General features: G+C 46.6%; 1 protein-coding gene across 4 annotated transcripts; it reads right to left on the bottom strand.

Annotated features, from left to right (window-relative positions):
- Positions 1 to 14,297: 14,297 nt before the first annotated feature.
- Positions 14,298 to 50,588, bottom strand: LOC135058148 (S-antigen protein-like). 4 transcript variants are annotated; one of them, XR_010244638.1, is made up of 3 exons: positions 45,178 to 45,549; positions 42,908 to 43,565; positions 14,298 to 14,401 (listed from the first exon to the last, which is right to left on the bottom strand). XR_010244638.1 is itself a non-coding variant. In XM_063963732.1 (3 exons), coding segments are annotated over exons 1-3 (723 nt in total). In that variant the 5' UTR covers positions 50,565 to 50,588; the 3' UTR covers positions 14,298 to 14,400. The 4 variants fall into 4 exon arrangements, 3 of the variants coding, with proteins under 3 accessions (XP_063819802.1, XP_063819801.1, XP_063819803.1); XM_063963732.1 differs by lacking the exon at positions 45,178 to 45,549 and adding an exon at positions 50,501 to 50,588; XM_063963731.1 differs by lacking the exon at positions 45,178 to 45,549 and adding an exon at positions 46,169 to 46,344.
- Between the last annotated feature and the right edge of the window lie 21,501 nt (positions 50,589 to 72,089).

Below are 72,089 nucleotides of genomic sequence, written 5' to 3'. Positions count from 1 at the left end.
ATTGTGACACCCTGCTTGCATAGGAGTACCATAATTTCCGCCATCACCTTGGTAAAGACCCTCGGGGCCGTGGAAAGCCCAAACGGCAATGTCTGAAATTGGTAATGACAATCCTGCACTGCAAATCTTAGGAAGGCCTGATGAGGAGGATATATTGGGACATGTAAGTAGGCATCCTTTATGTCGACTGACGCCATAAAATCCCCCCCTTCTAAGCTGGAGATCACAGCTCGAAGAGATTCCATCTTGAACTTGAAAGTTTTCAAGTATGGATTGAGGGATTTTAGGTTCAAAAAGGCTCGAATAGAACCCTTCCCCCCATTGGGACGGGGGAACCGGGACAATGACCCTCTGATCTCCTGAAACTCCAGTTTGTACCCTTGGGACACTATGTCTAAGACCCAAGGATCCAGGGCCGATTGAAACCGGACCTGACTGAAGATTCTGAGACGGCCCCCCACCGGCACGGACTCCCATAGGGGAGCCCCAGCGTCATGCGGTGGACTTGGTAGAGGCGGGGGAAGACTTTTGGTCCTAGGCGCCAGACACAGTAGGCAACCTTTTTCCCCTTCCTCTACCCTTTGAAGTGAGGAAGGACGAACCCCTTCCTTTTTTGTATTTATTAGGCCAAAAGGACTGCATCTGATAATGGGGTGCCTTATTCTGTTGTGCGGGAACATAAGGAAGAAAAGATGACTTACCCACAGTAGCGGTAGACACCAGGTTAGCAAGGCCGTCACCAAACAAGACACTACCTTTAAAAGGGAGAGCTTCCATAGCTTTCTTTGAGTCGGCATCAGCATTCCATTGATGAATCCACAGCGCCCTCCTGGCCGAGACCGCCATGGCATAGGCCCTTGATCCCAAGAGGCCAATATCCCTCGCCGCATCCTTCAGGTAATCTGCAGCGTCCTTGATATAGCCAAGAGTCAAAAGAATGTTATCCTTATCAAGGGTATCCATATCAGAAGCTAAATTATCAGCCCACTAAGCAATAGCACTACTCACCCACGCCGACGCTACAGCAAGCCTGAGTAGCGCACCAGTAGTAACGAAAATGGCCTTCAATGCCGCCGCCGGATCCTTGAGGCAGCCGTGTCAGGAGACGGAAGTGCCACCTTCTTGAACAGTCGGGACAGAGCCTTGTCCACGTTGGGTGACGACTCCCATTTCTCCCTGTCATCAGAAGGGAAAGGATATGCCATAAAAATTATCTTGGGAATCTGCCACCTTTTGTCAGACGACTCCCAAGCCTTTCACAAAGAGCGTTCAGTTCATGAGAGGGGGGAACTTCACCTCAGGCTTTTTCCCTTTAAATAAACAAACCCTCTTATCTGGAACAGGAGGTTCCTCAGAAATATGTAAAACATCTTTAATAGCCACAATCATGTACTGAATACTCTTAACCACTTTCGGATGTAAACTGGCCTCATTGAAGTCGACACTGGAATCAGAGTCTGTGTCGGTATCTGTATCTGCCTTCTGGGTAAATGAACATTTTTGTGACCCTGAGGGGGCCTGTACCTGAGACAAAGCGTCCTCCATGGATTTTCTCCATATTTGTGTCTGAGAATCAGATTTATCCAGCCTCTTAGACAATAATGCCACATTTGCATTCAATGAACTCAACATATTTACCCAATCAGCAGTCGGCTGTGCCGACAGAGTCATTCCCAAATCTTTCTCCGCGCCCCCAGTAACTTCCTCCGGAGAGGAACACTCAGCCTCAAACATGTCGACTCGCAGTACCGACACACCCACACTCACACCAGCCAAAAGGGGACAGACCCACAGGGAAACCCGTAGAGAGAACACAGAGGGAGTATGCCAGCTCACACCCCAGCGCCCATATACCACTAAAGAAATAATATATGATGGCTGCGCTGTAATTATATATACACATATTGCACCAAATTGCTTGTGCCCCCCCACCGTTTTGCTCCCTAGTATTTGTAAGGAGAGTGGATGTCCGGGCCAGCGTCTCTGCAGCGGCTGTGAAGAGAGAAAATGGCGCTGGTGAGCTGTGCGGCTAAGCCCCGCCCCTTCCCGGCGCGCTGTAGTCCCGCTTAAATTTGAATTTTTTTTAAACTGGCGGGGGTATCGTATACGGTGCCCGGGCACCGAATATGCCTCTTTTGCCAGTGAAATGACCCTCAGTAACTTGCTGCCCAGGGCGCTCCCCCCCAGCACCATGCACCCTGTGAGTGCCGTTGATGTGTGGGAGCATGGAGCGCAGCGCGATCGCTGCGCTGTACCTCTGTTACTGAAGTCTTCTGCCATCACTGAAGTCTTCTGTTCTTCTAATACTCACCCGGCTTCTTACTTCTGACTTCTGTGAGGGGGGTGACGGCGCGGCTCCGGGAACAAGCAGCTAGGCGCACCAAGTGATCAAACCTTCTGGAGCTAATGGTGTCCAGTAGCCTAAGAAGCAGAGCCCTTAACTCAGAAGAAGTAGGTCTGACTTCTCTCCCCTCAGTCCCACGTAGCAGGGAGCCTGTAGCCAGCAAGTCTCCCTGAAAATAAAAAAGCCTAACATAAAGTCTTTCCAGAGAAACTCAGTAGAGCTCCCATAGTGTGTGTCCAGTCACTCCTGGGCACAGAATCTAACTGAGGTCTGGAGGAGGGGCATAGAGGGAGGAGCCAGTTCACACCCAGTCAAAGTCTTTTAGTGTGCCCATGTCTCCTGCAGATCCCGTCTATACCCCATGGTCCTTTTGGAGTCCCCAGCATCCTCTAGGACGTAAGAGAAATAGTACCTGTCAGTCATGCCGACTGTCAGGCTTTCCACTGGGTGGCATTCCAGTGCTGGTCACATAACCACATCCCGCCCCTTATTCTGGTTATGTCACTTAGTAGTGCTCTTTAGTCACATTGCGCAACTCAATGGTACCCTTTATATACATTATGCCACTCAGTAGTGCCCCTTATATACAATGTCCACAGTAGTGCCCCTTATATACAATTCCCAGAGTAGTAGTGCCCCTTACACATAAGGACCACAGTAGTGCCGCTTATACACATAATGCTCACAGTAGTGCTCCTTATATACATCTCTGCCTCTGTCACTCCAGCAGCTCACGCCTGTGTATCTCCAGCAGCTCCATGCCCTGTATCCCTCCAGCAGCTTCCCTACCTCTCTAGTCCCTCCAGCCCCTCTCATCTTGTCTTCAAGATGCACAGAGCCTGCTCCTCTTCATAGCTCTTCTTCACTTCAGCAGTAGTGACAGCACGACATAACATATGCCATGCCAGAAAAGGAAGCCACAGGGCCGTGAGGAGGGAATGAATGCTGTCCAACAGACACAGCTTGTGTGAGTACCAGGAGGGGTGGGCTGTAGATGGAGGAGGACCATGGAGCCACCAGGACCTGAGGAAGAGGGAGGTGGCTGCAGCTCATCAGTAACACTAGCGTCGCTTGCATCATCGATTAACGTAGGTGATGGAGCTGACTTTCCTGTCGGAATTACTATGCAGGTCAATGGAGGAGGTTGAACTAGTTCCCCCTACTATTACAGGTGGTGGAACTCAGTTCCACCTCGTTCCCAACCACTTTAAACCCTGGGACCAGGGTCGGACTGGCCCACAGGGTAACAGGGGAAACCACCGATGGGCCCCACTGCCTGTGGGCCTACCTCCTCCTTTAGGGATTAGGTTCCAGGCTGTAACCTAGTGCACTTTAATTATACATTATACATATGTTACCTTATACTGCATAGGACTATGGGTCCAGCCCATGCACTCTCTTACGGTTAGGTGGGCCTCTGTGGTGGTTGGCCACACCTCCACTATTGCCTGGCCACATCCGTAAGCATGGGCCCCTACCACTGTATTTCCCCGGTGGGTCCTTCTTGCCCCAGTCCGACACTGCCTGGCACCCATCGGTGTCTTTTGCACCTCAAGCTGGATCCTGCAAACACACTTCCAGGCTTGCAGCTGCACACATTTACTGTTTCATCTTAGCATTATTCTACAGTGACATCTTAGCCCTGCTCTTGAAGTAATATTGGTGCCGGTAATCACCTCCACTTCCTGTTCCTTCAGCCATCACTATATCCAGGCCACAGCTGCAGATTTGCAGCATTCAACATCTGGAGCTTGGATACAACAAGGCAGTCCAGTCTCTGCTGGCACCTTTGTTGCTAGCCTCACTGATTTACCATCAGCTGCTCCCTGATTATGCTAGAGCGTATTACCATAGCTTTTCATAACTGCCACTTCTAACAGTGGACATCATTCAGGTTGTTGTTGCTACTTATGCCGCAAAGTACTGATTATCGGTACTTGGCGCATGTGCAGGACCCGTTCTGAGCATGCACAAAAAAAGGGGTCCTACGAAGTAGGAAGCAGGATGGCAGCAGACTATCAGTAATTAATAGTCTGCTTCCATTTGTGGGGTGGCGAAGGCCTCCGTTTCCCAAGACAGGGGCGAGTTGCTGCCATGTAGCGGTAGGGAAGAGGCCAGGGATCTCCTTCGATGGACGGAGATTTCCTGGCCTCTGCAATGGGCAGTTTATGACTCCCTATGGGTGCAGTGAGTCACCTAGGACACAGGTCAGATCACTACTGCAGCAGTATGCGTCTACTTGTAATTAGAGATGAGCGCCGGAAATTTTTCGGGTTTTGTGTTTTGGTTTTGGGTTCGGTTCCGCGGCCGTGTTTTGGGTTCGACCGCGTTTTGGCAAAACCTCACCGAATTTTTTTTGTCGGATTCGGGTGTGTTTTGGATTCGGGTGTTTTTTTCAAAAAACCCTAAAAAACAGCTTAAATCATAGAATTTGGGGGTAATTTTGATCCCAAAGTATTATTAACCTCAAAAAACATAATTTACACTCATTTTCAGCCTATTCTGAACACATCACACCTCACAATATTATTTTTAGTCCTAAAATTTGCACCGAGGTCGCTGTGTGAGTAAGATAAGCGACCCTAGTGGCCGACACAAACACCGGGCCCATCTAGGAGTGGCACTGCAGTGTCACGCAGGATGGCCCTTCCAAAAAACCCTCCCCAAACAGCACATGACGCAAAGAAAAAAAGAGGCGCAATGAGGTAGCTGACTGTGTGAGTAAGATTAGCGACCCTAGTGGCCGACACAAACACCGGGCACATCTAGGAGTGGCACTGCAGTGTCACGCAGGATGTCCCTTCCAAAAAACCCTCCCCAAACAGCACATGACGCAAAGAAAAAAAGAGGCGCAATGAGGTAGCTGACTGTGTGAGTAAGATTAGCGACCCTAGTGGCCGACACAAACACCGGGCCCATCTAGGAGTGGCACTGCAGTGTCACGCAGGATGTCCCTTCCAAAAAACCCTCCCCAAACAGCACATGACGCAAAGAAAAAAAGAGGCGCAATGAGGTAGCTGACTGTGTGAGTAAGATTAGCGACCCTAGTGGCCGACACAAACACCGGGCCCATCTAGGAGTGGCACTGCAGTGTCACGCAGGATGTCCCTTCCAAAAAACCCTCCCCAATCAGCACATGATGCAAAGAAAAAGAAAAGAAAAAAGAGGTGCAAGATGGAATTATCCTTGGGCCCTCCCACCCACCCTTATGTTGTATAAACAAAACAGGACATGCACACTTTAACCAACCCATCATTTCAGTGACAGGGTCTGCCACACGACTGTGACTGATATGACGGGTTGGTTTGGACCCCCCCCAAAAAAGAAGCAATTAATCTCTCCTTGCACAAACTGGCTCTACAGAGGCAAGATGTCCACCTCATCTTCACCCTCCGATATATCACCGTGTACATCCCCCTCCTCACAGATTATCAATTCGTCCCCACTGGAATCCACCATCTCAGCTCCCTGTGTACTTTGTGGAGGCAATTGCTGCTGGTCAATGTCTCCGCGGAGGAATTGATTATAATTCATTTTAATGAACATCATCTTCTCCACATTTTCTGGATGTAACCTCGTACGCCGATTGCTGACAATGTGAGCGGCGGCACTAAACACTCTTTCGGAGTACACACTTGTGGGAGGGCAACTTAGGTAGAATAAAGCCAGTTTGTGCAAGGGCCTCCAAATTGCCTCTTTTTCCTGCCAGTATAAGTACGGACTGTGTGACGTGCCTACTTGGATGCGGTCACTCATATAATCCTCCACCATTCTATCAATGTTGAGAGAATCATATGCAGTGACAGTAGACGACATGTCCGTAATCGTTGTCAGGTCCTTCAGTCCGGACCAGATGTCAGCATCAGCAGTCGCTCCAGACTGCCCTGCATCACCGCCAGCGGGTGGGCTCGGAATTCTGAGCCTTTTCCTCGCACCCCCAGTTGCGGGAGAATGTGAAGGAGGAGATGTTGACAGGTCGCGTTCCGCTTGACTTGACAATTTTGTCACCAGCAGGTCTTTCAACCCCAGCAGACCTGTGTCTGCCGGAAAGAGAGATCCAAGGTAGGCTTTAAATCTAGGATCGAGCACGGTGGCCAAAATGTAGTGCTCTGATTTCAACAGATTGACCACCCGTGAATCCTTGTTAAGCGAATTAAGGGCTGCATCCACAAGTCCCACATGCCTAGCGGAATCGCTCCGTGTTAGCTCCTTCTTCAATGCCTCCAGCTTCTTCTGCAAAAGCCTGATGAGGGGAATGACCTGACTCAGGCTGGCAGTGTCTGAACTGACTTCACGTGTGGCAAGTTCAAAGGGCATCAGAACCTTGCACAACGTTGAAATCATTCTCCACTGCACTTGAGACAGGTGCATTCCATCTCCTATATCGTGCTCAATTGTATAGGCTTGAATGGCCTTTTGCTGCTCCTCCAACCTCTGAAGCATATAGAGGGTTGAATTCCACCTCGTTACCACTTCTTGCTTCAGATGATGGCAGGGCAGGTTCAGTAGTTTTTGGTGGTGCTCCAGTCTTCTGTACGTGGTGCCTGTACGCCGAAAGTGTCCCGCAATTTTTCTGGCCACCGACAGCATCTCTTGCACGCCCCTGTCGTTTTTTAAAAAATTCTGCACCACCAAATTCAAGGTATGTGCAAAACATGGGACGTGCTGGAATTTGCCCATATTTAATGCACACACAATATTGCTGGCGTTGTCCGATGCCACAAATCCACAGGAGAGTCCAATTGGGGTAAGCCATTCCGCGATGATCTTCCTCAGTTGCCGTAAGAGGTTTTCAGCTGTGTGCGTATTCTGGAAAGCGGTGATACAAAGCGTAGCCTGCCTAGGAAAGAGTTGGCGTTTGCGAGATGCTGCTACTGGTGCCGCCGCTGCTGTTCTTGCGGCGGGAGTCCATACATCTACCCAGTGGGCTGTCACAGTCATATAGTCCTGACCCTGCCCTGCTCCACTTGTCCACATGTCCGTGGTTAAGTGGACATTGGGTACAACTGCATTTTTTAGGACACTGGTGAGTCTTTTTCTGACGTCCGTGTACATTCTCGGTATCGCCTGCCTAGAGAAGTGGAACCTAGATGGTATTTGGTAACGGGGGCACACTGCCTCAATAAATTGTCTAGTTCCCTGTGAACTAACGGCGGATACCGGACGCACGTCTAACACCAACATAGTTGTCAAGGACTCAGTTATCCGCTTTGCAGTAGGATGACTGCTGTGATATTTCATCTTCCTCGCAAAGGACTGTTGAACAGTCAATTGCTTACTGGAAGTAGTACAAGTGGGCTTACGACTTCCCCTCTGGGATGACCATCGACTCCCAGCGGCAACAACAGCAGCGCCAGCAGCAGTAGGCGTTACACGCAAGGATGCATCGGAGGAATCCCAGGCAGGAAAGGACTCGTCAGACTTGCCAGTGACATGGCCTGCAGGACTATTGGCATTCCTGGGGAAGGAGGAAATTGACACTGAGGGAGTTGGTGGGGTGGTTTGCGTGAGCTTGGTTACAAGAGGAAGGGATTTACTGGTCAGTGGACTGCTTCCGCTGTCACCCAAAGTTTTTGAACTTGTCACTGACTTATTATGAATGCGCTGCAGGTGACGTATAAGGGAGGATGTTCCGAGGTGGTTAACGTCCTTACCCCTACTTATTACAGCTTGACAAAGGGAACACACGGCTTGACACCTGTTGTCCGCATTTCTGGTGAAATACCTCCACACCGAAGAGCTGATTTTTTTGGTATTTTCACCTGGCATGTCAACGGCCATATTCCTCCCACGGACAACAGGTGTCTCCCCGGGTGCCTGACTTAAACAAACCACCTCACCATCAGAATCCTCCTGGTCAATTTCCTCCCCAGCGCCAGCAACACCCATATCCTCCTCATCCTGGTGTACTTCAACACTGACATCTTCAATCTGACTATCAGGAACTGGACTGCGGGTGCTCCTTCCAGCACTTGCAGGGGGCATGCAAATAGTGGAAGGCGCATGCTCTTCACGTCCAGTGTTGGGAAGGTCAGGCATCGCAAACGACACAATTGGACTCTCCTTGTGGATTTGGGATTTCAAAGAACGCACAGTTCTTTGCGGTGCTTTTGCCAGCTTGAGTCTTTTCAGTTTTCTAGCGAGAGGCTGAGTGCTTCCATCCTCATGTGAAGCTGAACCACTAGCCATGAACATAGGCCAGGGCCTCAGCCGTTCCTTGCCACTCCGTGTGGTAAATGGCATATTGGCAAGTTTACGCTTCTCCTCCGACAATTTTATTTTAGGTTTTGGAGTCCTTTTTTTTCTGATATTTGGTGTTTTGGATTTGACATGCTCTGTACTATGACATTGGGCATCGGCCTTGGCAGACGACGTTGCTGGCATTTCATCGTCTCGGCCATGACTAGTGGCAGCAGCTTCAGCACGAGGTGGAAGTGGATCTTGATCTTTCCCTAATTTTGGAACCTCAACTTTTTTGTTCTCCATATTTTATAGGCAGAACTAAAAGGCACCTCAGGTAAACAATGGAGATGGATGGATTGGATACTAGTATACAATTATGGACGGACTGCCACGGTTAGGTGGTATAAAAAAACCACGGTTAGGTGGTATATATTATAATAATAATACAATTATGGATGGACGGACTGCCTGCCGACTGCCGACACAGAGGTAGCCACAGCCGTGAACTACCGCACTGTACACTGGTTGATAAAGAGATAGTAGTATACTCGTAACAACTAGTATGACACTATGACGACGGTATAAAGAATGAAAAAAAAACCACGGTTAGGTGGTATATATTATAATAATAATACAATTATGGATGGACGGACTGCCTGCCGACTGCCGACACAGAGGTAGCCACAGCCGTGAACTACCGCACTGTACACTGGTTGATAAAGAGATAGTAGTATACTCGTAACAACTAGTATGACACTATGACGACGGTATAAAGAATGAAAAAAAAACCACGGTTAGGTGGTATATATTATAATAATAATACAATTATGGATGGACGGACTGCCTGCCGACTGCCGACACAGAGGTAGCCACAGCCGTGAACTACCGCACTGTACACTGGTTGATAAAGAGATAGTAGTATACTCGTAACAACTAGTATGACACTATGACGACGGTATAAAGAATGAAAAAAAAACCACGGTTAGGTGGTATATATTATAATAATAATACAATTATGGATGGACGGACTGCCTGCCGACTGCCGACACAGAGGTAGCCACAGCCGTGAACTACCGCACTGTACACTGGTTGATAAAGAGATAGTAGTATACTCGTAACAATTAGGATGACACTATGACGGTATAAAGAATGAAAAAAAAAACCACGGTTAGGTGGTAGGTATATAATAATAAATAATACAATTCTGGTCGGACGGACTGCCTGCCGTGTGCCGACACAGAGGTAGCCACAGCCGTGAACTACCGCACTGTACACTGGTTGATAAAGAGATAGTAGTATACTCGTAACAATTAGGATGACACTATGACGGTATAAAGAATGAAAAAAAAAACCACGGTTAGGTGGTAGGTATATAATAATAAATAATACAATTCTGGTCGGACGGACTGCCTGCCGTGTGCCGACACAGAGGTAGCCACAGCCGTGAACTACCGCACTGTACACTGGTTGATAAAGAGATAGTAGTATACTCGTAACAATTAGGATGACACTATGACGGTATAAAGAATGAAAAAAAAAACCACGGTTAGGTGGTAGGTATATAATAATAAATAATACAATTCTGGTCGGACGGACTGCCTGCCGTGTGCCGACACAGAGGTAGCCACAGCCGTGAACTACCGCACTGTACACTGGTTGATAAAGAGATAGTAGTATACTCGTAACAATTAGGATGACACTATGACGGTATAAAGAATGAAAAAAAAAACCACGGTTAGGTGGTAGGTATATAATAATAAATAATACAATTCTGGTCGGACGGACTGCCTGCCGTGTGCCGACACAGAGGTAGCCACAGCCGTGAACTACCGCACTGTACACTGGTTGATAAAGAGATAGTAGTATACTCGTAACAATTAGGATGACACTATGACGATATAAAGAATGAAAAAAAAACCACGGTTAGGTGGTAGGTATATAATAATAAATAATACAATTCTGGTCGGACGGACTGCCTGCCGTGTGCCGACACAGAGGTAGCCACAGCCGTGAACTACCGCACTGTACACTGGTTGATAAAGAGATAGTAGTATACTCGTAACAATTAGGATGACACTATGACGGTATAAAGAATGAAAAAAAAACCACGGTTAGGTGGTAGGTATATAATAATAAATAATACAATTCTGGTCGGACGGACTGCCTGCCGTGTGCCGACACAGAGGTAGCCACAGCCGTGAACTACCGCACTGTACACTGGTTGATAAAGAGATAGTAGTATACTCGTAACAATTAGGATGACACTATGACGGTATAAAGAATGAAAAAAAAAACCACGGTTAGGTGGTAGGTATATAATAATAAATAATACAATTCTGGTCGGACGGACTGCCTGCCGTGTGCCGACACAGAGGTAGCCACAGCCGTGAACTACCGCACTGTACACTGGTTGATAAAGAGATAGTAGTATACTCGTAACAATTAGGATGACACTATGACGGTATAAAGAATGAAAAAAAAAAACCACGGTTAGGTGGTAGGTATATAATAATAAATAATACAATTCTGGTCGGACGGACTGCCTGCCGTGTGCCGACACAGAGGTAGCCACAGCCGTGAACTACCGCACTGTACACTGGTTGATAAAGAGATAGTAGTATACTCGTAACAATTAGGATGACACTATGACGGTATAAAGAATGAAAAAAAAACCACGGTTAGGTGGTAGGTATATAATAATAAATAATACAATTCTGGTCGGACGGACTGCCTGCCGTGTGCCGACACAGAGGTAGCCACAGCCGTGAACTACCGCACTGTACTGTGTCTGCTGCTAATATAGACTGGTTGATATTTAAAGAGATATTAGTAGTATACAACAATACTATACTGGTGGTCAGGCACTGGTCACCACTCCTGCAGCAAAAGTGTGCACTGTTAATTAATATAATTGTACTCCTGGCTCCTGCTAACAACCTGCAGTGCTCCCCAGTCTCCCCCACAATTAATTATAAGCTTTTAATTTATACATTGATGACTGTGCAGCACACTGGGCTGAGCTGAGTGCACACAGACTGAGTCACACTGTGTGACTGACTGTGCTGTGTATCGTTTTTTTTTTCAGGCAGAGAACGGATATAGCAGAGAGAAGTGAACGGATATATTATATTAAATAAAAGTTAACTAGCAACTGCACTGGTCACTGACTGTGGTAAACTAACTCTGTCTGCGACTCTGCACAATCTCTCTCTCTCTATCTAATCTATCTCTATTCTAATGGAGAGGACGCCAGACACGTCCTCTCCCTATCAATCTCAATGCACGAGTGAAAATGGCGGCGACGCGCGGCTCCTTATATAGAATCCGAGTCTCGCGATAGAATCCGAGCCTCGCGAGAATCCGACAGCGTCATGATGACGTTCGGGCGCGCTCGGGTTAACCGAGCAAGGCGGGAAGATCCGAGTCGCTCGGACCCGTGAAAAAAAACATGAAGTTCGGGCGGGTTCGGATTCCGAGGAACCGAACCCGCTCATCTCTACTTGTAATAGATACCTCCTTCTGCATTATCCTACTGAGCTATCACTGCAGCTTCCAAGGAAGCAACAGTGAGGGCAACTCCAACCACATTTAAATCAGGCCCATTGGTTCTGTATGTTAATGCAGCAGGAGGCGTCTATTACAAGTAGTGCAGTAGTGATCCAACCTGTTTTCTAGGATGCAGCATTGAATCACCCATGGGAAAATGCAAGCCACCCGTCGCAGAGACCAGGAAATCTCTGTGCAACAATGGAAATCCCTGGCCTCTTACCTACCCCTATATGGCGGTGACACACCTCCATTTTCACAAACGGAACCCGGTGCTGCCCCCTCCCTATGTTCAAATGGCATCAGACTATCAACAGGCATCCTGTGTCGCATATGCACAGAATGAGTACTGCACATGCACAAAGTACCGAACATCGGGCACACTTCCAACCTCATCTGAATCAGGTCCAATGATATAAACAGTGACTAATTACAAGTTTGATATTTCACAATTATTTGCCACCTCAAGCTCTAATTGTGGCTTGTTATTACTGTATATAACAGCAGCTCTGGCATAATTATAATGGGTGCCTACACCGCACATTATGCAGTCGTTTCTTGAATGGGTGTGGATCATAGAGTCGACTGTATCTAGGTCAACACTCATTAGGTCGACCACTATTGGTCGACAGTGATGAGGTCGACACCCGAAATAAGTCAATTTGGTTGTTAGGTCGACATGAACAAGGTTTTTTTTGTTTTTTGTTTTTCATTTTTTTGGGTGTCATTTTCTTTGAAAAGTGACCGTGAGCCCCAAAAAGTGCACCGTATCCATTGTCAGTAATTGGATTTTTAAATAGTGCGTAACGCATATAATTTAGTACTGATGCAAATTTAAAATTAGCTTTGCGCTAACTACACCTAATTTCTAGACTGTGATTTTGTACTGAATAATTCCATTGTCCTGCAGAAGGAGATATTGGGGCAAATTCAGACCTGATCACTGCTGTGCGTGTTCGCACAGCAGCGATCAGGTCTGAAGTGTGCATGTGCCGGTGCCGCGGTGTGCTGGTGTATGGCAGACAGCCGACGGCAGTCTTAGCCCTGCGATCGCCTCTGCCTGATTGACAGGCAGAGGGGGTCACTGGGCGGGAGGGGGCGGCCCAGCGGCATTTGGCCGCCATTTAGGGGGCACGGTCCGGGCAGTGCAGGCGTGCCCGGACCGTTGGCGGGGTGGGCTGTGGCAGCAGCGTGACACACACAGCTGCTGCGACCCAAGCAGCGACGAGCAGCTCCCTGCCAGTGCACAGGAACTGCGCTGGCTGGGAGCTACTCCTACAGTACAAAAGCTTCGCCGCTGTGCAATGATTTTGTACTTGTACGATGGGGTAGGGCCTGACATGCGGGGTGGACTAGCACTGTGCTGGGCATCCCCCCGCATGTCAGGGAAGCTGATCGTAGATGTGCTAAATTTATCACATCTACGATCAGGTCTTAAATCACCCCCATTATGTTACTGTATGTACAGTACAGTCACTGTGAGAAGCTCTAATAAACACTGTAAAGAGGAAGATAAAGTCAGTGTGTTGACAGATGAGTAATTTGTAAAAAAAAAATGACATTACTAATATACTGTATATATATATATATATATATATATATATATATTGTAATTCTGTTCTTTTTCTCGGGGGGGGGGGGGAGTTCAGTTAAGATTTATTGTGAAGGAGTATTTACAGTTCAAACAGTGAATTATAATCAAGTTCACTAAAGCAGACATAACAGGGGTGTGATAAGGGATACTGGCGTTCAGAATACTGGTGGTCAGATGCCTGACACCAGCATCCCGATGCTCAGCGTACCGACAAGGGTAGGGTGAGTATGCTTACCCTTCCCCCCTAACCCTCTCTTTCTGCAGCCTAATCCTACCCACCCCCCGCTGGCCAACAATAACCCTCCTCGGGGGTGCCTAACCCTCCCTTCTCCGCAGCCCAACCCTAACCCTTTCTTTCCCGCAGCCTAACCCTAACCCTCCCTTCCCCCACAGCCTAACTCTAACCATCCCCCCACAGTCAAAATGTAACCCCCCACACACACACTGTGACCTAAAGCTAGGAATCCCCGACATACTTACGGTCAGGATTCCAGTGTCATTATTTCGTCCCTTGTTGGAGTTCTGGCATTGGAATTTTGGCTGCGTGTCGGGATTCTGCATCCCCATAATAGGTATAGAAGTTCAATACATGAATGTAAAAGCGTGAAAGAACAAAAACTCAGGGAAACATTTTATTTTAGCTTTCTGTTTATTTGCATTTAACACTACATGCTATGAGTTTACTGTTGTTATTGCTGGAGCTGCATATCCACATTTTAATGTTGGTTTCATTTCTGCAAGACAAAATTATATAGGATATTTACAAATACATAACAGGCAAGATAAAAAAAAATAAGAATTTACTTACCGATAATTCTATTTCTCATAGTCCGTAGTGGATGCTGGGACTCCGTAAGGACCATGGGGAACAGCGGCTCCACAGGAGACTGGGCACAAAAGTAAAAGCTTGAACTAGCTGGTGTGCACTGGCTCCTCCCCCTATGACCCTCCTCCAAGCCTCAGTTAGGATACTGTGCCCGGACGAGCGTACATAATAAGGAAGGATATTGAATCCCGGGTAAGACTCATACCAGCCACACCAATCACACCGTACAACCTGTGATCTGAACCCAGTTAACAGTATGATAAACGAAGGAGCCTCTGAAAAGATGGCTCACAACAATAATAACCCGAATTTTGTAACAATAACTATATACAAGTATTGCAGACAATCCGCACTTGGGATGGGCGCCCAGCATCCACTACGGACTATGAGAAATAGAATTATCGGTAAGTAAATTCTTATTTTCTCTAACGTCCTAAGTGGATGCTGGGACTCCGTAAGGACCATGGGGATTATACCAAAGCTCCCAAACGGGCGGGAGAGTGCGGATTACTCTGCAGCACCGAATGAGAGAACTCCAGGTCCTCCTCAGCCAGGGTATCAAATTTGTAGAATTTAGCAAACGTGTTTGCCCCTGACCAAGTAGCTGCTCGGCAAAGTTGTAAAGCCGAGACCCCTCGGGCAGCCGCCCAAGATGAGCCCACCTTCCTTGTGGAATGGGCTTTTACAGATTTTGGCTGTGGCAGGCCTGCCACAGAATGTGCAAGCTGAATTGTACTACAAATCCAACGAGCAATCGTCTGCTTAGAAGCAGGAGCACCCAGCTTGTTGGGTGCATACAGGATAAACAGCGAGTCAGATTTCCTGACTCCAGCCGTCCTGGAAATATATATTTTCAGGGCCCTGACTACGTCCAGTAACTTGGAGTCCTCCAAGTCCCTAGTAGCCGCAGGCACCACAATAGGCTGGTTCACGTGAAACGCTGAAACCACCTTTGGGAGAAATTGAGGACGAGTCCTCAATTCTGCCCTATCCGTGTGAAAAATCAGGTAAGGGCTTTTATAAGATAAAGCCGCCAATTCTGAGACACGCCTGGCTGAAGCCAGGGCTAACAGCATTACCACCTTCCATGTGAGATATTTTAATTCAACAGTGGTGAGTGGTTCAAACCAATGTGATTTTAAGAACCCCAAAACCACATTGAGATCCCAAGGTGCCACCGGGGGCACAAAAGGAGGCTGTATATGCAGTACCCCTTTGACAAACGTCTGGACTTCAGGCACTGAAGCCAGTTCTTTTTGGAAGAAAATCGACAGGGCCGAAATTTGAACCTTAATGGACCCTAATTTTAGGCCCATAGACAGTCCTGTTTGCAGGAAATGTAGGAAGCGACCCAGTTGAAATTCCTCTGTAGGGGCCTCTTTGGCCTCACACCACGCAACATATTTTCGCCAAATGCGGTGATAATGTTTCGCGGTTACATCCTTCCTGGCCTTTATCAGGGTAGGGATGACTTCTTCTGGAATGCCTTTTTCCTTCAGGATCCGGCGTTCAACCGCCATGCCGTCAAACGCAGCCGCGGTAAGTCTTGGAACAGACAAGGTCCCTGCTGGAGCCGGTCCTTTCTTAGAGGTAGAGGCCACGGGTCCTCCGTGAGCATCTCTTGAAGTTCCGGGTACCAAGTCCTTCTTGGCCAATCCGGAACCACGAGTATAGTTCTTACTCCTCTCCTTTTTATGATTCTCAGTACTTTTGGTATGAGAGGCAGAGGAGGGAACACATACACTGACTGGTACACCCATGGTGTTACCAGAGCATCCACCGCTATTGCCTGAGGGTCCCTTGACCTGGCGCAATATCTGTCTAGTTTTTTGTTGGACGGGACGCCATCATGTCCACCTTTGGTTTTTCCCAACGGTTTACCATCTCTTGGAAGACTTCTGGATGAAGTCCCCACTCCCCCGGGTGAAGGTCGTGTCTGCTGAGGAAGTCCGCTTCCCAGTTGTCCACTCCCGGAATGAACACTGCTGACAGTGCTATCACATGATTCTCCGCCCAGCGAAGAATCCTTGCAGCTTCTGCCATCGCCCTCCTGCTTCTCGTGCCGCCCTGTCTGTTTACGTGGGCGACTGACGTGATGTTGTCCGATTGGATCAATACCGCCTGACCCTGAAGCAGGGGTTTTGCTTGACTTAGGGCATTGTAAATGGCCCTTAGTTCCAGAATGTTTATATGAAGAGATGTTTCCATGCTTGACCACAAGCCCTGGAAATTTTGTCCCTGTGTGACTGCTCCCCAGCCTCTCAGGCTGGCATCTGTGGTCACCAGGATCCAATCCTGAATGCCGAATCTGCGGCCCTCTAGTAGATGAGCACTCTGCAGCCACCACAGAAGAGACACCCTTGTCCTTGGCGACAGGGTTATCCGCTGATGCATCTGAAGATGCGATCCGGACCATTTGTCCAGAAGATCCCACTGAAACGTTCTTGCATGGAATCTTCCGAATGGAATCGCTTCGTAAGAAGCCACCATTTTTCCCAGGACCCTCGTGCACTGATGCACTGACACCTGGCCTGGTTTTAGGAGATTCCTGACTAGCTCGGATAACTCCCTGGCCTTCTCCTCTGGGAGAAACACCTTTTTCTGGACTGTGTCCAGAATCATTCCTAGGAACAGGAGACGTGTCGTTGGAATCAGCTGCGATTTTGGAATATTTAGAATCCACCTGTGCTGACGTAACACTAACTGAGATAGTGCTACTCCGACTTCTAACTGTTCCCTGGACCTTGCCCTTATCAGGAGATCGTCCAAGTAAGGGATAATTAAAACGCCTTTTCTTCGAAGAAGAATCATCATTTCGGCCATTACCTTGGTAAAGACCCGAGGTGCCGTGGACAATCCAAACGGCAGCGTCTGAAACTGATAATGACAGTTTTGTACTACAAACCTGAGGTACCCTTGGTGAGAAGGGTAGATTGGGACGTGGAGATAAGCATCTTTGATGTCCAGAGACACCATATAGTCCCCTTCTTCCAGGTTTGCTATCACTGCTCTGAGTGACTCCATCTTGAATTTGAACCTCTTTATGTAAGTGTTCGAGGATTTTAGATTTAAAATTGGTCTCACCGAGCCGTCCGGCTTCGGTACCACAAACAGCGTGGAATAATACCCCTTTTCCTGTTGTAGGAGAGGTACCTTGATTATCACCTGCTGGGAATACAGCTTGTGAATGGCTTCCAAAACTGCCTCCCTGTAGGAGGGAGACTTTGGTAGAGCAGACTTCAGGAACCGGCGAGGGGGAGACGTCTCGAATTCCAGTTTGTACCCCTGTGATACTACCTGCAGAATCCAGGGGTCCACTTGCGAGTGAGCCCACTGCGCGTTGAAATTTTTGAGACGGGCCCCCACCGTGTCCGAGTCCGCTTGTAAAGCCCCAGCGTCATGCTGAAGACTTGGCAGAAGCAGAGGAGGGCTTCTGCTCCTGGGAAGAGGCTGCCTGGTGCAGTCTTTTTCCTCTTCCTCTGCCCCGGGGCAGAAATGAGTGGCCTTTTGCCCGCCTGTACTTATGGGAACGAAAGGACTGAGTTTGAAAAGACGGTGTCTTTTTCTGCTGAGAGGTGACCTGGGGTAAAAAGGTGGACTTTCCGGCCGTTGCCGTGGCCACCAGGTCCGATAGACCGGCCCCAAATAACTCCTCCCCTTTAAACGGCAATACTTCCATATGTCGTTTGGAATCCGCATCCCCTGACCACTGTCGCGTCCATAACGCTCTTCTGGCAGAAATGGACATAGCACTCACTCTTGATGCCAGGGTGCAAATATCCCTCTGTGCATCACGCATATATAGTAATGCATCCTTCAAATGCTCTATAGTTAGTAATATACTGTCCCTATCCAGGGTATCAATATTTTCAGTCAGGGAATCCGACCACGCAACTCCAGCACTGCACATCCAGGCTGATGCGATTGCTGGTCGCAGTATAACACCAGTATGTGTGTATATACCCTTCAGGATATTTTCCAGCCTTCTATCCGCTGGTTCTTTGAGGGCGGCCGTATCAGGAGACGGTAACGCTACTTGTTTAGATAAACGTGTGAGCGCTTTATCTACTCTAGGGGGTGTTTCCCAACGCGCCCTAACCTCTGGCGGGAAAGGGTATAGTGCCAATAATTTATTAGAAATTAGCACTTTTTTATCGGGGGAAACCCACGCTTTATCACACACCTCATTTAATTCATCTGACTCAGGAAAAGCTACTGGTAGTTTTTTCACTCCCCACATAATACCCTTCTTTGTGGTACTTGTAGTGTCAGAAATGTTCAATGCCTCCTTCATTGCCGTGATCATGTAACGTGTGGCCCTACTGGACATTACGTTTGTCTCCTCACCGTCGACACTGGACTCAGTATCTGTGTCTGGGTCTGTGTCGACCCACTGAGGTAACGGGCGTTTTATCGCCCCTGACGGTGTCTGAGACGCCTGGACAGGCACTAATTGATTTGTCGGCTGTCTCATGTCGTCAACAGTTTTTTGTAAAGTGCTGACATTGTCACGTAGTTCTTTAAATACAACCATCCAGTCAGGTGTCGACTCCCTAGGGGGTGACATCACTAATACAGGCAATTGCTCTGCTTCCACATCATTTTCCTCCTCATACATGTCGACACAATCGTACCGACACCCAGCACACACACAGGGAATGCTCTGATAGAGGACAGGACCCCACTAGCCCTTTGGGGAGACAGAGGGAGAGTTTGCCAGCACACACCAGAGCGCTATATATATATATAGGGATAACCTTATATAAGTGTTACTCCCTTTTATAGCTGCTGTTTATAATTTAGCTGCCAATAGTGCCCCCCCTCTCTCGTTTTTACCCTGATTCTGTAGGGACTGCAGGGGAGAGTCAGGGAGCCGTCCTTCCAGCGGAACTGTGAGGGAAAATGGCGCTTGTGTGCTGAGGAGATAGGCTCCGCCCCTTCACGACGGCCTTATCTCCCGCTTTTTTCTGGAAAACTGGCAGGGGTTAAATACATCCATATAGCCCAGGAGCTATATGTGATGTATTTCTTTTGCCATCCTTAGGTATTTCTGTTTTTATTGCGTCTCAGGGCGCTCCCCCCCAGCGCCCTGCACCCTCAGTGACCGGAGTGTGAAGTGTGCTGAGAGCAATGGCGCACAGCTGCAGTGCTGTGCGCTACCTTAGTTGAAGACAGGAACGTCTTCTGCCGCCGATTTCACCGGACCTCTTCGTTCTTCTGGCTCTGTAAGGGGGCCGGCGGCGCGGCTCCGGGACCCATCCAGGCTGAACCTGTGATCGTCCCTCTGGAGCTAATGTCCAGTAGCCTAAGAAACCCAATCCACTCTGCACGCAGGTGAGTTCGTTTCTTCTCCCCTTAGTCCCACGATGCAGTGAGCCTGTTGCCAGCAGGACTCACTGAAAATAAAAAACCTAAAATAAACTTTTACTCTAAGCAGCTCAGGAGAGCCACCTAGCATGCACCCTTCTCGTTCGGGCACAAAAATCTAACTGGGGCTTGGAGGAGGGTCATAGGGGGAGGAGCCAGTGCACACCAGCTAGTTCAAGCTTTTACTTTTGTGCCCAGTCTCCTGCGGAGCCGCTATTCCCCATGGTCCTTACGGAGTCCCAGCATCCACTTAGGACGTTAGAGAAATAAAAATTAAAAAAAAATACAAGTCAAACTTTAGAAACCAAAAGCACTGAAAATCCCGGACTACAGCCTGAGCACGGGGGATAGGCTGGTGGGAGCCCACATCAATATGCAGTCCTGCCTCCAGTCTTGGAGACAGACCGGATGTGATGATGTGTGTCCTGGTTTGTCCGGGACCCCAATAGGCCACCAGGGCACATTATTACTGGTGCATGGAGTTAGCAGAGGCCAGTGGCTCTGGATGTTGAAGTCAGCTCTTGACCAGCAGGCCTATAACCTTAAGATACCGGTTCACTGTACTTCACATTGAGATGTCCGGTGGGGGAGGGGATGGGGGGTGGGGAGGGGGGGGGGGGTGAAGCCCCTTGCGGGCTCAGTGGCACACGAGAGGGAAAATGACCTGTTAGTCGGCATGCCGACTGTCGGGATTCTGAAGGGGCAGGATGTAGGTGCCGGTATTGTGAGACCGCCGGTCACATAACTACATCCCCCTAAAACCTACGCTGCCTCATCTACAGAACTGTATCCTGCATTTTTCTTCTGTGGTGGTTTGATACTAAATATTTTTTGCTTCCTAGTCTCTGCCATACAGATGGAGCTGCACTCATCTACTGTGGCTACATCGCATACGTGCACCCCCGGCAGGACTAGGCAATCTGGCTCCTAGCCCTACCATGGGAGTGCACAGAGACACTCCCATTCTAGTGAATGGGGCATGTGTGCGTCACGAATGTGTGCGCGCCCCAGATGCTGCGATCAGTGCGCCCGGGCAGGCACGCCTAGACAGAGCTACGATTAGCGTGTCTCCATCTGTATATTATTCATACTTGCCTACTTTAGAAAAAGCATTGTGAAAGTAACACCTATAAGCATACCTCCCAACTTTGACAGCAGTGGAAGAGGGACACCATTGCGCACCGAAGGCGCGGTCCCGATTTTAGGAGGCGTGACCTAACGAAAAGGGGGCATGGCCTTGTGACAAGTGCCGAGATCGCAAGCCACGCCCCTGTTTTCGTCATTATGGGGGCAGTAACAGCGCTGTGAGAGCTGATGGTCATGCCCCCTGTCCCTCTCTGCCGTGAATAGACGCTGTGCGCATGCGCACAGCTTCTATTCACCGCTGCTCTCCTCTGAGCAGCGAGTGACAGAGAGGGATCTCCCAACTGTCCCCCCACCCGCGGGACACTGCGACCCGCGGGACACTGCGACCCGCGGGTGCGACAGCAGGATAGACCGTGAAAAACGGGACTGTCCCGCCAAAATCGGGACAGTTGGGAGGTATGCTATAAGCGCAGACGTGTTCTGCTACATCTTAGAGGCGTGTCATAAAAATAACTGTTTTTCAGGATTTTTTCATGTTTTGTGTTTTACAAGAGGTTCCATATACTGTAAGTGACTACGAGGGAGAAACCTTATTTAAAATCCATGTAGCCATAGGGATCATTGTGCCTTTACAGGGAAATGGCAATGATGATCCCATGTGAATGTATATACTGTATCTCTGAATTTATTTTCCCCATAAAAATGTAACAGTTGCTGTATATAATGTGGGTAAGGTGCAATCAGGGTGATTGCTGGACTATTCAGGGAGTCAGGGAGATTGCTACTATTTCAGGGAGTCTCCTGCAGAATGAGGAGGGTAGGTAACTATGATATTATTTAACTGTGCATGTGAATGCATGTTTAGACTTGTATTCGTTCTCCTGATTTAGCAATTAGCACCTCTTTTACTGTAAGCTTGCCTCCTGCCTTTGCTGAATTTTCATGCATACTACAAGTGAGCCTGTAACTTTACTACTGAAGTAGTTGTACTGCCACCTAGTGACATCTAGTTTTGTTCAATTTGTGAACTTCTGTCCTTTGCTAAATTTGTCCATAAACTAATCGTTGTTTCCCTCCAGTAGCTACTCATTCTGGTACGGCATTGGAATGATGGAGGAGATTACACTATCATCATCTAATGTAGCAGTGTCAGCAGAAATGCAGAAAATTTTGATACCCGCACTAGAAATAGGATTTGGCCTAAACCCATTATTTGATCTCTCCACCAGTCATGATATAATGGACCTGGGCGGCATTGATTCTGAGATTTCATTTCTCCGGTTTCTTGTTTCTACTACCTTTATACTCAGTAGAGGATCTTGCCACGGGCAAGCAGGACTTTTGCCCGGGGCGCCGCCTTCCGGAGGGCGCCGGCGCCATCTGGAGGGTGCCGCACCATGGCAAGATCCGCTACTGCTGTGCCCCCCGCTGCCTGCTGTGTCCCCCGGCTGTGTCCTCCTGTGAAGGGAAAGTCTAGTTTCCCTTAGTGGAGAAGACCTTTGCTGTGCAGTGCGCGATGACATCATCGCGCAACGCACAGCAAAGGTATTCTCCACGAAGGGAACTAGATGCTACGCGTCTAGTTTCTCTTCGTGGAGAGGACCTTTGCTGTGCAGTGCGCGATTACGTCATCGCGCACCGTTCAGCATTTCAGTGGTGCTACTCTACTGTACAGGGGGCGTAACTGACCACACCCCCTGTATGAAGCCACGCCCCTATTTCCCACCAGGGGCGCAAGAAGGGCTAGAACCGGCCCTGCTTATACTTCCTTCTATGGACAGTGGCTGCATTGTCTCACTCCTACCTTGCTAATGTAGATTATATGTACCCCCGGCAGGGACGGACTGGGGAGTCCAGCCAGCTCTGGCATACGTGCGCGCGTGCACGAGAAAGGGGGCGCGCGCCGTTTAAAAGGTACGCGGACACGACAAATGGGGGCGTGTCATGAGTCAGGGGGTGTGGACTCACAGCACGCCCCCATATTGCTTATCAACGGGCGGCGTCGGCAGCGGGGAACAAACCAGAGAGCCGGGAGCTGCGCTGAGTGCAGCCTACCTGGCTCTCTGTGGACTGGACCGGCCCAACGGCCCATTGGCCCTCCTGGCATTTGCCAGAAGTGACAGATGGCCTGTCCGGCCCTGACCCCCGACCTGCAACAGCAACATTTTTAACAATTGGAGGAAAACATTCAGCTTCATGGTTCATTCTCTTGCACTGACCTCCACAGTAGTATTGGTTTACCATTAGTTTTTTTATTTTGACGTGCAAGGCCTTTTCCATGATTTGTAACTTTTGACATGAGCATATTCACGCATTTGCTCTCATCTACTAAGTTAAAATACAATTTTTTGACAACAGTTAACTCCACTGTCCACTGTGGTATACAAGTTAGATACTTAAAAGATAGACAGTCATAAGGTTGACACCATAAGGTCGACAGTCAAAAGTCTTACACAGTCAAAAGTCTGACAGTGAAAATGTCAACAGGATCAAAATGTCAACACATAAAAAATATTTTTTGTATTATTTTGTTTTTAAAAATTATTTTCCCAAATGTGTTGAAATTCGGCCTCTCGTGAGCTCGCTTTGCTCACCATGCTTTGGGCTCAGTCACTAAAGGTAATATTTTGTGACATGGATAGTAAGTTTAAAAAAAGTTGTAAAAGAATGAAAAAAATACCTAAGAAAACATTTGTCAACATTATGACCCTGTCAACATTTTGACGGTCAGACTTTTGACTGTCGACCATTTGACGGTCTGACTTTAGACCCTTATAGACATTTGACCCTGTTGGACTTTTGACTGTCGAACAAATGACTGTCTATCTTTTAACCGTCTGTCTATCAACCACCTCCCGTCTTGACTACCTTGCTATGGGCATCTATCACTTGCTTAACCCTGGGTCACTGTTCAAACTATCTTCAAGTCATTGACAGGGGCAGTATATACTGACTTATGCTATGTACACATTATGCGATCCCATATGATGCAATATCGTATGATATGGTATATGATTTCATATTGGATCGGATTGTGTGTATACACTACAAACGATGTCAAAGGAAGTCAAGAAATGAAGTCATAATTTGAGTTAAAAACCACACAATATCACCTCATCAAGACTGCATGCAGTCCGACTATGACGTTGCATGTGTCCCACGGGAGCGCGCATCTTATGTCGGATCATGTGTACACATTATGCAATATCATTCACGACCGAACAAAGGCCCTCATTCCGAGTTGTTCGCTCGCTAGCTGCTTTTAGCAGCATTGCACACGCTTAGCCGCCGCCCTCTGGGAGTGTATCTTAGCTTAGCAGAATTGCGAACGAAAGATTCGCAAAATTGCGAATAGAAATTTCTTAGCAGTTTCTGAGTAGCTCGACACTTACTCTGCCACTGCGATCAGTTCAGTCAGTTTCGTTCCTGGTTTGACATCACAAACACACCAAGCATTCGCCCAGGCACTCCCCCGTTTCTCCAGCCACTCCCGCGTTTTTCCCAGAAACGGCAGGGTTTTTTACACACACCCATAAAATGGCCAGTTTCCGCCCATAAACACCCACTTCCTGTCAATCACACTCCAATCACCAGAACGAAGAAAAAATAAGAATTTACTCACCGGTAATTCTATTTCTCATAGTCCGTAGTGGATGCTGGGGACTCCGTAAGGACCATGGGGATTAGCGGCTCCGCAGGAGACTGGGCACAACTACAAAGAAAACTTTTAGACTACTGGTGTGCACTGGCTCCTCCCACTAAGACCCTCCTCCAGACCCCAGTTAGGATACTGTGCCCGGAAGAGCTGACACAATTAGGAAGGATTTTGAATCCTGGGTAAGACTCATACCAGCCACACCAATTACACCGTATAACTCGTGATACAATACCCAGTTAACAGCATGATAACAACTGAGCCTCTCAACAGATAGCTCAACAATAACCCTTTAGTTAAGCAATAACTATATACAAGTATTGCAGACAATCCGCACTTGGGATGGGCGCCCAGCATCCACTACGGACTATGAGAAATAGAATTACCGGTGAGTAAATTCTTATTTTCTCTAACGTCCTAAGTGGATGCTGGGGACTCCGTAAGGACCAAGGGGATTATACCAAAGCTCCCAAACGGGCGGGAGAGTGCGGATGACTCTGCAGCACCGAATGAGAGAACTCAAGGTCCTCCTCAGCCAGGGTATCAAATTTGTAGAATTTAGCAAACGTGTTTGCCCCTGACCAAGTAGCAGCTCGGCAAAGTTGAAGAGCCGAGACCCCTCGGGCAGCCGCCCAAGAAGAGCCCACTTTCCTTGTGGAATGGGCTTTTACTGATTTAGGATGCGGCAGTCCAGCCGCAGAATGTGCAAGCTGAATCGTACTACAGATCCAGCAAGCAATAGTCTGCTTAGAAGCAGGTGCACCCAACTTGTTGGGCGCATACAGGATAAAAAGCGAGTCAGTCTTCCTGACTCCAGCTGTCCTGGAAACATAAATTTTTAGGGCCCTGACTACATCCAACAACTTGGAAGCCTCCAAGTCATTCGTAGCCGCAGGCACCACGATAGGTTGGTTCAGATGAAAAGCTGATACCACTTTGGGGAGAAACTGGGGACGAGTCCTCAATTCTGCCCTATCCATATGGAAAATCAGATAAGGGCTTTTACATGACAAAGCCGCCAATTCTGAAACCCGCCTGGCCGAAGCCAAGGCCAACAACATGACCACTTTCCACGTGAGATATTTTAAATCCACGGTTTTCAGTGGCTCAAACCAATGTGACTTTAGGAACTCCAACACCACGTTGAGATCCCAAGGTGCCACTGGAGGCACAAAAGGGGGCTGAATATGCAGCACTCCCTTAACAAAAGTCTGAACTTCAGGTAGTGAAGCCAATTCTCTCTGGAAGAAAATCGAGAGAGCCGAAATCTGGACCTTAATGGAACCCAATTTAAGGCCCATAGTCACCCCTGACTGTAGGAAGTGCAGGAACCGGCCCAGCTAAAATTCTTCCGTTGGGGCCTTCCTGGCCTCACACCACGTAACATATTTTCGCCATATGCGGTGATAATGGTTCGTGGTTACTTCTTTCCTAGCTTTTATCAGCGTAGGAATGACTTCCTCCGGAATGCCCTTTTCCTTCAGGATCCGGTGTTCAACCGCCATGCCGTCAAACGCAGCCGCGGTAAGTCTTGGAACAGACAGGGCCCCTGCTGCAGCAGGTCCTGTCTGAGCGGTAGAGGCCATGGGTCCTCTGACATCATTTCTTGAAGTTCCGGATACCACGCTCTTCTTGGCCAATCCGGAACAATGAGTATAGTTCTTACTCCTCTTCTCCTTATTATCCTCAGTACCTTTGGTATGAGAGGAAGAGGAGGGAACACATAAACCGATCGGTACACCCACGGTGTTACCAGAGCGTCCACAGCTATCGCCTGCGGGTCTCTTGACCTGGCGCAATATTTTTCTAGCTTTTTGTTTAGGCGGGACACCATCATGTCCACCTGTGGTTTTTCCCACTGGTTTACAATCATTTGAAAGACTTCTGGATGAAGTCCCCACTCTCCCGGGTGGAGGTCGTGCCTGCTGAGGAAGTCTGCTTCCCAGTTGTCCACTCCCGGAATGAACACTGCTGACAGTGCTAACACGTGATTTTCCGCCCATCTGAGAATCCTTGTGGCTTCTGCCATCGCCGTCCTGCTTCTCGTGCCGCCCTGTCGATTTACATGGGCGACTGCCGTGATGTTGTCTGACTGGATCAGTACCGGCTGGTTTTGAAGCAGGGGTTTTGCCTGACTTAGGGCATTGTAAATGGCCCTTAGTTCCAGAATATTTATGTGCAGGGAAGTCTCCTGACTTGACCATAGTCCTTTGAAGTTTCTTCCCTGTGTGACTGCTCCCCAGCCTCGAAGGCTGGCATCCGTGGTCACCCGGACCCAGTCCCGTATGCCGAATCTGCGGCCCTCTTGAAGATGAGCACTCTGCAGCCACCACAGCAGAGACACCCTTGTCCTTGGAGACAGGGTTATCAGACGATGCATCTGAAGATGCGATCCGGACCACTTGTCCAACAGGTCCCACTGAAAGGTTCTTGCATGAAACCTGCCAAATGGAATCGCTTCGTAGGAAGCTACCATTTTTCCCAGGATCCGCGTGCAGTGATGCACCGACACCTGCTTTGGTTTTAGGAGGCCTCTGACTAGAGATGACAGCTCCTTGGCCTTCTCCGGGAGAAACACTTTTCTCTGTTCTGTGTCCAGAACCATCCCTAGGAACAGCAGGCGTGTCGTAGGGACCAGCTGTGACTTTGGAATGTTTAGAATCCAGCCGTGCTGTTGTAGCACTTCCCGAGATAGTGCTACCCCTACCAACAACTGCTCTCTGGACCTCGCCTTTATCAGGAGATCGTCCAAGTACGGGATAATTAAATTTCCCTTCCTTCGAAGGAGTAGCATCATTTCCGCCATTACCTTGGTAAAGACCCTCGGAGCCGTGGAGAGACCGAACGGCAACGTCTGGAATTGGTAATGACAATCTTGTACCACAAACCTGAGGTACTCCTGGTGAGGATGGTAAATGGGGACATGTAGGTAAGCATCCTTGATGTCCAGCGATACCATGTAATCTCCCTCGTCCAGGCTCGCAATAACCGCCCTGAGCGATTCCATCTTGAACTTGAATTTTTTTATATATGTGTTCAAGGATTTCAAATTTAAAATGGGTCTCACCGAACCGTCCGGTTTCGGTACCACAGACATTGTGGAATAGTAACCCCTTCCTTGTTGAAGTAGGGGCACCTTTACTATCACTTGTTGTGAATACAGTTTTTGAATTGCCTGTAACACTGCCTCCCTGCCTGAGGGAGTGGTTGGCAAGGCAGATTTGAGGAAACGGCGGGGGGGAGACGTCTCGAATTCCAGTTTGTACCCCTGAGATACTATTTGAAGGATCCAGGGATCCACCCGAGAGCGAGCCCACTGCTTGCTGAAATGCTTGAGACGGGCCCCCACCGTACCTGGCTCTGCCTGTGGAGCCCCAGCGTCATGCTGTGGACTTAGAGGAAGCGGGGGAGGACTTTTGCTCCTGGGAACTGGCTGTATGCTGCAGCTTTTTCCCTCTACCTTTGCCTCTGGGCAGAAAGGACGCGCCTTTAACCCGCTTGCCCCTATTGGGCCGAAAGGACTGTACCTGATAATACGGTGCTTTCTTTGGTTGTGAGGGAACATGGGGCAAAAATGTAGACTTCACAGCTGTTGCTGTGGAAACGAGGTCCGAGAGACCATCGCCGAACAATTCCTCACCCTTATAAGGCAGAACTTCCATGTGTCGTTTGGAATCTGCATCACCTGTCCACTGCCGAGTCCATAACCCTCTCCTGGCAGAAATGGACATTGCACTAATTTTGGATGCCAGACGGCAAATATCCCTCTGTGCATCCCTCATGTATAAAAGTGTGTCTTTTATATGCTCTACGTTCAGCAAAATAGTGTCCCTGTCTAGGGTATCTATATTTTCTGACAGGGAATCTGACCACGCAGCAGCAGCGCTGCACATCCAGGCTGAAGCTATAGCTGGCCTCAGTATCACACCTGTGTGTGTGTATATATAGATTTCAGGATAGCCTCCTGCTTTCTATCAGCAGATTCCTTCAGGGCGGCCGTATCCGGAGACGGTAGTGCCACCTTCTTCGACAAGCGTGTGAGCGCTTTATCCACCCTAGGGGATGTTTCCCAGCGTGACCTATCCTCTGGCGGGAAAGGGTACGCCATTAGTAACCTCTTAGAAATTACCATCTTTTTATCAGGGGAAGCCCACGCTTCTTCACACACTTCATTTAATTCTTCAGATGGAGGAAAAGCTACTGGTAGTTTTTTCTCTCCAAACATTATACCCTTTTTTGTGGTACCGGGGGTAACATCAGAAATGTGCAACACATTTTTCATTGCCTCAATCATGTAACGTGTGGCCCTACTGGAAGTTACATTAGTCTCTTCGTCGTCGACACTGGAGTCAGTATCCGTGTCGACATCCGTGTCAACCATCTGAGGTAGCGGGCGTTTTAGAGCCCCTGATGGTTTTTGAGACGCCTGGGCAGGCACAGGCTGAGAAGCTGGCTGTCCCACATTAGGTATGTCGTCAAACCTTTTATGTAAGGAGTCGACACTATCACGTAATTCCTTCCACAGCACCATCCACTCAGGTGTCGACCCCGCAGGGGGTGACATCACATTTACAGGCATCTGCTCCGCCTCCACATAAGCCTCCTCATCAAACATGTCGACACAGCCGTACCGACACACCGCAAACACACAGGGAATGCTCTGACAGAGGACAGGACCCCACAAAGCCCTTTGGGGAGACAGAGAGAGAGTATGCCAGCACACACCAGAGCGCTATATAACACTGGGATCCCACTATCAATTAGTGTTTTCCCTATAGCTGCTTTTTTATATATATATTACATATATATATGTCTATACTGCGCCTAAATTTAGTGCCCCCCCTCTCTTTTTTACCCTTCTGTAGTTTTCTCAGACTGCAGGGGAGAGCCAGGGAGCTTCCTTCCAGCGGAACTGTGAGGGAAAAATGGCGCCAGTGTGCTGAGGGAGAAGCCCCGCCCCCTTTTCGGCGGACTTTCTCCCGCTTTTTCTGTGATACTGGCAGGGGTAATTTTACATCTATATAGCCTCTGGGACTATATATGATGTATATTTTGCCAGCCAAGGTGTTATCTATTGCCCTCAGGGCGCCCCCCCCCCCCCCCAGCGCCCTGCACCCATCAGTGACCGAAGTATGAGGTGTACATGAGGAGCAATGGCGCACAGCTGCAGTGCTGTGCGCTACCTTGGTGAAGACTGAAGTCTTCTGCCGCCGATTTTCCGGACCTTCTTCGTGCTTCTGGCTCTGTAAGGGGGACGGCGGCGCGGCTCCGGGAACGAACACCAAGGTCGGGTCCTGCGGTCAATCCCTCTGGAGCTAATGGTGTCCAGTAGCCTAAGAAGCCCAAACTACCACCTGTTAGGTAGGTTCGCTTCTTCTCCCCTTAGTCCCTCGCTGCAGTGAGTCTGTTGCCAGCAGATCTCACTGAAAATAAAAAACCTAAATATACTTTCTTTCTAGGTGCTCAGGAGAGCCCCTAGTGTGCATTCAGCTCGGCCGGGCACAAGAATCTAACTGACGTCTGGAGGAGGGTCTTAGTGGGAGGAGCCAGTGCACACCAGTAGTCTAAAAGTTTTCTTTGTAGTTGTGCCCAGTCTCCTGCGGAGCCGCTAATCCCCATGGTCCTTACGGAGTCCCCAGCATCCACTTAGGACGTTAGAGAAATCCTCGTAATGCCGTGAGTGAAATACCTAACTTTTGAGTAAAATAACTAAGCGCATGCGCTCTGCGAATCATGCACATGCGCAGTAAGCGACTAATCGCAATATAGAGAAAATCGGCAACGAGCGAACAACTCAGAATGAGGGCCAATATCATTTGGATCGTGAACGATATTGCATAGTGTGTATGCACCATAACTCTTTTTTGGTGACTACTCTTCACTTATTTACTGTGTTTTATTGTCTTAGCTTTAAACTGCATGTTGCTCATATGGCCTTTAATAAACTATCTAGCACAACATATTTCTATTGTTATATTTTAATTAGGAAGCGGTTGAGGTGCCCCTCTTGTGGGAACCCTCACTTTTGATTGGTTGCTCACACCTGGTGATGGCTCATGTCTGTTTTGTTTTTGGGTTCATCACCAATTGTGTTGGTTAATTATTTATTCTGTCACTATATCTGTTTTTAGTTAATTTACATAATTTAGGTAACTTTATTGGAAATGACTCCCATGTTTTTGCTGGGGTTTTTATTTTATTTATTTTTTTCTTCTGGGTATCCTTGAATTGATTGTATCTTGTTGTACACTGTATATATTTTTTTTTACTCTATTTGCATAAGTTGTGTCTGCTACATACTGACTGCTTATCAAACTGCTTTGGTTGTTGAGGTACAACTTTGATTTGTACCTTATTACTTGTTGTACAATATACTTTTCCATCTACTGCAGTGGTCGAAGTGCACTGGTACGTAGTGGTATGACATACTGGTACTTCGTTTCACTGACCCAGAAGTTGTTGCCTTGTGTCTGTACAGTGTGGGTGGGGGAGTGTCTTCCATGCTGCACGTGTGACAGCCACACACTCTGGAGCTCTGCAGTGCTGCCCGTCTGTTTGATTTCGCTTCCCGATTCGCTGCCCATGACTTCAGAGAGGTTGCAGGGAGCCATAGATGAAACTACGGACCCTGCTCCCCTTTGCAGTGTCACTCCTCCTATTCCCCCCCCCCCCACCACCACATTAACTGCTGTTGCTGCAACTTCTGGCTCCTGCAGGGTTGGATAAAACTACCCTCCCTCATCATCACTGCTTCTGCATTCCTCCCAACTGTCCCGATTTATGCGGGACAGTCCCTTTTTATGGGTCTGTCCCGCTGTCCTCCCGTGGACCGCAGTGTCCCGCGGTGGGGGGGGGGAGTTGGGAGGCTCCTGATCACTTGCTGCTCTGCTCAGTTCAGAGCAGAGCAGCGGAGAATAAACGCTGTGCACATGCGTACAGCGTCTATTCCAGTGAGGGAGAGGGACTGGGGGCATGGCCAGCGGCTCACAGAGTGCTGGCCATGCCCCCACTGTAACGAGATTTGGAGGTGTGGCTTGTGATCGCATCACCCGCATGAAGCCACGCCCCTTTCCATTAGGCCACACACCCTTTTCGCCACCCGCGCAAAGAGTCCCTCCTTACAACACCAGAATGTTGGGATGTATGCTTCTGTGCTCCCCTCCCTCTCACTTGACAGTTGCTTCTGGCTCCCACAAAGTTGTAGCAGGCTGGAACTAGGCTCCATGCTTCCTCTTCATATTATTATTATTATTATTACATTTTATTTATAAGGCGCCACATGTGTTCGCAGCGCCGTAAAAAGGACAGTACACGGAGGCAAAACATAGCATTACAGTAAATAAATAACAGAAATAGTGTACAGGTAACATAGAGCCCCACACATTCTCAAGATATAATACAGCTAAGATGGAAGTATTGAGGGATTGATCATCGTACTACTAGAGGCTGGTGGCCATAGATGGAGATGAGCCTTTACTTGCAGGGTAAAGATGGTCTTTGAGTAGGGGAGAGCTGCGAGTGAAATGTGTTGAGACGAGGGCTTAGATAACAAGAGGAAAGAGGGACCTGCTCTGAAGAGCTAACAATCTAGTGGGGAGGGGCGACAGACAGATGACAAGAGGTGCAGGCAAGCGGGAGTTAGCCTGATGGCAGTATGCAAGCAAAGCTGAGATGTTCACGGCATGGGCAGGGGGGTGGAGGTGCGGCTTCAGGACTGGGTTATGCATCGGGAGGGTATGCTTTGATGAATAGGTGGGTTTTTAGTGCCCGTTTGAAGCTTTGCAAGGTCGGGGAGAGTCTAATGGAGCGGGGAAGTGCGTTCCACTGAAGGGGAGCAGCACGGGCATAGTCTTGAACACGAGCATGGGAAGCAGTGACCAGGGCGGTGGAGAGGCGATGGACATTGGTTGACCGTAGGGGGATGGAGGGAGTATGAAGATAGAGGAGGTTGGAGATGTAGGGAGCAGTGGAATTAGGGATGGCCTTGTATGTGAGGGTGAGGAGTTTGAAGAGGATTCTGTAGGGGAATGGGAGCCAGTGTAGATTTTGGCAAAGGGGAGTGGGAGATGTGGTGCGGCGGGAGAGGAAGATAAGCCTAGCTGCAGAGTTTAGGACAGATTGGAGGGGAGCAAGATGGGAGCAAGCGAGGCCAGTGAGGAGAACATTGCAGTAGTCAAGTCGTGAGATGACCAGTGAGTGGATGATGAGTTTAGTTGCACTCTGGGAGAGATATAGCCTGATACGAGCAATGTTGCATAGCTGGAAACGACAGGATTGTGCCAGAGCTTGGATGTGGGGTGCAAAGGAGAGGGGGGAGTCAAGAGTGACACCCAACCAGCGGAGTTGGGGAACGGGGGATATGGTGGTGTTGTCAACAATGATAGAGATATTGGTCGGGGGTGTTGCTTTGGATGGGGGGAAGATGATGAGTTCAGTTTTGTCCATGTTGAGCTTCAGAGAGCGCTCAGACATCCAGGAGGAGATTGCAGAAAGGCAGCTGGAAACCTGGGAGAGGACAGAGGGGGACAGATCAGGAGAGGAGAGGTAGAATTGTGTGTCATCAGCATAGAGGTGGTATTGAAGGCCAAAGGAGTTAATGAGCGCACCCAGGGAAGAGGTGTACAGGGAGAACAGAAGGGGTCCAAGGACAGAACCCTGAGGGACACCAACAGGAAGGATGGAAGGGTGTGAGGTGGTGCTGGAGGCAGACACAGAGAAGGAGCGGTTAGTGAGGTAAGAAGAAAACCAGTCAAGGACAGTGCTAGAGAGGCCAGCGTTTTGGAGTGTGCGCAGGAGGAGAGGATGATCTACGGTGTCAAAGGCAGCAGAGAGGTCCAGAAGGATGAGCAGAGAGAAGTGGCCCTTGGATTTGGCCGAAAGCAGGTCATTGGTGACTTTCACCAGGGCAGTCTCAGTTGAGTGGAGTGCGTGAAAGCCAGATTGTAGTGGATCGAGGATGGAGTTGTCAGAGAGGTGGCTTGTGAGATGGCTGTAGACCAGTCATTCAAGTAATTTGGAGGCGAAAGGGAGAAGAGAGATGGGGCAGTAGTTAGTGGGTGATGAGGGGTCGAGGTTGGGTTTTTTGAGAATAGGTTAGAACAGAGCATGTTTGAATGGCGAGGGGAAGATGCCGGTAGAGAGGGACAGGTTAAAGAGGTGAGCAAGGTGGGAGCAGGCAGTGGGGGAGAGGGAGCGGAGAAGACGGGAGGGAAGGGGGTCCAGTGGGCAGGTGGAGGGGGGAGGATAAGATGAGGGAGTGGACTTCCTTTTCAGAAGTGGGACGGAAGGAGGACAGGGTGGGATAGATGCAGGGGAGGGATAGAGGGTACAGGGGGTAGCAGAGGGGTGACGGCGGGAGATGTCGTGTTGGATGTCCTCAATTTTGGAGATGAAGAAGGAGGCAAAGTCAGTGGCAGTGAGGGAGGATGGGAGGGGAGGAGGAGGGGGGCGAAGGAGAGTGTTGAAAGTTTCAAAGAGACGGCGTGGATAGGAGAACTGAGAAGAGTTGAGTGCTTGGAAAATGGATTGCTTGGCGAGGGAAAGAGCAGAGCTGTAGGAGGAGAGAATAAACTTGAAATGGAGGAAGTCCGGCAGAGAGTGAAATTTCCTCCAGGAGCGTTCATCGGAGCGTGAACATTTTTGTAAGAAACGTGTTAGTTTGGTGTGCCAGTGTTGGGGTTTGGAGCGGCGGAGGGGGACAGAGGAGAGGGGGGCAACAGAGTCAAGAGCAGCGGTTAGGGAAGAGTTATAAAAGGAGGCTGCCTGGTTGGGACAAGTCATAGTGGAAAGAGGAGAGAGGAAAGTCTCAAGGGAGGACATGAAAGTGGGATTGAGAGACCCGCGATTGCGTCTGGTGGTGGTGGGTCTGGGCGTGGAGAGGAGGAAGGAGGATGAGAGGGTGAAAGAAAGCAGATGGTGGTCAGAGAGAGGGAAGGAAGAGTTGGAGAAATCAGAGAGATCACATCGGTGGGTGAAGACAAGGTCGAGGGAGTGGCTGAGATTGTGAGTAGGGGTGGAGGTCCATTGAGAAAGTCCAAAGGAGGTGGAAAGGGCGAGAAGATTAGTGGAAGCAGCATTAGTGATGTCAATAGGGATGTTAAAGTCACCGAGGATGACAGAGGGGAGGTCGGAGGAGCGAAAGTGGGGAAGCCAGGCAGCAAAGTTGTCGAGGAAAGGTGAACAGTGGCCAGGGGGGCGGTAGATCACTGCCACAAGGATGTGAATGGGGTAGAAAAGGCGGATAGTGTGGACCTCGAAGGTGGAAAAGGTGAGGGAGGGCTCAGGTGGGATGACACGAAAGGTGCTGTTAGGGGAGAGAAGGATGCCCACGCCTACACCCTGGCGGCCATCAGGTCTGACCGTGTGGGTGAAGGAGAGGCCTCCGTAGGAGAGGGCTGCAGGAGAGGTGGTGTCAGAGGAGTAGAGCCAGGTTTCAGTGATGGCGAGAAGGTGAAAAGAGTGGGAGATGAAGAGGTCGTTGATAGTTGGCAGCTTGTTGCAGATTGATCTAGCATTCCAGAGTGCACAGAAGAAAGGAAGGGAGGGGACAGGGGAGATAGGGATAAGGTTGGCTGGGTTCAGAGAGTATGTGGGTGATTTGGAATTTGGGGGGTGAAAGCCAGATTCTTCTCCATTCACAGCCACTGGATCCACTCAACTTCTACCACCCACAGATGCCATCTTTTCTCTTACGTTCTAGAGCAGGGATGGGGAACCTTCGGCCCTCCAGCTGTTGTTGAACTACACATCCCAGCATGCCCTGCAACAGTTGTAGCATGGCCAAATAGCAAAACTGTAGCAAGGCATGCTGGTACGTGTAGTTCAGCAACAGCTGGAGGGCCGAAGGTTCCCCATCCCTGTTCTAGAGGATGCTGGTGTCCATATTAGTACCATAGGGTATAGACGGGTCCACCAGGAGCCATTGGCACTTTAAGAGTTTGAGAGTGTGGGCTGGCTCCTCCCTCTATGCCCCTCCTACCAGACTCAGTTTAGAAAATGTGCCCAGAGGATCCGGTCACAGCTAGAGGAGCTCTACAGAGTTTCCTTAGTAAAGTTTAGTTTTAGAGTTTATTTTTTTACAGGGAGGCCGCTGGCAACAGCCTCCCTGCAGCAAGAGACTGAGGGGGGGAGGAGTGTCTGCCCTGCGGGGTCTGAGCCACTGTCTCCACTGACTGGACACTGAGCTCCAGAGGGGATAGATCATTCCCCGCCGCAGGAGATCGCTCACCCCAGCAGCATGCCGCCACCCCCTTACAGAGCTGAAGATTGTGGCGAGTGAGTCACCGACCCCCCTAGCAATTGGGGGGCCGGTGTAAAGATGGCGGCATCAGGGTAGGAGCACAGTATTAACTGCGCTCCGGAGGCTCAGCGGTACATAGTGCAGCGCTGTGAGGGGTGCCCTGAGCCAGCACCTACACCCTACACTTGTCACACAGCCTGTCGGGGTCCCCGGATCTCAGCCAGCATCAATCCTCAGGCCAGTATAATCCTGTGAAGAGCGAGAAGACAGCGCCATTTTGGGGGCGGAGCCTCTCTTCAGAGCGGACCCAGCAGGGTTTCAGCGCCATTTTCCTGCCTGCACAACGCTGTCAGTGAAGAGCAAGTCCCTCCCCAGCAACTCCAGCTATTTATCACGGTACCAGGGGGTTGTAGAAGGGGGGGCTGCAAAACGACTGTGTAACCTATTAAGGTGCACAGTCAGCGCTGATAGAGGGTCTCCCTTTATATTAAAAGCGCTGTGTGCGGGTTGGCTCCAATCTCTGTGTTTCTCTTGCCATTCTTGGGGGTGAAACTCTGTCTGCCGTCCCGTGTGTGTGTGTGTGTGTGTGTGTGTGTGTGTGTGTGTGTGTGTGTGTGTGTGTGTATGTGTGTGTGTGTGTTTGTGTGTGTTTGTGTGTGTTTGTGTGTGTTTGTGTGTGTGTTTGTGTGGAGTGTCATTAAGCAATGTCCAGAGACTCTGTGTCATATGCTGCAGAGGATATGTCCTCTCTGGATGATCCCATTCCATGTAATCAGGATTGCACTGGTTTAGCACAGATTCCAGCAAGGGAGCCTGAGTGGTTATCCTCTATCAAATCTATGATTTCTCAGATTTCTAATAGGGTTGCACAAAATGAATCTGCAACTCAGGCTTTACAGGAACTCTATGGCAGTATGGCCCAGTTCTGGTACATCAGGGCTCCCCGCTGTATATTCCCATAAACGTGCTCTAGCTCAGATCATGCAGGATGAAACCAATACCGACCCTGATACTACAGACGGTGACGGGGATGTGTTGCGGGGGGCTGCATCACTTGCAAAAGGGGAGCAGTTGATAATAGAGACTATTAGGGATGTGTTAAATATTGCTGATACCTGAGCAGGTTGAGGAGGCCTACTTCACTGAAAATAAGAAAGTCTCGCTAACCTTCCCTGCATCAAAGGAATTAAATGCTATATTTGAAAAGGCTTGTGAAAACCCGGTTAAAAAATTCCAGATACCTAAAAGGGTTCTGGTAGCATTTCCTTTTCCGGTAGAGGATAGAAAAAAATGGGAAAACCCGCCTATTGTTGACGCGTCAGTATCCAGACTCTCAAAAAAGGTGATTTTACCTGTTCCAGGATCTAGGGCCTTGAAAGAGCTGGTTGATCCTAAAATTGATAATATGCTCAAATCCATGTACACGGCTTCTGGGGCAATACTACGTCCCACTATTGCCAGTGCTTGGATTGCCAAAGCTATAGTAAAGTGGTCAGGCATGTTACTTGAGGATTTGGATACTATGGAGAAATGTGATGTTGAATTGTTTTTACGTAACATTCAGGATTCGGCAGGATTTCTGATCGAATCCATGAAGGACCTGGGTTCCATGGCTGCAGGGATTTCCTCCATGTCAGTATCAGCTCATCGAGGGCTGTGGTTGCGCCAGTGGTCTGCCGACATGGAATCCAGGAGGAGTTTGGAGACACTACCCTACACAGGTCAGGCTCTCTTTGGGGAAGCGTTAGATGCATGGATATCCACGGCTACGGCTGGTAAGTCACCCTTCCTTGCCTCAGCTACACCTGCTCCGAAGAAACCTTTTTCTTCAGTTATGCCACAGTCCTTTCGGTCTAACAAGCCCAGAAAGGCAAAGCCGTCCAACACCTTCTTTCGGGGAGGATGGCCCAAGTTCAATTAACCTGCGGCGGCAGGTTCCCAGAAACAGAAACCTGCTTCAGGTACACCAAAGTCCTCCACATGATGGAGGACTGCACGCCCCAGAGGTGGGGCCAGTGGGAGTGAGACTCAGACATTTCAGTCATGTCTGGGTGTCCTCCGGCCTGGACCCCTGGGTGCAAGATGTTGTGTCCCAGGGGTACAGGCTGGAATTTCAAACTCTCCCTCACTGATTTTTCAGATCAGGCTTGCCAGGACTGTCCTGCAAGAAGCCATCCAGAAGTTGGTGGTGGCACAGGTCATTGTGCCAGTACCACCTCACATGCAGAACAAAGGTTACTATTCAAACCTTTTAGTGGTACCAAAACCGGATGGTTCAGTCAGGCCCATTCTGAACTTAAAATCACTAAACCCCTTTCTGAGGGAGTTCAACTTCAAAATGGAGTCCCTAAGGGCGGTGATATCAGGTCTGGAGGAGGGCGAATTCCTAGTATCCCTGGATACCAAGGATGCGTACCTCCACATTCCGATTTGGCTGCCGCATCAAGCTTATCTGCGATTTGCACTGTTGGACTGTCCCTTTCAGTTCCAGGCCCTCCCATTCGGTCTCTCCACAGCACCGAGGGTTTTCACCAAGGTGATAGCGGAAATGATTATTCTCCTCCGCAGACAGGGGGTGAACATAATTCCGTATCTGGATGATCTGCTGATAAAGGCAACGTCCAAGGAGAAGCTGTTACGATCCATAACACTCACGACTCAGCTTCTCAGAAAACATGGTTGGATCCTGAATCTTCCAAAGTCACATTTGGAACCAAACCAGAATGTTGTCGTTTCTGGGAATGATCCTCAACACGGAAGTGCAGAGGGTGTTTCTCCCAGTGGAAAAGGCATTGTTTATTTAAACAATGGTCTGGGATGTCTTGAAGCCAGCCTGGGTGTCAATTCATCAGTGCATTCGCCTTCTGGGGAAGATGGTAGCCTTGTACGAGGCTCTGCAGTATGGGAGGTTTCACGCTCGGTCCTTCCAACTGGATCTCCTAGACAAGTGGTCGGGATCTCATCTACACATGCACCAGAGAATTTGTCTGTCGCCAAAGGCCAGGATTTCACTCCTCTGGTGGCTGCAATTATCTCACCTTCTGGAGGGCCACAGGTTCAGGATTCAGGACTGGAACCTTCTAACCACGGATGCAAGTCTCTGGGGCTGGGGTGCAGTCACTCAAGGGGAAACCTTCCAAGGAAGGTGGTCAAGTCTGGAAGCTGGCCTGCCGATAAACATTCTGGAACTAAGCCGTGTACAAAGGTCTCCTCCAAGCGGCCCATCTTCTGAGAAATTGGGCCATTCAGGTGCAGTCGGACAATGTGACAACAGTGGCTTACATAAACCGACAGGGCGGAATGAAGAGCAGAGCTGCAATGGCAGAGGTAACATGAATCATCCTCTGGGCAGAAAAGCATACATTGGCGCTGTCAGCAATCTTCATTCCGGGAGTAGACAACTGGGAAGCGGACTTCCTCAGCAGACATGATCTCCATCCAGGGGAATGGGCTCTCCATCCGGAGGTGTTCAAGGAGGTAACAGATCATTGGGACGTACCCCAGATCAACATGATGGCCTCTCATCTCAACAAGAAGCTTCGGCTGTATTGTTCGAAGGACCCGCAAGTCATACTGACTCCATGGGTGTTCCAGTCGGTGTACGTGTTTCCTCCACTTCCACTCATCCCAAGAGTTCTAAAGCTCATAAGGAGAACAAAGGTTCAAGCGATCCTCATGGCACCAGAGTAGCCAAGAAGGGCTTGGTACGCGGATCTTCTGGATCTACTGCAAGAAGAGCTGATGCCTCTTCCTCTTCGGGAGGATCTGCTGCAGCAGGGGCCGTTCACCTATCAAGACTTACCGTGGCTGCATTTGACGGCATGGAGGTTGAATGCCTGATACTAGCTCGGAAGGGCATTCCGAACAAGGTTATTCCTACCTTGATACAGGCTAGGAAAGGAGTAACATCTAAACATTACCATCAAATTTGGAAAAAATATGTATCTTGGTGTAAGTCCAAGAAATTTCCTGCGGTGGAGTTTCAACTAGGACGGTTTCTACTCTTCTTACAAGCTGGTGTGGATATGGGCATAAAGTTAGGATCTGTGAAGGTCCAGATTTCGGCCCTATCCGTTTTCTTCCAAAAACAATTGGCTGCCCTCCCTGAGCTTCAGACCTTTTTGAAGGGAGTTCTGCACATCCAGCCTCCCTTTGTACCACCTACGGCGCCTTGGGACCTTAACGTGGTGTTGCAGTTCCTCCAATCTGACTGGTTCGAGCCTCCCCAAGAGGAGGTTGAAGTAAAATTTCTTACGTGGAAAGCTGTCACTTTGTTGGCTTTAGCTTCCGCTAAACGTGTGTCGGAGTTGGGGGCTTTATCGTGTAAAAGCCCATACTTGATCTTCCACGAAGATAGAGCTGAGCTCCGGACACTTCAGCATTTTCTTCCCAAGGTTGTGTTGGCATTTCATATCAACCAACCTATTGTGGTGCCAGTGGCTACTGACTCTTCAATTTCATCAAAGTCATTGGATGTTGTAAGGGCTCTGAAAATCTATGTGAAGAGGACTGCTCATCACAGAAAATTGGACTCTGTTTGTCCTGTATGATCCCAAGAAAATTGGGTGTCCAGCTTCTAAGCAGACAATCTCTCGCTGGATTAGGTTCACTATTCAGCATGCGTATTCTACGGCAGGATTGCTGTGTCCTACGTCTGTCAAGACCCAATCTACTCGTAAGGTGGGGTCCTCCTGGGCAGCTGCCCAGGGTGTCTCGGCTTTACAACTTTGTCGAGCTGCAACTTGGTCTGGGTCGAACACGTTTGCAAAGTTCTACAAGTTCGATACTTTGGCCTCTGATGACCTGAAGTTCAGTTAATCAGTTCTGCAGGAGCATCAGCGCTCTCCCTCCCATTCTGGGAGCTTTGGTACATCCCCATGGTACTAATGTGGACCCCAGCATCCTCTAGGATGTAAGAGAAAATAGGATTTTGGTTACCTACAGGTAAATCCTTTTCTCGTAGTCCGTAGAGGATGCTGGGCGCCCACCCAGTGCTTCATTTTCCTTCTATCGTTATTTGGTTCAGTACAACTTTGTTTCAGTTGAGTACTGCATTGTTTTCAAGCTATGTTAGCTTGATGTGACCTGTATGTGTGAGCTGGTATGAATCTCGCCACTATCTGTGTTAAATCCTTCTCTCGAAGATGTCCGTCTCCTCGGGCACAGTTTCTAGACTGAGTCTGGTAGGAGGGGCATAGAGGGAGGAGCCAGCCCACACTCTCAAACTTTTAAAGTGCCAATGGCTCCTGGTGGACCCGTCTATATCCCATAGTACTAATGTGGACCCCAGCATCCTATACGGACTACGAGAAAAGGATTTACCGGTAGTTAACCAAAATCCTATTAGTCTGCATGGAGGATGTCTCCCTTAGCTCTGCTAACTAGTTACAGTCAGAAGCAACTGGTGAGTAATACCATATAGGGTGCCTACAGTATGTGTGTGTTTTTTCTTCCCTGTGTGGAAACTATGTAGCTGGGATTTTTCCTATTGGCGCCCATATGTGTGTGTTTTCTCCTATTCATGCAAGTGTGTGTGTGTGTGTATTCTCCTTTCGGTGCCATGTGTGTATTTTCTCCTATCATTTTCCATGTGTGTGTTCCTCTTTTGGTGCTCATGCGTGTGTGTTTTCTTTTTTCTTTCAAAGCTTAAATGTTTTATTGTTTAAAAAAATAAATGTTTGTTTTCTTTCATACAAAGCCTAGGTGTTTTATTATTTTCCTGTGGGGGCCAATGTGTTTTATTTTTCATGCATAGTCTATGCAATTTTTTATTTTCCTATGGGGGCCCATATAGTATTTTTTTTTTCTATGTGGATGCCTATGTGTGTGTTTTTTCCTTTCAGGGGCCTGTGTGTGTATGTGAGTGTTTTTTCCTATCAATGCTTATGTGTGTGTGTGTGTGTGTGTGTGTGTGTGTGTGTGTGTGTGTGTGTGTGTGTGTGTGTGTGTGTGTGTTTATTTTTCATGCATAGTCTATGCATTTTTTTATTTTCCTATAGGGGCTCACACAGTAGCTTTTTTTCCCTATTGATGCCTACAGTATGTGGGTGTTTATTCTTATTGTGGCCTACTGTTTGTGTGCGTGTCTTTTTTTCTTGTCACTCAAGGGGAAACCTTCCAAGGAAGGTGGTCAAGTCTGGAAGCTGGCCTGCCGATAAACATTCTGGAACTAAGAGCCGTGTACAAAGGTCTCTTCCAAGCGGCCCATCTTCTGAGAAATCGGACCATTCAAGTGCAGTCGGACAATGTGACAACAGTGGCTTACATAAACCGACAGGGCGGAATGAAGAGCAGAGCTGCAATGGCAGAGGTAACAAGAATCATCCTCTGGGCAGAAAAGCATGCGTTGGCGCTGTCAGCAATCTTCATTCCGGGAGTAGACAACTGGGAAGCGGACTTCCTCAGCAGACATGATCTCCATCCTGGGGAATGGGCTCCCCATCCGGAGGTGTTCAAGGAGGTAACAGATCTTTGGGGCGTACCCCAGATCAACATGATGGTCTCTCATCTCAACAAGAAGCTACTGTTTGTGTGCGTGTCTTTTTTCTTGTCTTTTGAGTGACCACGCCCCCTATTCCAAATTTCCCATATACCCACTTCAAAATTCCCACTTCGACCACTGATCTATTGTAATGTTTGTTTTGATACATATGCTTCACAATAAATAATATTTAAAAAAGCTGATAAAGGCACTGATTTTGTAATATATTTAATATTTTCTGATGAATCTATGCATTTTTATGGTCTTCTGCTGTTGTGACTGTCTCAATAAATTTTATATAAAAAAAACCAACTGATAAAATACGGCATAAAAATTGGATTAACAGTATTTGGGGGGTGGGTGGATGTTGGCAGCAATCATGTGAGACTTTGTCTAAAAATATATGTTGGCATCCAGTCACTACTCATTGGATGAGTTTACCAGCATCCTGTACAAAATGATGCTGTTTAATTATATATTTCAGTATAAATAGCTAAATATTTAACTTTGTCTCATTAACTGTATTGTGCTTTCATGTGTTTTGAGATATAATTATTTGGGATGGTTTAATTTTTTAGTAACTCACCAATTGGGACCACCAGGACCTCCAGGACCATCTCTGCCGTGTCTTGGAGGGTTGATGCCATGAGAAACGTTATAATGTGGGGGCAGTCCAGTTACATTTTGGTTGTTAAATGGATAGAAGCCATGACTGCCGTTACCGCCTGGACCTTCAGGACCACCAGGACCTCCAGGACCATCTCTGCCGTGTCTTGGAGGGTTGATGCCATGAGAAACGTTATAATGTGGGGGCAGTCCAGTTACATTTTGGTTGTTAAATGGATAGAAGCCATGACTGCCGTTACCGCCTGGACCTTCAGGACCACCAGGACCATCTCTGTCGTGTCTTGGAGGGTTGATGCCAAGAGAAACGTTATAATGTGGGGGCAGTCCAGTTACATTTTTGTTGTCAAATGGATAGAAGCCATGACTGTCGTTACCGTCTGGACCTTCAGGACCACCAGGACCTCTAGGATCATCTCTGCCGTGTCTTGGAGGGTTGATGCCAAGAGAAACGTTGTAATGTGGGGGCAGTCCGGTTACATTTTGGTTGTCAAACGGATAGAAGCCATGACCGCCGTTACTGCCTGGACCTTCAGGACCATCAAGACCTCCAGGACCATCAGAACCACTAGGACCACCTGGACCACCATGACCTCCAGGACCACTAGGACCATGATTTCCTGTTTTAACAATATTTTCAAAATAAACACAATATAAACTATTAGTAAGAATACTGAATGCTATCTAACTATTTTTATAGGTTTCATAAACTTAAAATCAGATGAAAGCAAACAGGACTTCCAAATACAAAGTGATCATATATTTAGTAAAGAATCAATGTTTTAAAACTATAAATCTATTAAACTGCTTCTAAAGTCATATTACACTGCAGAACGAGATAATATCCAGCACTCTTGTATCAACAACTCTGTATTTATGTTCTTTATGGTACATATTATGTATTTATTATAAACATCTGAGCTACATTATTGTCTTTAAGTATTTTGACATACGTAAAAGAGTCTTCTGCATTTAAATCTTGTTTAAATGACAAAGTTACAAGATATAAAGCCAACATGTCAATGAGCTATTGAAGACTAGATTTTCCCAGCAAGCTAAATACTCTCAGGCTAAATATTACACATATGGGGCCGAGTTCGGCAGCCATGCGGGGTGTTTCTAGCAGGTAGATAGTTGCTAGCAGATCTTTGCAAAATGGTCATGGCCAGGAAGTAATGATGCTCGAGTTCGGTGGCAGTGCGGCATACCGGCCAAACGCAATTTTTTTTTAAAGGAGCAATCACTTACAAGGCAAGGTTTTGCCTTGTAAGTGAATGCCCCTTTAAAAAAACATCAGAGTTTTGGCGGCATCCCGCATGGCCGCCGAACTCGGGTGTCATTACATCCCGGCCATGTCCATTTTGCAAAGATCTGCTAGAAACTATCTATCTAGTGTATATATACACATATATATATATATATATATATATATATCCTTTGTGTGGGCGGCACTCAGAGACTTGCAAACAGCGTTTAAAGTGCAAAAAAAGACCCCACTGGGCCAATTTATTGGTAACGTTTCGGGGTGTTGTTCCCCTTCCTCAGACAATTTAACACATCAAAACCAGTGACTTTTATAGACAAAACAATCAAACCTGTGACTCTCCTGTGCCCTCCAGTGTGCGCCCCACGCTCCCGGCCGCCGTCCCTCCAAGGCACTTCCGGTCGCAGGACTACCGGAAGTGCCTTGGAGGGACGGCGGCCGGGAGCGTGGGGCGCACCCTGGAGGGCACAGGAGAGTCACAGGTTTGATTGTTTGATTGTTTTGTCTATAAAAGTCACTGGTTTTGATGTGTTAAATTGTCTGAGGAAGGGGAACAACATCCCGAAACGTTACCAATAAATTGGCCCAGTGGGGTCTTTTTTTGCACTTTAAACGCTGTTTGCAAGTCTCTGAGTGCTGCCCACACAAAGGATATATACACAGATGCTGTTCTGTAGGGAAGGCACCGGAGCAAGGTGAACGTAAGTCCGGAGTGCCAGGGACCCCAAATATATGGACATATATATATATATATATATATATATATAAAACGTATTCTTGAACTCCGGCACTCCTGGCTTTCCAAATATAATTGACCCGGTGTCTTCCAGATCAGTAAATGCAGAAAAGTCTCAGCGGCAGCACTCTCGGGTACATATAACAAGAAACGTACTAAACCAGTTGTTTCTACGTTTCAGTTTTATTGTGCAAAACTGTCATCCGGAATACCTAGTACAAATAGTTCCTACCTTAAGTAGTTTTCAACCACCCAGCGCATGGTTGGTTCTATATCGGAGGGGCTGAAGGGACCTTGTGACGTATTGAGGGGAGGAGCTACGTTACCAGGGGAGGAGCTACGGGCGAACAGGGTACCCGAAAAGTACCCTCGCGGGCTTGCTTCGCTCGCCACGCTTCGGGCACGGTGGCTCGCTCCGCTCCGCTCACCACCCAATTACTAAAGGTAATAGTTGGTGGCGTGGATAGTAGAGGAACTATCCCGCTGGCCTAGCTCCTCCCCCTTGCGTCGTAACTCCTCCCCTTTACGGAAAAGGTCCCTTAGCCCACTTGATTCTAGCATCTACCCCCAGGGCGCATGGTGCCAGAGCGCGCCAAATGTGAATTCAGCCGACGTCATCAGCGGCAGACAAGAATGTCTGACGCGTCAGTTTCAGCATCATTCTAAAAAAAGTGTGTATATCCGTCACCATGGAAACACATAGAATTCTGATACAATATAAACAAGCATAGTTTCAAGGTATCTATAACAGAACAATCTTTAGATCCTATAACTGCATGTGTCCACAAAGTTACAACGAATACAATATCAAATGCAACAAAATTAAAAACAATTATACAACAGATATTCATTTAACCCATTGGGCTGCAGTGCATTTAACTTATAAATCCACTTTGCTTCTTTCTGCAACAAAGCCCTGTCATGATCTCCTCCTCTCTTGTTTACGGGGACATGATCTATAATTTTATATTTGAGTTGTGCAAATGTGTGGCCAGCTGTTTTAAAGTGTCTAGCTACCGGCTGATCAATTGTTTTGCCCATAAGACACTGTTGGATGGCATTTCTATGTTGTGCCATCCGTTCTTTGAAGGACCTGACTGATTTGCCAACATATAATTTATCACATGGACATCGTATGTAATACACTAACTTGCTCCAGCAAATATATAGTGTATGTTTAATAAATATTTTTTTACCCGTAAAAGGGTGCAAAAAATAATTACCTACGTCTAAGTTTGTGCACGTTGTGCATCCTAAATATTTATATGCCCCAGGTTTCTTGGATAAAAAATGTGTCTGTGGAGATGTTAATGAAGCAATATCTGTCACCATAATTGTATCACGTATGTTTCTTCCCCTGCGATAACATGGCATTAACCTTTTATCCGCCAAAGACGGAAGTCCGGAAGTCTGGTATCTTTTTGAACTAGAGGCTAGTATCTTTTAGCTTCTCCTACTAATTTCTTACTGCCTCTATTGAAATCATTGACCCAAACCACCGAATTATATGGTGTCTCCCTAGTGGTTTTTACAGGTGGAATCTTTGTAATGTAATGGGTTACCGTACTCGCAATTCCTTAGGATACATAGAATATGCAGTGAGGAAGATGATGAAAAGATTAATTTACAAAATATGCGTCGCAAATTTTTAGAAAGAGGCTATTCTAGTCGAGGCCATGCAACGTGCATTATTGATGCCAAAGATTCCACCTGTAAAAACCACTAGGGAGACACCATATAATTCGGTGGTTTGGGTCAATGATTTCAATATTGGCAGTAAGAAATTAGTAGGAGAAGCTAAAAGATACTGGCCTCTAGTTCAAAAAGATACCAGACTTCCGTCTTTGGCGGATAAAAGGTTAATGCCATGTTATCGCAGGGGAAGAAACATACGTGATACAATTATGGTGACAGATATTGCTTCATTAACATCTCCACAGACACATTTTTTATCCAAGAAACCTGGGGTATATAAATATTTAGGATGCACAACGTGCACAAACTTAGACGTAGGTAATTCTTTTTTGCACCCTTTTACGGGTAAAAAAATATTTATTAAACATACACTAACTTGCTCCAGCAAATATATAGTGTATTACATACGATGTCCATGTGATAAATTATATGTGGGCAAATCAGTCAGGTCCTTCAAAGAACGGATGGCACAACATAGAAATGCCATCCAACAGTGTCTTATGGGCAAAACAGTTGATCAGCCGGTAGCTAGACACTTTAAAACAGCTGGCCACACATTTGCCCAACTCAAATATAAAATTATAGATCATGTCCCCGTAAACAAGAGAGGAGGAGATCATGACAGGGCTTTGTTGCAGAAAGAAGCAAAGTGGATTTATAGGTTAAATGCATTGCAGCCCAATGGGTTAAATGAATATCTGTCATATAATTGTTTTTAATTTTGTTGCATTCGATATTGTATTCGTTGTACCTTTGTGGACACATGCAGTTATAGGATCTAAAGATTGTTCTGTTATAGATACCTTGAAACTATGCTTGTTTATATTGTATCAGAATTCTATGTGTTTCCATGGTGACAGATATACACACTTTTTTTAAAATGATGCTGAAACTGATGCGTCAGACAACTAGTAACTGTAGTACTGGTCGCACAGGTTATTTCCTATTGAGAGAATGACCCCAATTTAAATTATCCAAAACACATTTGTGTTATTCCGTGTATAACGTGTATATACTGAAAAATACTTAATAAAGGACTGAATACACGTTAGAACATCAGTGACATGGTTCACATTTATAATGATCTCCCAATCATCATAGATCTATTGAAAGCACATGTTAAATAACCATTAAGCTTGTGAAACCCCTTTTCCATAAATATCACAATAAATATTTAAAAAAACTGTGTAACTTTGGGTGCTTGATGCATTAAAGTATCAGACTATATTGACAAAGGTTTAATTATTATTGCACTTTCTTGGGTCATCCAAATAAAGGAATGAACAGTGCATAGATTGTGAATTAGTACATATTCAGATAAGAATAGAGTGAGCCCTAATTATCTCTTGTTATAATAAAGAGGGATTAAATCCTGAATGATCTCATATGGATCATTAAACAACATAGCCGCATAGTGATTCGGAGAGATAAAGGGTTAAGAGAGTAACATTGTGACAAGGGACTACTGATTATTTATCATCAGCAGCGATTTCAGCTGTAAACAAGCCCTACATTTTATTACAACAAAACCAAGACAAGGTCATTACTTATAAACACCAGCTAAAAGATCTAAGGCTGCCAAAGTCTAATCTGTGAACTGACAGCTGCTGTTTCTCTCTTAGGTGATACATTTGTATCATTATGTTTATGGTTCTCTTCTAATGGATGTAACATCATTTATGGAGTTCAGGAGGGCACTCAGATGCTTTTGAGACATATTTGAAGCTTGACCAGAGTTCTGTTACCATTCCTGTGATACATTGAAAGTATAACACACAGTATTGGGTGATCATTCTATTAAGTATAATTACTGTTACTACTATACACAGCAAATCATTAGACTGTTACCATTATTATATTAGAGCATACACCATGAAAATTGGAGTCCTGTTTCCCAAACGGTCTCACACTATAAATCCTGGGAGGCATTAGAAAATTTGAGACATTTATTTAAGGAGTTCCTTTACAGCTAGTAGAAACGTAGTGTAAAAATTAACTACAGCTATATAGGAATTATATACTCCTGATACACTCCTCATTATCCTGAAACCTTATGAATAATATAGGAGTCATTTGGGTGATATGTAGTGTGCAGCTCTTTCAATTTTAATCAAGATTTCTTTCTTATTTACACTACTTTACTTTTCCTTTTAATATTCGCTGGTTTTACCATATATTACAATAAAAGTTATATTTTAATATAAGATTGTGTGCACCACTTTAGGGCATTTCGAACCCTTTCCCTTCTTCTCTGATGCATCAGACACTCTTGCCTGCCGCTGATGACGTCGGCTGAGTTCACATTTGGCGCGCTCTGGCACCATGCGCTGGGTGTTTGAAAACTACTTAAGGTAGGAATTGTTTGTACTAGGTATTCCTGATGATGGTTTTGCACAATAAAACTGAAACGTATAAACAACTGGTTTAGTACGTTTCTTGTTATATGTACCTGAGAGTGCCGCCGCTGAGACTTTGCTATATATATATATATATATATATATATATATCTATCTCCAAGGAGCAAGTGTCTGTCGCTCCAGCGAAACAAGTAGCAGCAAGTCTAAGTGCCTTTCCACACATATAAAGGAGAGAGATAAGACAGCACTCCGAATTATGAAATAATCAAACAGCCACAGCATTCAGTATCTAAGCCAGTGAGTCCGAAACTCGGTCCTCAAGGACCCACAACAGTTCATGTTTTCCAGGTCACCTAGCAGGTGCACAGGTGTACTCATTACTCACTGATACATTAAAAGATCCACAGGTGGAGCTAATTATTTCACCTGGAGACCTGTTTGGGAAACACTGATCAAAACCAACATGTCAGGGACATTGGGCCTTATTCAGACTTGCCCACTGATGCAGCCAACAGCGCAGTTTGCCAATGCAGGCAAACTGCGCACGTGCAGAGGCCACATCGCACCTGCGTGACCTTACACATTGCAGCTGCATCCCAAAAGGATGCGGAGCAATGTGATTGACAGTGGTGGGCTTCGCGGGGCAGCGACGTGGCATTGCAGAGGTGTGGTGGGCTGAATGGGACATGCAAGGAGCGTATTCGGGGCGGCTGCGTGACATCACATGCAGCCGCTCCGATTAAAAAAAATGGCGGCAGACCACCAGGGATCACCCTTAGGCCACTGTGTCCAAAATGTAATTGTGGATGAATCATGAGGCATCGCCACACATGCTGGGCGGCCTTGTCCTGTGCTGGGCAGCCCCCGGCATGTGAGGAGATGGATGCAGATCTTGCTGCATATGCAGTGATCTGCGTCTATCTCTGACTAAGGTCCATTTTCCCTTTTATCAAGACATGTCTTAAAAAAAGGGATAAGGTCCCCGACACTTTCAAATCTTATCACACCCCCTATCTCCCGTCTAACTGACGGGAAATAAAGGGGCGATATTTAAAGGCCCGCCATTGTCACACTGATTGCGCCAATTATAGTCAGGTTTAGGCGCGCAAAGCTCCTAATCCCGACTAAAGTAATAGGCACGTTCGTGAAAAGACCAGTGTGGGCACCCAAATGGGTCTCTTTAGGCGCGTTTCAGCTCGCTACCCCCTGGGGGTAGCGAGCTGAAATGTACTTGTCGCGCCCATCGACAGTAACATTAAAATATTGCCGGCGGGTGCGATTGCGTCCGGGAGGGAAGAAAGGACACTTGAATCCGTCCTTGGCTTAGAGACTGACTCTTGTGGCTGTTTGATTATTATGATTCGGAGGGCTGTCCGATTTCCCTCCTGTTTTTATAAGATAGATAAATAGATAGATAGATAGATAGATAGATAGATAGATAGATAGATAGATAGATAGATAAACACATATATGTATCCACTTGGGGAGGAGCATGGTACTTACCAGGTTTTCCTTGTGGAAAGGCTAGTGCCTGACCAACTAGGGCCAGAAAGATGAGGTACTTCATGCCCACTGACAGTTTCAGGTGCAGTTCCCTGGAAAAGAAGAGAGCAGGGCTTTTTAGAATGATGATGGAATCACAGGCTGTATTTAAAGTCCGTGTTTTGACACGCCCCTTGTGAATAACTTTTTCTGATTTGTAAGTACAGGTGAGTGGGAGGGAGCGGAGAATGAGTCTGCACAAATAATATTGGTTGAGGCAACAAAGGTAATGGGGGAAAGAGTCACGTGTATAGAGTACATTGTTCTGGAGCTTAACCACAAATTACACAATATTTCAATTCATCAGAGCATGTATCTCTTGAGGAATTGATTACACATTTGTTTCCTAAAGTGATTTCTGTCCTTATGTTTCACTTGTCAATGGTGCTTAATTGTGAAGAGGAATATTTAGTTAAAAATAGTCATGCAATGCCAGGGATTAAAGCATATATACATTAGGTATGAAACCATAAAATATATAAATGTAAATAACTTTTCTCTGGCTGGGTCCACAGGACTATCCACAGGATAACATTGGGATATTGTCGAGCGACAGCAAAAATGGCACCAACACGGTCACGAGCTTTCTGGCCTCCCAGGATGCATTGGGGCCTTCACCATATAGTCCCACCCACTGACTCAGTCAGATCAGTTTTTTGCTTGGTGCGGCAGGAAGCCGCATGGTCGCAGGGCTGCTGAGAGTAGCAGCCTCAAGCTTTTATTATTTTATTTTTATAGACTTACTATATTGTGTTTTTTTTTTAGCGACTTTTCCTAATAGCGTCTTAAACGCATACAAGAAAGAGTCGCTCCAACAACTCCTCACCGGGTCGCAACAACGCTTACCTTCGGGTATTAGTGCTGTCTCGACGGGCGTCTGTGTCGGATGTTCTAGCAGGTCCAGCAGACGTAACCAGGCTGTGGCCGGAGCATGGGGAGATGGTGAGTCTTTGGACTTCCTCTTACTAGAGGGGTCAGGACACAGCTACACTGATTTGGTGGAGACTACAATCAGTGTGTTGATGCGCCGAACATCTCAAGTGTGACAGCGCTGCGCTCCGGGGATCATAGGCGCCAGGACTAGGTAGAAGCCGCGATCCTGGGAGTTTAAGTCAACAGGGGGATTCAGACGCTCTCCTGGCCGCCCCTCCTCCGAGTTCATGGCCAGTTACCGCGCGTCTCTCGTTTCATGAACTGTATGACCTCACTTCTGGCTCAGACGCTACCACGAGGGTACTCGGTCGCAGCTTAGACACTGCGTTTGTGTACACTATAAATCCCTCCCAGACCGAGTCGCAGGCCTTAGCGTCTGCATACACGTGGAAGCTGCTCAGCGTCCGTGTCCGCCAGTGAGCGACTGTGTCCGTTATCAGTTATCAAGTGCAGTAGTGTACATCAGTAGCGTCTGAATCCACTCAGCATTTTACGAGCGTATTTGCTTGGATATGGAAGTGTGGTGAGTCTCCCTGTATCCCACTCTCCGGAGGCAGGGTATACAGTACTAAAAATTCTCTCTACTTCTTAGTATGTATTGTTAATTTTTAGTACCTATTGCATATGAGATCTGTATATTACTGTGTTTTTTGCATGTTATGTTGACAAAAAGAACCAGTTAAAAAACAGAAGTACAATTTTCCTACTTACTGTATGTATAAGTTGTTATGGAGGTTGTATTCTCATATGACAAGGGCCCTCATTCCGAGTTGTTCGCTCGTTCTTTTCCTTCGCATCGGTGCGATTTTCCGCTAACTGCGCATGCGCAATATTCACACTGCGGCTGCGCCAAGTAAATTTGCTAAGAAGTTTGGTATTTTACTCACGGCATTACGAGGTTTTTTCTTCGTTCTGCTGATCGTAGTGTGATTGACAGGAAGTGGGTGTTTCAGGGCGGAAACTGGCCGTTTTATGGGTGTGTGTGAAAAAACGCAGCCGTTTCTGGGAAAAACGCGGGAGTGGCTGGAGAAACGGGTGAGTGTCTGGGCGAACGCTGGGTGTGTTTGTGACGTCAAACCAGGAACGACAAGCACTGAACTGATCGCACTGGAAGAGTAAGTCTCGAGCTACTCAGAAACTGCAAAGTAAAATCTTTTCGCAATATTGCGAATACTTCGTTCGCAATTCTGCTAAGCTAAGATTCACTCCCAGAGGGCGGCGGCTTAGCGTGTGCACTGCTGCGAAAAGCGGCTAGCGAGCGAACAATTCGGAATGAGGGCCAATGTCTAATGCTTTAACATGTGACTGACTGCTAGTATGTATGCTGACTTTTCTGTGTAATGTCAGTCCTGTTCTGACCCTCAAATCAGGTGCAGTGGTCAGATTGATCTCACCTCTATATACTGACATATAGGGTGATTTTCAGTCACAAACTGTGTAGTCAATAACAGATTAATACCATGTCTGTGAGCGGCAAAAGTGATGAGGAGAATTTATCAAGCACTCCTACAGCCCTAACATGCTTATCTTGTAAGTCAGGGGTAATTGATATGAATCAATTGGTCACTTATGAGGGTTTGTGTGCAAATTGTTTCGCTTTTCAGCGAAGTAAAAAACAGGAGTTGGTTCAACCACCAACAGAGCCACCATGGAATATGTTCGCAAAGACTTTATCTTCAATAGCGGACAGGTTAACTCCGGTAGCACCACCTCAAGGGTTAGGTTACACTATGAACCCATATATGCAGCTCCCTTCCTATGGTTTGGTTCCAGTAGCCTCTACAAGCAACCAAGGGGCAGGTAAGACTAAAGCAGATTCGTCTGTGTGGCAGACTACACAAGATGATACATCGGATGATGATACAATAGATTTGAATACTCCGTATGATGATCAGTCGCAGAGTTTTAGTTCAGAAGATGTAGCTGAACTTATTAATGCTGTGAAGGCTGTTCTCTCGTTGGAAGAGTCAGCCAAGACAGTGTTAAAAACTAAAGCACCTGTATTTAAACGAACAAAATCAGTGAAAACTGAATTCCCAGCGTCAGATGAGCTGACGGAAATGATGGATGAGTCTTGGGCAGCGCCCAGTAAAAAGTATAAGATTCCTAAAAGATGGGATTCTTATTATCCATTTCCAGCTGTGGATTGTTCGAAAAGAGAAATTCCTCCAAAAGTAGATGCACATGTTCTGCGACTGGTGCATAAATCTGTTTTACCACTGTCATCTACCTCACTAAATGATGTCACAGACAGAACGGTAGAGAGCCTTTTGAAAAATATATTTTCTCTAGTAGGAGCAGTGGTAAGATCTGCTATGGCTTCTGCCTGGGTAGCAAAGGCAATGGGCGAATGGATAGAGGAACTAGAGAATTACATCCCTTCTCCTACGAGGGAGCAAGAGGATTGTTTTTGCTGTATAAGACAATCTGCCCAGTATTTGGTAGAAGCAGCAATTGATGTAGGTACAGTTGCTTCTAAAGCTTCAGCCTTGACAGTAGTCGCTCGCAGAGCAGTTTGGCTACGTACCTGGAAGGCAGATGCGGAATCCAAGAAAGAATTGGAAGCATTGCCTTTTGTCGGTAATATTTTATTTGGAAAACCTTTATTGGATATCCTAGAATCAGAGGCTGAATCGAAAAAGGTCAGATTTCTGGCTGCTTATAACCCTAAGTGCAAGGGTTTAAAATTTCGCTCATTTCGTTGGCAAAGTAAAGCGAAAGCTAAAGAGGAGCCTAAGCAACCCCAGTTTAAATCCAGGGGTAGGAAGCAGTGGGCTAGCAAAAAGCCAGCTTCAAAGCCTGAACAGAAGCCATCAGCCTGAAGAGACGGGCCTCCGCCTGGAGGATTCCAGGGTTGGGGGCTGACTCCTTCATTTTACACACATATGGCAACAGTCAACAGCAGATGCTTGGGTGCAGAAGGTAGTATCTCAGGGGTATGGGTTCCAATTCAGGAGGCAGCCTCCTCAAAGATTTTTTTGCACCAGCCCGTCTCGTATAGAGTCGAAGGCCAATGCCCTGCAAGAAGCAGTCCAGAAATTACTGCAGTCAGGTGTGATTGTCCCAGTACCTCCATCAGAAAGGGGACAGAGATTTACTCCAATCTATTTCTAATCCAGAAACCAAATGAGTCATATCGACCAATTCTCAATCTGAAAATGTTGAACAAATACATATGGATCCCAAAGTTCCACATGGAGACATTACGCTCCATAATGTTGGCTATGGAACCGGGAGACTACATGGTATCTCTGGATGTACGGGATGCTTACCTACATGTGCCTATAGCACTGTCGCATCAGTGCTACCTCAGGTTTGCCATCCTCCAAGAACATTTTCAGTTCCAAGCTCTGCCCTTCGGGCTAGCTACAGCGCCCAGGGTGTTTAACAAGATCATGGTAGTTATGGCAGCTTGTCTGCGCAAACAGGGGATAAGAATATTCCCATACCTAGACGACCTGTTAATCTTAGCACAGTCGCAAGATTTACTGTTGAGCCATCTTCAACAGATGATAGTTTGTTTACAGAGACACGGGTGGCTCATAAATTGGGAAAAGTCGTCCCTGAATCCGTCACAGCGGATGGTTCATTTGGGGGCCATACTGGATTCAGACCTACAGAAAGTTCTCCTACCAGTGAAAAAGATAGTCAAGGTACAGGTCATGGCTCAGGAAGCGTTGCACGCCCAGACAATGTCAGTCCATGCAGCAATGCGACTGTTGGGTCTGATGGTATCAACCTTCGACATGGTGGAATATGCGTAATTCCATTCCAGACCGTTGCAGCACCTTATTCTGATCAAATGAAACGGAAATCATCAGACGACAAAAAAGCAGATGATAAAGTTTCCAGTAAGTGTAAAAAGGTCTCTAGCGTGGTGGCTACAGACAGACCATTTAAACAAGGGGTGACCCTTTTGTATAAAAGAGTGGCAAGTCCTGACAACAGATGCCAGCCTACAGGGCTGGGAGGGCTGTACTCGGAAGCCTATGGTTCCAGGGAAAATGGACTGCAAGGGAAAGTCGCCTGCCAATAAATCTGTTAGAAATAAGGGCCGTGTACTTGGCTCTAGTTCAGGCAAAGGACAATCTGCAGGGAAGACCGGTCCAGATTTGCGTAGACAATGCGACGGCAGTAGCGTACCTCAATCATCAGGGAGGTACTCACAGCAAGAGACTGATGGAGGAAGTAACTACCATTCTAAAATGGGCGGAACTCCATCTCCCAGCATTGTCAGCAGTATTTGTCCCGGGTGTACTAAACTGGGAAGCGGATTTTCTCAGTCGGCACACCATTCAGGAAACCGAATGGGCACTACACCCAGAAGTGTTTCAGACACTGGTGAACAGATGGGGTCTACCAGAGATAGACCTTATGGGGTCTCGTGTAAACAACAAAGTTCCAAGGTACGGATCGAGAACAAGGGACCCAGGAGCGGTCCTTTTAGACGCATTGTCAGTAGAATGGAGGTTTCAGCTGGCGTATCTGTTCCCTCCAATATCTCTGTTACCTAGAGTAGTGAGAAAGATAAAACAAGCAGAAGGAGCAATGATTCCAATAACTCCAGCTTGGCCAAGAAGGCATTGGTACACAGATCTGTTGAGAATGTCTGTGGAAGCACCGATACTGCTCCCTCAACGTCCAGATCTACTAATGCAGGGTCCTTGTTGTCACAGTCATCTAGATCGCCTGTCTTTGACGGCGTGGCTGTTGAAACCTCTATCTTAGAGGCTAAAGGATTTTCGAAGCAAGTAATCCAAACTATGCTTAGAGCAAGAAAGCCTTCTTCGGCCCATGTGTATCATGGAACTTGGCAAGCCTATATTCATTGGTGTACTGGAAAAAAATTCAATCCGAGATCCTTTAAAGTGTCCAGGATTTTGGATTTCCTTCAAGCAGGATTGGATAAAGGTTTGAAAGTTGCTTCCTTGAGGGTTCAAGTATCAGCGTTAACTGTAAGGTTTCAGTGAAAGATTGCTGATTTACAGGATGTACGTACGTTTTTCCAAGGAGTAGTACATATTCAACCTCCATTTGTTCCTCCTGCAGCTCCCTGGGATCTGAATTTAGTTCTTAAATTTCTCCAGGGTCCTCTGTTTGAACCACTTAAGAGAGTAGATCTTAAGTGGTTAATGGCTAAAGTTCTTTTTTTACTGGCAATGGCGTCAGCCAGAAGAGTGTCAGATTTAGGAGCATTATCGTGTAAGTCTCCTTTCCTAAGTTTTTTTTCCAGACAGAGCAGTTCTCAGAATGAGATCTAGTTATCTTCCAAAGGTGGTATCAAAGTTTCACCTGAATGAAGAGATTGTAGTCCCAGTTTTTCAGGTATCAGGACTTTCTGCGGGAGAAGTGTCGCTGGACATGGTCCGGGCTTTAAGAATCTACACAGATCGTACTAGTGCCATCAGGAAAACAGATTCTCTCTTCATCCTCTACGGATTCCATAGAAGAGGATGGCCTGCTAGTAAACAGACGCTGGCGAGATGGCTCCGAATGATAATATCAGAAGCTTATTCTCATGCAGATCTCCCTACTCCGGCTAATGTCTCTGCACACTCTACATGTAAGGTAGGTCCTTCTTGGGCAGCACAACAGAGTGCTTCAGCAGAACAGATATGTAGGGCAGCCACATGGTCTTCCACAAACACATTCATTAGACATTATGCCTTGGATACTTTTGCCTCTCATGACGCAGACTTCGGGCGAAAGGTCCTCCTGTGCAATCAGGAGCGTCCCCACCACTAAAATGGCTTTGGGAATCCCAATGTTATCCTGTGGATAATCCTGTGGACCCAGCCAGAGAAATATACATTATGGTAAGAACTTACCATTGATAACGTGATTTCTCTTATGTCCACAGGTATCCACAGGGATCCCACCCTGACGCATCTGATTTGAGGATCTAGACAATCACTAAAACCTCTTCCTTCTTGTATGGAAGGGTGTGCATGTGTGTTCTTATCGCCTAAACAGGTCTCTACCTGATGTTCCTGCCTAAAATCGCTGTGGAAAGAACTGATCTGACTGAGTCAGTGGGTGGGACTATATGGTAAAGGCCCCAATGCATCCTGGGAGGCCAGAAAGCTTGTGACCGTGTTGGTGCCATTTTCGCTGTCACTCGACAATATCCCAATGTTATCCTGTGGATACCTGGGGACATAAGAGAAATCACGTTATCAACGGTAAGGTCTTACCATAACGTATATATTTTCTATAATGCTGACACCTTGAAAGGACACCATTACTGTAAGAAGTCGATTTGAGGAGCTCACCTACATAAGATGAAGAGAGTTATCACACCAACACTTCTCATGCAATCATCTTTACAGCTTCAAAAGCTCTCATCACTTCATTCTCTCGTTTTCAACACAGTAGAGTTTTGAAATCCCACACTTTATAAAACGTGCTTAAAATGTTTAGTGTGACAGGGTCTGCTCTGATATAAACAGTCTTAATTGGACAGCATTTTTATTAAACACATTCCTCATATACTGAATATATGGGTGGCACTTTAAGAAATGTATAATGTAACACACCGAGTCTTTGATAATCTAATAAAATATTTCAGTCATGTTTAACGCCTTTCCTCAGGAATATGACTGAAACTTCGGATTAGTTTATTACAGATTCTGTGTGTTACTTTGTGAAGTCCTAGGAGTGCCACCCTTACATAGTGGTTTGAAAATTGGAGAGGATCTGCTTTTTCTAGGAGGGCACTTAGGCACCTATTATCCATTAGGAGAAGTGACAACCAATACTAGTTTATCTGTTCAAAATTCCCTCCGTAAATGTGCTATACGTACAAGTTCAAAGGCGGCACTCAGGATAAACGACCTCAAACCTGATTATAGTTGAATAATCCTATTTAACATCCTTTGTACTGAGTGAAGCATCTTTGAACTATATATATATATATATATATATATATAAAAGGGCGATATATATATGTATATAGACAAAGACTGCGCAATATAACCTGTTTCCAACAAGTCCAATATACTCCAATATGTGGTGTTTATGAGATGTTTCAGTGCAGCCAATTCCTTTGAGCCGTCCCACCGGCTCGATACATGTAGAGAAAGCACATCAGCGCTCAGCAGTATGAACAAGGTAGAAAACGCCGGGTGTAAACGTACGGGTATACCGCACTCGACCCACAGGAAGGAAGTCACTCCGTCCACTGCTCTATTTCGATAATCCTGACCGGTTTCATCACACTGGACTTCGTCAAGGGAGGTGTGGCCTTACAGAACACTGCTGGTGTTTTTATAGCAGCTCTCAGAGTCCATTCTTTATTGGCAACATTGTAACACCTGCATGTTTTTCAAAAACTAATTCAAAAAGGCAACAGTTGCATTCAAATAAAATCTTATTCCAATACAATGAGGGTAATTCCAAGTTGATCGCAGCAGGATTTTTGATAGCAATTGGGCAAAACCATGTGCACTGCAGGGGGGGGCAAATATAACATTTGCAGAGAGAGTTAGATTTGGGAGGGTAATTTTATTTCTGTGCAGGGTAAATACTGACTGCTTTATTTTTACACTGCAAATTAGATTGCAGATTGAACACACCCCACCCAAATCTAACTCTCTCTGCACATGTTATATCTGCCTCCCTTGCAGTGCACATGGTTTTGCCCAATTGCTAACAAAAATCCTGCTGCGATCAACTTGGAATTACCCCCAATGTCACAATACATTCACTCTTTATATCGAGGACCATACCTGAATTTTAAGGGCTTTGTATATAAAAACCACAACATCCCAGTTTAATACACTCATTTAACCCTCTCAAGAATAGATATTAAAGAGGGTATATAATAATTTTAAAACTTCTGCCCACATTCAGGTATAGTACATCAGTATTATTACAAAATATACAGTATATATATATATATATAATACATACACATTACTTCTAAACATATACAATCTAGATTAAACCATCATTTATCACAAATAAATCCTCCAAATACCAACTTTACATGGCAGCAAATGTATTAGAACAGATTACCCTATTCGCTCTATGGGGGTGATTCAGACCTGATCACATGCAGGCTGTTTTTTGCACTGCTGTGACCAGGTAATCGCCGCCTACACGGGAGGGGGTAATCGCTGTGCAGGGGTGCGATCGCTTGTGCAGAGAGCTGCACAAACAAAAGTTTGTGCAGTCTCTGCACAGCTCAGGACTTACTCAGCCACTGCGATGATCTGACCAGGAGTGGACGTCAGGAGCCCTCCCTCCAAACGGCTGGGCACGCCTGCGTTTTTCCGGACACTCCTCAAAAACGGTCAGTTGACACCCACAAACAGCCTCTTCCTGTCAATCTTCTTGCGATCGCTGGTGCGATCGCTTTCTTCATTAAAGCCGTCACTGTCCGACGATCCCCGTCGCTGGTCGCTGACACACCTGCGCATTGCGAAGCATACGCATGCGCAGTACAGACCCGATCGCACCACTGCAAAAAAGCTAGCGTGCGATCGGGTCTGAATGACCCCCTATATTCATTAAAACTAACAACTTTACTAGGAAAGAACCGATATTCACATTGATAATTACATATATCTACCCACCTGATTGCACACCCTCCAGGCATCACAAAGGAGTAATTAAACTCAAACAACAATGTAAAACCAGTGTGCACAACCGACGATAGAATTCATTTAAAAAGGGCATTATGAATACCCTTATTAACTTTGGGTTTTGCTCAATAAATGTGTGTGTTTTATCTTAAGTACATTTAGAATTAACATGTATGCCTCTGTTCCACAGCGTGACTCGAGGAGGGCAGTGAGGACAGTTCAGCGGCTCTGAGGATGTTGCTAGGCAATGGTGCACATTGTGTACACGGCGCCACGACAACGCCGGCGGAAGCCATCTGACATCACCGGATGCGATGCACCGCAATCACCAGCTGGTGGAAGCACGGTCCAGACCCGGCTCTCCCGCGGCGTGATGTCTCCAGCCTATTGGGGTAAGTTGTGCTTTACATACTGTTTATTCTGTTCATTCGCTGGCCTTGAAAACGGTGCATTGCAGCACCGAAACGTCGGCCCTGTGTAGCAATATGTTACTTCACTAAATTATTTTGATTGCATTTACATCTGGAGTGCCTCAGTTTCTTTTGCCTGTTATATATATATATATATATATATATATATATATATATACTGTATATATATATATATATATATAAACACATACAGATGGAGCCTCCATTATCTTTGCCTGCCTAGTCGCAGACGTGCACTCCCTGCGTGACTAGGCAATCCCTCTACCCAGTCACGCTAAGAGTGCACAGAGACGCTCCCATTCAGAGCGACTCTGTCTGGGCGCTTGGACGGAGACGCTCTCCATTCAAGACGGAGACGCTTACAGTGATTAGGTGCGCCCGGGCGGGTGCGCCTAGTCACCCACAGAGCAAAGACAATGAGGCTCCATCTGTATACACATACAATACTGTGCAAAAGTTTAGGCAGGTGTAAAAAAAATGCTGCAAAGTAATAATGCTTTCAAAAATAGAAGCGATAATAATTTATTTTATCAATTAAAAAATGCAAAGTGAATGAACAGAAGAGAAATCTAAATCAATTCAATGCTTCTTCGGTTAAGAGCCGCTGCTTTTAAAAACAAAAGATTTTATGTGACCCTAGCCATAGCAAGCTCTGGAGTAAAGTGGAATGACATCACATGGCTGCGCCATGCATAGCAGGATGACGTCAAATGGCTGCATCCCTCAGGCCTCGGTCACGTGCACCCGTCAGAGGGAACACTGGATACTTCACTTTCACACAGGGAGATATAAGGTAAGCCATGTTTGATTTGCACTGCTTATATGTAGCCTAATGACGGGGCTCTAGTAGCCCAGAAACATTGATTATATGAAGTTAATTCATTCACTAAGCAAAATCTGGATTGCCATGCAGTATTTTCTAGGACAGCTACCAGTGAACACTTTGGATACTGTGTGTGTGTGTGTGTGTGTGTGTGTGTGTGTGTGTGTGTGTGTGTGTGTGTGTGTGATGCAGTCACCTCTACCCATTCTGTCCAACCTCACCTCTTATCAATCCAGTGCTCTACCCCCCATCTGCCGTTTTGTCTCACCCCTACTGCCTTAATACATGCCAGCTCCATATTGTTCCTTCCCCCTGCTAACATATTTTCTCATGGTTCTCCACCTGAAAAAGGTCTATTCTGTCTGCTAAGCATGGGCGGCCATGCAGCGTTGGACTGGCCCACAGAGGTACACTAAATGAGGGCCCACCCCCTCCTCTAGAAATCAAGTTCCAGACTGTGCTCTTGATCTATACATACAGTTAGGGCTCGTGCAAGCTTACTGTATGCCCTAGGCATCATTTGACACACCGCCCCTGCTCCCCCAAATTCATAATATGCCACACTTTTGTGCCCCCAAACTGCCAAACAGCTATGCCCCAAATTTATTGTATGCAACAGTGTGAATTATGCCATACAATGCCCCAATGCATATTTATGCTACACATGTGCACCAATATGTCAGCACCCATTAACCCTCCCCTCCTCCCACACACACACACACACACACACACACACACACACACACACACACACACACACACACACACACTAATCCTGCCAGGACTCTTTAAAATCAGTTAAAATAACATAATTTGGGCCTATTTTTGATATTACAATATTATTAACCTCAGTAACATTAATTTCCAGTCAATTTTGACCAGTTTAGGCCAAAGGGTTGCGTCGAGGTAGCTGGATGACTAAGCTAAGTGACAGCAGTGGGCGGCACAAACATGTGGCACTTAAATTTCCAACATGACACATCTAGGAAACAGAATGCACTGCAGTGGCAGACAGGGTGGCATTTTAATTAGGGATGAGCGGGTTCGGTTCCTCGGAATCCGAACCCGCCCGAACTTCAGTTTTTTTTACACGGGGCCGAGCGACTCGGATCTTCCCGCCTTGCTCGGTTAACCCGAGCGCGCCCGAACGTCATCATCCCGCTGTCGGATTCTCGCGAGGCTCGGATTCTATCGCGAGACTCGGATTCTATATAAGGAGCCGCGCGTCGCCGCCATTTTCACACGTGCATTGAGATTCATAGGGAGAGGACGTGGCTGGCGTCCTCTCCGTTTATAGAGAAGAGAGTGAGACAGTAGAGAGAGACACAGTAGTAATTTTGGGGAGCATTAGGAGGAGTACTAGTAGTTACTTGCTGAAGTGATAGATAGTGTGACTGTATTATCTGACTTGTGGGGGAGACACTGACAGTGGGGAGCAGTTAGAGTCTGAGAGCAGGACTCAGGAGTACATATAACGTACAGTGCACACTTTTGCTGCCAGAGTGCCACACTGCCATTGTGACCACACTGACCACCAGTATAATATATATTGTGATTGTCTGCTTAGGAGTACTACTTGCAAGTTGCTGATAGTGTGACCAGTGACCTGACCACCAGTTTAATAATCACCACCAGTGAGTTTAATATATATATATATATATATATATATATATATATATATATATAAAATTGTATATAATATATATATAATATTGTATACCACCTACCCGGGTTTTTTTTTTCTTTCTTCTTTATACATACTACTATAGTAGCTTACTGTAGCAGTCTGCGGTGCTGCTGAGCTGACAGTGTCCAGCAGGTCCGTCATCAGTCATTACATAATAAATATATATACCTGTCCGGCTGCAGTACTAGTGATATTATATATATATATATATATATATATTGATTTCATCTCATTATCATCCAGTCTATATTAGCAGCAGATACAGTACGGTAGTCCACGGCTGTAGCTACCTCTGTATCGGCAGTCGCTCGTCCATCCATAATTGTATACCACCTACCCGTGGTTTTTTTTTTTCTTTCTTCTTTATACATACTACTATAGTAGCTTACTGTAGCAGTCTGCGGTGCTGCTGAGCTGACAGTGGCCAGCAGGTCCGTCATCAGTCATTACATAATAAATATATATACCTGTCCGGCTGCAGTACTAGTGATATTATATATATATATATATATATATATATATTGATTTCATCTCATTATCATCCAGTCTATATTAGCAGCAGACACAGTACGGTAGTCCACGGCTGTAGCTACCTCTGTGTCGGCAGTCGCTCGTCCATCCATAATTGTATACCACCTACCCGTGGTTTTTTTTTTTCTTTCTTCTTTATACATACTACTATAGTAGCTTACTGTAGCAGTCTGCGGTGCTGCTGAGCTGACAGTGTCCAGCAGGTCCGTCATCAGTCATTACATAATAAATATATCTACCTGTCCGGCTGCAGTACTAGTGTGATATAATATATATTGATTTCATCTCATTATCATCCAGTCTATATTAGCAGCAGACACAGTACGGTAGTCCACGGCTGTAGCTACCTCTGTGTCGGCAGTCGCTCGTCCATCCATAATTGTATACCACCTACCCGTGGTTTTTTTTTTTTCTTTCTTCTTTATACATACTACTATAGTAGCTTACTGTAGCAGTCTGCGGTGCTGCTGAGCTGACAGTGTCCAGCAGGTCCGTCATCAGTCATTACATAATAAATATATCTACCTGTCCGGCTGCAGTACTAGTGTGATATAATATATATTGATTTCATCTCATTATCATCCAGTCTATATTAGCAGCAGACACAGTACGGTAGTCCACGGCTGTAGCTACCTCTGTGTCGGCAGTCGCTCGTCCATCCATAATTGTATACCACCTACCCGTGGTTTTTTCTTTTTCTTTCTTCTTTATACATACTACTATAGCAGCTTACTGTAGCAGTCTGCGGTGCTGCTGAGCTGACAGTGTCCAGCAGGTCCGTCATCAGTCATTACATAATAAATATATCTACCTGTCCGGCTGCAGTACTAGTGTGATATAATATATATTAATTTCATCTCATTATCATCCAGTCTATATTAGCAGCAGACACAGTACGGTAGTCCACGGCTGTAGCTACCTCTGTGTCTTTTAGTTGTGCCTATTAAAATATGGAGAACAAAAATGTTGAGGTTCCAAAATTAGGGAAAGATCAAGAACCACTTCCACCTCGTGCTGAAGCTGCTGCCACTAGTCATGGCCGAGACGATGAAATGCCAGCAACGTCGTCTGCCAAGGCCGATGCCCAATGTCATAGTACAGAGCATGTAAAATCCAAAACACCAAATATCAGTAAAAAAAGGACTCCAAAATCTAAAATAAAATTGTCGGAGGAGAAGCGTAAACTTGCCAATATACCATTTACCACACGGAGTGGCAAGGAACGGCTGAGGCCCTGGCCAATGTTCATGGCTAGTGGTTCAGCTTCACATTAGGATGGAAGCACTCAGCCTCTCGCTAGAAAACTGAAAAGACTCAAGCTGGCAAAAGCACCGCTAAGAACTGTGCGTTCTTCGAAATCCCAAATCCACAAGGAGAGTCCAATTGTGTCGGTTGCGATGCCTGACCTTCCCAACACTGGACGTGAAGAGCATGCGCCTTCCACCATTTGCACGCCCCCTGCAAGTGCTGGAAGGAGCACCCGCAGTCCAGTTCCTGATAGTCAGATTGAAGATGTCAGTGTTGAAGTAACCCAGGATGAGGAGGATATGGGTGTTGCTGGCGCTGGGGAGGAAATTGACAAGGAGGATTCTGATGGTGAGGTGGTTTGTTTAAGTCAGGCACCCGGGGAGACACCTGTTGTCCGTGGGAGGAATAGGGCCGTTGACATGCCTGGTGAAAATACCAAAAAAATCAGCTCTTCGGTGTGGAAGTATTTCACCAGAAATGCGGACAACATTTGTCAAGCCGTGTGTTGCCTTTGTCAAGCTGTAATAAGTAGGGGTAAGGACGTTAACCACCTCGGAACATCCTCCCTTATACGTCACCTGCAGCGCATTCATAATAAGTCAGTGACAAGTTCAAAAACTTTGGGCGACAGCGGAAGCAGTCCACTGACCAGTAAATCCCTTCCTCTTGTAACCAAGCTCACGCAAACCACCCCACCAACTCCCTCAGTGTCAATTTCCTCCTTCCCCAGGAATGCCAATAGTCCTGCAGGCCATGTCACTGGCAATTCTGACGAGTCCTCTCCTGCCTGGGATTCCTCCGATGCATCCTTGCGTGTAACGCCTACTGCTGTTGGCGCTGCTGTTGTTGCTGCTGGGAGTCGATGGTCATCCCAGAGGGGAAGTCGTAAGCCCACTTTTACTACTTCCACCAAGCAATTGACTGTCCAACAGTCCTTTGCGAGGAAGATGAAATATCACAGCAGTCATCCTGTTGCAAAGCGGATAACTGAGGCCTTGACAACTATGTTGGTGTTAGACGTGCGTCCGGTATCCGCCGTTAGTTCACAGGGAACTAGACAATTTCTTGAGGTAGTGTGCCCCCGTTACCAAATACCATCTAGGTTCCACTTCTCTAGGCAGGCGATACCGAGAATGTACACGGACGTCAGAAAAAGACTCACCAGTGTCCTAAAAAATGCAGTTGTACCCAATGTCCACTTAACCACGGACATGTGGACAAGTGGACCAGGGCAGGGTCAGGACTATATGACTGTGACAGCCCACTGGGTAGATGCATGGACTCCCGCCGCAAGAACAGCAGCGGCGGCACCAGTAGCAGCATCTCGCAAACGCCAACTCTTTCCTAGGCAGGCTACGCTTTGTATCACCGGTTTCCAGAATACGCACACAGCTGAAAACCTCTTACGGCAACTGAGGAAGATCATCGCGGAATGGCTTACCCCAATTGGACTCTCCTGTGGATTTGTGGCATCGGACAACGCCAGCAATATTGTGTGTGCATTAAATATGGGCAAATTCCAGCACGTCCCATGTTTTGCACATACCTTGAATTTGGTGGTGCAGAATTATTTAAAAAACGACAGGGGTGTGCAAGAGATGCTGTCGGTGGCCAGAAGAATTGCGGGACACTTTCGGCGTACAGGCACCACGTACAGAAGACTGGAGCACCACCAAAAACGCCTGAACCTGCCCTGCCATCATCTGAAGCAAGAAGTGGTAACGAGGTGGAATTCAACCCTCTATATGCTTCAGAGGTTGGAGGAGCAGCAAAAGGCCATTCAAGCCTATACAATTGAGCACGATATAGGAGGTGAAATGTACCTGTCTCAAGCGCAGTGGAGAATGATTTCAACGTTGTGCAAGGTTCAGCAACCTTTTGAACTTGCCACACGTGAAGTCAGTTCAGACACTGCCAGCCTGAGTCAGGTCATTCCCCTCATCATGCTTTTGCAGAAGAAGCTGGAGGCATTGAAGGAGGAGCTAAAAGGGAGCGATTCCGCTGGGCATGTGGGACTTGTGGATGGAGCCCTTAATTCGCTTAACAAGGATTCACGGGTGGTCAATCTGTTGAGATCAGAGCACTACATTTTGGCCACCGTGCTCGATCCTAGATTTAAAACCTACCTTGGATCTCTCTTTCCGGCAGACACAAGTCTGCTGGGGTTCAAAGACCTGCTGGTGACAAAATTGTCAAGTCAAGCGGAACGCGACCTGTCAACATCTCCTCCTTCACATTCTCCCGCAACTGGGGGTGCGAGGAAAAGGCTCAGAATTCCGAGCCCACTCGCTGGCGGTGATGCAGGGCAGTCTGGAGCGACTGCTGATGCTGACATCTGGTCCGGACTGAAGGACCTGACAACGATTACGGACATGTCGTCTACTGTCACTGCATATGATTCTCTCACCATTGAAAGAATGGTGGAGGATTATATGAGTGACCGCATCCAAGTAGGCACGTCAGACAGTCCGTACTTATACTGGCAGGAAAAAGAGGCAATTTGGAGGCCCTTGCACAAACTGGCTTTATTCTACCTAAGTTGCCCTCCCACAAGTGTGTACTCCGAAAGAGTGTTTAGTGCCGCCGCTCACCTTGTCAGCAATCTGCGTACGAGGTTACTTCCAGAAAATGTGGAGAAGATGATGTTCATTAAAATGAATTATAATCAATTCCTCCGTGGAGACATTGACCAGCAGCAATTGCCTCCACAAAGTACACAGGGAGCTGAGATGGTGGATTCCAGTGGGGACGAATTGATAATCTGTGAGGAGCGGGATGTACACGGTGATATATCGGAGGATGATGATGAGGTGGACATCTTGCCTCTGTAGAGCCAGTTTGTGCAAGGAGATATTAATTGCTTCTTTTTCGGTGGGGGTCCAAACCAACCCGTCATTTCAGTCACAGTCGTGTGGCAGACCCTGTCACTGAAATGATGGGTTGGTTAAAGTGTGCATGTCCTGTTTATACAACATAAGGGTGGGTGGGAGGGCCCAAGGACAATTCCATCTTGCACCTCTTTTTTCTTTCATTTTTCTTTGCGTCATGTGCTGTTTGGGGAGTGTTTTTTGGAAGGGCCATCCTGCGTGACACTGCAGTGCCACTCCTAGATGGGCCAGGTGTTTGTGTCGGCCACTAGGGTCGCTTATCTTACTCACACAGCTACCTCATTGCGCCTCTTTTTTTCTTCTTTGCGTCATGTGCTGTTTGGGGAGTGTTTTTTGGAATGGCCATCCTGCGTGACACTGCAGTGCCACTCCTAGATGGGCCAGGTGTTTGTGTCGGCCACTAGGGTCGCTTAGCTTACTCACACAGCTACCTCATTGCGCCTCTTTTTTTCTTTGCGTCATGTGCTGTTTGGTGAGTGTTTTTTGGAAGGGCCATCCTGCGTGACACTGCAGTGCCACTCCTAGATAAGCCAGGTGTTTGTGTTGGCCACTAGGGTCGCTTAGCTTAGTCATACAGCGACCTCGGTGCAAATTTTAGGACTAAAAATAATATTGTGAGGTATTCAGAATAGACTGAAAATGAGTGGAAATTATGGTTTTTGAGGTTAATAATACTTTGGGATCAAAATGACCCCCAAATTCTATGATTTAAGCTGTTTTTTAGGGTTTTTTGAAAAAAACACCCGAATCCAAAACACACCCGAATCCGACAAAAAAAATTCGGTGAGGTTTTGCCAAAACGCGGTCGAACCCAAAACACGGCCGCGGAACCGAACCCAAAACCAAAACACAAAACCTGAAAAATTTCAAGTGCACATCCCTAATTTTAATAAACTATACAAATATTTGTCATCACAGTCAGCAATGCTCCAAACAGCACATAATGCAAAGAAGAGAGGTTGAAGATGTACTGTGTATATTAAACAGAACATGCACACTTTAACAAAGCAATAACTTCAGCGACAGGCACTGTCAATTGTGGCTAAAACGACTGGTTTGCTTGGGCCCCCACAAAACAAGCTGCCAATGGGCAATGATTATTGCTAGTAATGATCTCTACATACACAAACTGGCTCTACATAGGCAAGATCATGTAATCGCCATCATTATCCGATTCCTCAAATCCAACAGTGTGTACATCATCTTCTTCACACAATATTAATTAGTCCACCATTTCAGACAGGGCCATAACTACATGTGTGCGAAGTGTGCTTTGCACACAGCGCACTTTAGCTAAGTGCCCATCCTGCGCTGTGACCCCCAATTGGCCGCCCTATACCTGCAGCAGCACTCTTCATACCCACATGCCCCCCACCCCTGCGATCAACCCCCCTCCAGAGCAGCAGCATCTTCAGCACATATGTAATGTACCGTAATGTAGGTAACTGTGTGCTCAGCTCCATCTCTGCTCTGCACACAACTACATACATTACCTTACATTCTCCACCACCTCCGGCCTCCATCAGCATCTATCACCGCGGGCAGCTCTGCAGCTGTGTGCCCACTTTCTCTGCCCCCTCCCGGCTCATTCATTGCCCCCTCCCGGCCGCAAGTTGAGATCCGCAGTACTCCCTCCATCCCAGGCAGCTTGGCGCCGCCACCTCCTCCTCCTCTGCACCCCATGGGTTAAAGATACCTTTATGTGTTCCATCTACTCTACAGCCATAGTGAGCGGGAAACGCCTATTAAGCATCATGGGAACCTTGTTTTGCACATTATCCCCTTTTGAAGTGTGAGTCTGGGTACTCCAGCAGTACACTATTTTTAAAATTAGGAAAACCTTATGAACATTTGTTTGTAAAACTGTTCACAGTTGTATATTTTTATTTTTTATGTGAACATCATCAAGAGAATTTGGAATAAAGCATTGTCGGAAATCAAAGTGACATCGAAGCAACATCGAAAGAATATAACTGGATTCCATCAAAAGGAATGTATTGTGTATGTAACAATATTTATTATTTATATTATATATTCATCAGCGCCCAGGATTGTGTTTTTTCCAACTTTTTTTTTTTTATACGAATCTAGATTCCATGTAGAGGAATCTAAAATATACATTGCTAAAAAATTTAATTGTGCCACAGGGGGGTGCCATACACACATAGGGTAAGAACCATTTGGCCTATCTAGCTACCCTAAACACATATACATGCACACACTAGGGTTATTTTTTTGTCGAAAGCCTATTAACCTACCAGTATATTTTTGAGTTTGGGGAGAAAACCTGGAGCACCCAGAGACAACCCACATAAGCATGGGGAGAACATACAAACGCCATGCAGTTAGGGCCATGGTGGGAATCAAACCCAAGACAGTGATGTGAGGCAGTTATTTATTATTCTATTTATTACCAGTTTCTTATATAACGCAGCAAATTCCGTTGCGCTTTACAATTAGAACAACAGTAATAGAACAATAGAACTGGGTAAAAACAGACAGTCATAGAGGTAGGAAGGCCCTGCTTGCAAGCTTACAATCTATAGGGAAATAGGCATTGATACACAAGGATAGATGCTACCTATTACATAAGGGTCCACCAGATTGCTAGGTTATTAATGGGTTATATTATATGATCACCCATTAATGTTGGCCAAGGGTCAGGAGGGTGTGAGAGTACAGAAAGACAAAATATGTGAGGTTATGTGGACTGTACAGAGAGGATGTCATTGGATCGGGAAGCATTGAAAGTTATGTGGATGGGTCTGGAATTTGATAGGCTTGTCTGAAGAGGTGAGTTTTCAGGGAACGTTTAAAGGTTTGGAGACTAGAGGTGAGTCTTATTGTGCGTGGGAGGGCAGTCCACAGAGTGGGTGAAGCCCAAATAAAGTCCTGTAAGTTTGAGTGGGAACAAGTAATACGTGTGGATGAGAGATGCAGATCTTGTGCAGAGCGGAGAGGTCGGGTAGGGAGATATTTTGAGATGAGTGAAGAGATAGATGTATGTTGGTGCAGTTTAGTTAATAGCCTTGTATGTAAGTAAAAGTATTGTATATTTAATACGGTAGAATACCAGTAACCAATGGAGGGACTGACAAAACGGATCTGCAGACGATGAACATCAAGCGAGGAAGATTAGCCTCGCAGCTGCATTCAAAATGGATTGTAGTGGTGAGAGCCTATTTTCGGGAAGACAAGTCAGGGGACTATTACAATAATCAATGCGGGAGATAATGAGAGCATGGATTAGAGTTTTTGCTGTGTCTTTTGTAAGATATGGTCGTATTTTGCATAAGTTTCTTCGATGTATGTAACATGATTTTGAGACAGATTGAATGTGTGGAACAAAGGACAGTTCAGAGTCAAGAATGACACCTAGACAGCGAGCTTGTGGGGTAGGGATGATTGCTTAGGTAATATAGTGGTGGATGCTCAATTAGCTTAGTGATATCATTCAGGTGCTTGAAAGGAAGGGGAATTTCTAAGCAAGAAAAAAAAACATTTTGTTTCCCCCAGCACCCTGAATGATAGCAGTAACTAGATTTTAATCCCATACAATATTTTAGAATTCAGAGATCTATATCTAGGTGCAGGGCGTGGCACCCCAAAAAGGATTGTAGTGTTTGTATGAGAAGAGAATGGTCACCAGTGTCAAAAGCAGAAGAGAGATCAAGGAGAATAGGAAGTGAGTAATGGCCTTTAGATTTAGCAGTGACCAGATCATTCACTACCTTAGTCAGTGCTGTCTCTGTGGAGTGTTGGGCACGAAATCCTGACTGAAGTGGGTCGAGTAAACTGTGTGAGTTAAGAAAGTGTGTAAGGTGAGTGTAGGCAAGTTTCTCAAGTAGCTTGGAGGGGCATGGGAGCTGAGAGATGGGACGGTAGTTTGAGAGAGAGTTAGGGTCAGAATTTAGTTTTTCCAGAATGGGAATAATCACTGCATGCTTGTACAGAGAAAGAAAGATACCAGTAGGCAGAGAGAGATTACAGATTTTAGTTAAGGTTGGGATGAGCACAGCAGGCAGAGCTTTACTAATTTGTGAGGGTATAGAATCAAAAAGAGAGGTAGTAGAGTAGGCAGATGAGAAGAGTGCGGATACTTTATCTTCATTTATGGGATCAAATGACGAGAAGGTGTTAGAGGATTCAGGAAGGGAATTGAGGCTGTGGAAGAGCATACCATTTCATTTCGGATCTTATCAATCTTGTCCTTGAAATAGGAAGCAAGATTTTGCGCACTGATAGTGGCTGGTGGGTTGGGTGAGGGAGGGACAAGAAGCGATTTAAATGTATTAAAAAGTCGCTTGGGGTTAGAGGCTTGAGCAGAGATGAGCAATTGGAAGTATGTTTGTTTGGCAGAGACCATAGCATTACGATAAGAGTGGTACACGGTCTTATATGTGAGAAAGTCACTTGAACTACGA

The sequence above is a fragment of the Pseudophryne corroboree genome, chromosome 3, assembly GCF_028390025.1.
Source record: "Pseudophryne corroboree isolate aPseCor3 chromosome 3, aPseCor3.hap2, whole genome shotgun sequence".
Classification (NCBI taxonomy): domain Eukaryota; kingdom Metazoa; phylum Chordata; class Amphibia; order Anura; family Myobatrachidae; genus Pseudophryne; species Pseudophryne corroboree.
The sequence above is the reverse complement of the archived record's forward strand: the minus strand, read 5'-3'. Positions and strand labels throughout refer to the sequence as shown.

Coding starts and splice junctions, on each gene's coding strand:
- LOC135058148 (XM_063963731.1), bottom strand. CDS start 46,319: ATGCCATGTTATCGCAGGGGAAGAAACATACGTGATACAATTATGGTG. Junction 43,566..46,168: donor GTGCACAAACTTAGACGTAG/GTAATTATTTTT, acceptor TTGTTAAAACAG/GAAATCATGGTCCTAGTGGT.